This window comes from Vicia villosa, linkage group LG4 (genome assembly GCF_029867415.1).
Source record: "Vicia villosa cultivar HV-30 ecotype Madison, WI linkage group LG4, Vvil1.0, whole genome shotgun sequence".
NCBI lineage: Eukaryota > Viridiplantae > Streptophyta > Magnoliopsida > Fabales > Fabaceae > Vicia > Vicia villosa.
Window position 1 is genome coordinate 39,225,572 of NC_081183.1, and position 72,089 is coordinate 39,297,660.

General features: G+C 32.7%; 1 protein-coding gene and 5 long non-coding RNA genes across 14 annotated transcripts; 3 read left to right on the forward strand and 3 right to left on the reverse strand.

The window, feature by feature from the left end:
- Positions 1–17,758: 17,758 nt before the first annotated feature.
- LOC131594730 (uncharacterized) lies at positions 17,759–22,262 on the reverse strand. 2 transcript variants are annotated; one of them, XR_009281470.1, is made up of 10 exons: positions 22,015–22,262; positions 21,758–21,810; positions 20,213–20,333; positions 19,951–20,120; positions 19,654–19,863; positions 19,108–19,200; positions 18,874–19,024; positions 18,700–18,795; positions 18,525–18,618; positions 17,759–18,061 (listed from the first exon to the last, which is right to left on the reverse strand). It is a non-coding gene; the product is annotated as an uncharacterized LOC131594730 (long non-coding RNA). The 2 variants fall into 2 exon arrangements; XR_009281471.1 differs by having other exon boundaries at positions 22,008–22,262.
- Positions 22,263–23,466: 1,204 nt separating this feature from the next.
- Positions 23,467–26,792, forward strand: LOC131599080 (uncharacterized). 2 transcript variants are annotated; one of them, XR_009282539.1, is made up of 7 exons: positions 23,467–23,721; positions 23,919–23,971; positions 25,387–25,507; positions 25,600–25,769; positions 25,857–26,066; positions 26,520–26,612; positions 26,696–26,792. It is a non-coding gene; the product is annotated as an uncharacterized LOC131599080 (long non-coding RNA). The 2 variants fall into 2 exon arrangements; XR_009282538.1 differs by having other exon boundaries at positions 23,467–23,714.
- Positions 26,792–27,960, forward strand: LOC131599081 (uncharacterized). The gene is made up of 4 exons (XR_009282540.1): positions 26,792–26,845; positions 26,924–27,019; positions 27,101–27,194; positions 27,658–27,960. It is a non-coding gene; the product is annotated as an uncharacterized LOC131599081 (long non-coding RNA).
- Positions 27,961–29,502: 1,542 nt separating this feature from the next.
- LOC131599082 (uncharacterized) lies at positions 29,503–31,873 on the forward strand. The gene is made up of 3 exons (XR_009282541.1): positions 29,503–29,837; positions 29,955–30,198; positions 31,094–31,873. It is a non-coding gene; the product is annotated as an uncharacterized LOC131599082 (long non-coding RNA).
- Positions 31,874–34,351: 2,478 nt separating this feature from the next.
- Positions 34,352–37,686, reverse strand: LOC131594731 (receptor-like protein 46). The gene has a single exon (XM_058866933.1). The coding sequence runs from the start codon at positions 37,646–37,648 to the stop codon at positions 34,502–34,504; it is 3,147 nt and encodes a 1,048-aa protein (XP_058722916.1). The 5' UTR covers positions 37,649–37,686; the 3' UTR covers positions 34,352–34,501.
- A 15,723-nt stretch (positions 37,687–53,409) lies between these two features.
- Positions 53,410–57,740, reverse strand: LOC131594732 (uncharacterized). 7 transcript variants are annotated; one of them, XR_009281473.1, is made up of 4 exons: positions 57,386–57,740; positions 57,084–57,274; positions 56,512–57,008; positions 53,410–56,407 (listed from the first exon to the last, which is right to left on the reverse strand). It is a non-coding gene; the product is annotated as an uncharacterized LOC131594732 (long non-coding RNA). The 7 variants fall into 7 exon arrangements; XR_009281477.1 differs by having other exon boundaries at positions 53,410–56,402; positions 56,512–56,591; positions 56,771–57,008; positions 57,084–57,740; XR_009281475.1 differs by having other exon boundaries at positions 56,512–56,591; positions 56,771–57,008; positions 57,084–57,740.
- Between the last annotated feature and the right edge of the window lie 14,349 nt (positions 57,741–72,089).

A 72,089-nucleotide genomic window follows, 5' to 3' on the forward strand; every position in this document is an offset into this window, starting at 1 on the left:
CATGGTCGACCAGTTGGTCAGTAGTTCTTAATGTTTTCTAATCCTGTTGTATTTGATTTGTGCATATGACACGACCGATACTGTTTGTCTGGTTGTTAGGACGATGGTTGCAGGCATGAATGATGATGCCATTGCTGAGGCATTGAGGATGTTGGCTGGCTCCATTGGTCAGATTCCTCAAGTGAATGCTGGTAACCGGAATGGAGATGATGATGAGTTATGTGCTTTGGGGAGGTTCCAGAGGAACAATCCTCCTGTCTTTGAGGGTGAGCATGAACCTGATAAAGCTCAAGCTTGGCTGAAGTCAATTGAGAAGATCTTCAGAGTCATGAACTATACAGATGCTCAAAGAGTACAGTTTGGTACTTGTAATACGGTGAACTGACTTTATCGAAATGTCGCGGTAAGCAAGAGTCGCCACCGACTTTTATTTTATCCAAATTAATCAGAAAGGCTAAAAGAATAGGAAAAACCTTTTAAATAAAAACTGAGTTCGGGGGGTAATTATGCAAAGGGAAGGTGTAAGGCACCCCTTGCATCCATGGTTTTCCATGGGCTCTTAATTGCTTTGCTCGTTTTTGAAAAGAAATGTAGAAGAAGTGAATATGGACTTTAGCTCGTAAATGAGCGTAGCCAATTTGAAGGTTTATGAGAAAGAATATGAAAAAGTTTTAGCCAGAGCAAGGCAATTAGGGGCAATTACCTTAATAATGTAGAAAATCAGTTCTTTTAGCCTTTCAGGATGAAAGGGTCTATCCATGCCATAAGAGGGCAGGAAGCCTTTCATTTGGAGGTTGAAGGGTCGTCGCGATGTCGTTCGCCATAAGACTGTCCCATGCAATAGGGAGGCAGGTAGTCTAAGGGAAGGACCAGAATAGCCTTTCGTAGGCAACCAGAGGATACCTCAGCCTTTCGTAGGCAACTTCCGAGGGTCGAGGTCATATTGGTGTGTCGAAGGCAGCATCATTAGGGTCTTATGACCTTTTGTATTTACCGAGGCAACATGGCTGAGGTATCCTCGTATCCGAGGGACATGGCTATTCTGCAAAAAAAATACAAGGCAACAAGGCAACAGGCAGCAAAGAGGTTACCCCAAGAGTGTGCGTGGGTGCAACAATCACGTGATTTGATTCAGATATTTATCTTATAATTAGTTATTCTAGGTTAATTACAAGCTTTCACTCCCTAGAATTACTAACCACAATAATTAATATTAACAATTAAAGCAATAATGGGGAAAGGGAAAATGAAACCAGCGGGGGAAAGGGAAAATGAAACCAGCGGGGGAAAGGGAAAATGAAACCAGCGGGATAAATAAAGCAATAGGTCTGAACAAGTAATAATCAAGATCAGGGTTTAGGGTTACCGACTATTAGAAGCTTTGGCTATTGGCAACCCCTACAAAGGTGGGAAAAATAAGAAACAAAGATATATGTGAGTGCACTATCAGTTCAGAAGTCAAATACAGTTAACCCTAATCAATAAAGGTAAAAATACGAGAAAAGGGTAAAAATACTTAGCTTCGATTAATGAAGGTTGATGGGCAAAGATTTACCTTGAGCATTAAGCATTGACCCTAATCATTAAAGAATTGGCAAAAGAATAAAAAGAAAAAGTAAGTGTAGGAGGAGTTCATTGACAGCGGGAATTAAACCCTAGTTAAATAAAATAACAGGCAAAAATATTTAAATATGAAAAGGTTAGTGTAATACGGTGAACTGACTTTTTAGTAATCGGAATGTGCGGTAAAGCAAGAGTCGCCACCGACTTTTATTTCATCCAATTTTAGGAAAGGCTAAAAGAACAGGAAAAGACCTTTTAAAAGATTTTGAGTTCGGGGGGTAAATTATGCAAAGGGAAGGTGTAAGGCACCCTTTGAATCCATGGTTATCCATGGGCTCTTAATTGCTTAGCTCACTTTGTTTGTTTGTTTGTTTGATTTGTTTGAAAAGTAGTGTATGAATAGAAATTTTGAATAAGAACTTTAGCTTGTAAATAAGCGTAGTCTTTTTGAATTTGATTTGAAAAGAGTGGGAAAAGAGTTTTGACTTTTAGAGCAAGCAATTAGTAGCAACTACCCTAAGTTTGAAAATTCGTTCTTTTAGCCTTTCAGGGTGAAAGGGTCTATTCATGCCATAAGAGGGCAGAAAGCCTTTCGTTTGGATGTTAAGGGTCATCGAGAAATTATCATTCGCCACAAGACTGTCCCTTGCCATAAAGAAGGCAGGTAGTCTAAGGGAAGGACATAATAGTCATTTAAGGCATCATGCGAGGATACCTTAGCAATTGGATAATCATCTTATAAGGCAACATCGAGGGAGTTTCAATAACTCTGAAGGCGACAGGCAACATTGCTTTAGGTATCCTCGGAATCGAGGGACTTTGACTATTAATACGTTTAGAGGCAACAGGCAACAATAAGGCAACAAGGCAACCAGAGGGATTACCCTAAAGGTGTGTGGGTGCAGCAATCATGTGTTAACTTCGATGACATTTATCTTGTAATTAGGTGATCTACGTTCAATTCATGGTTATCACTCCCTAAATTACTAACCACGCAATTAACATAAAGTAAATAAAATTTCCTACGCTATTACAATAAACACCTGTAGGGGATGGGGGAAATTAAAGCAGAAAAAAAGGGAACACAATCAATTTTTAAATCTTTATCTTGAGCCTTGATCTCCCCTCGAACCTTCGATTGACTTTTATTATCTGAAAATTAAACAGAAAATAAATAGAGGTAAGTGTATGAGTGATTCATTGACAATTGAAACCAATCCTAATTCAAGCTATAAAGCAAAAAATTAAAATAAAAAATTAAAAAAGAAAATTAAAATAAAAGGTAAAAATAACTTAAATAAAATAAAATAATAAAATAAAAAAAAAGAGGGATCAAAACTTAGCTTTTATTTTTATCAGCGTGGCGCGTAATCGGAGGATTAGGATGATAACCCTGAAAAATTGCATAAGGAAAATTTAGTGTATGAATGATCTACAAACCTTGATTGTATAACCCTAAAAAGAAAACTTGTTGTAACCCACAAGGTTTATAAGGCTTAAAAATGCGTTAATGGAAAACACCTACCAGAGGTTTCTAAGGTTTATAAAAAATCGAGGTTTACGCAACCTAAAAATTATTAATTTAATTGATAAGCAAGATATGTGCAAAATAAAATAAAAAATTTTAAAATGTTAAAGAAATAATTTTTGATGAAATCGAGTTTTCGATAAAAAACATGAATTATAAAATTATTGTATAATTGTATGATAAGTTTTGATAAAAAATAAATAAAAAACTAGGATAATACATAAATAAAATAAAAAGAGAAAAAGAATTGTACAATTAAAAATAAAAAAATTTTAGAAAATACTTAGCTTTGATTCGCTGTGGTAGCTTCCTGAGAGGTCTTTGGTGCACCTGTAGGCTCTAGGCGTTGGATCCTGGATTCTGATGATCGAACGGTTGATGATGAGAAGATGTATTGTGGTCTTGAGTGGAGCGCTGCATGGAATCTGTAGAAACACAATTATAGAAAAAAGAAAGTGTTTCCCCAAGGATCGATCCAGGGCTACCATGCTTACCAACGTTCCTATCATCCATGTGTGCTGCGCGTGTTAATTGACAATAAACCAAACTCAAACGAATAAATATTAAAACGTGAATTGATTGGGAGATTTCAAACTGAAATCAACGTGGGTCCCTGCACTTATGCACTGACGAATCAGAGAGAGGAATAGAGCCACACATACAGGTCAACTTATTCAACACGCTGACTGGGTCCCAGAGGATTTGGATGGTCCAATCGCGCGTAGCCACGCATGCCTTCGCCGGTCCACCATCTCACAGAGACGCCGGAGAAGCTTTCCCGGTTGTCTTCTCCGATTTGCACACACACCAAACCTGCGAAAAAAATACGAATTGAAACAGGATGTTAAGCCTACCTCCCCTAAATCGGGGGCTCCGAATCCGTTAGTGATGTTATTTTTCGCTGAAACAGCCTGCATGATGGGATACGGAGCTTCGACGTGATTAAGCCCTAACCATGGCATATTCTTATCCCTGCGTGAAAACTCACATGTGATGCATCAAAGCTTCTCTAATGAACCATGGAAAATTGTTAGTAGTATTAGTTTCGATTGAAACATCATGAAATTGAAAATACATATTCAAGAAACAAAAGACAACCGGTCATGGTTAGGGAGAGATTCCCAGCGTGTTTCTTGCTTGAAATTTGAATGAAATCAATTCCTGGAGTTCTCAAGAGTATGATGGAACCCCTGGAACGGTCTGCAATATGATGAGGATGATTTTTTGCCTTGCCCTAGTTTGTATGAGTTTCTTGAAGAATTGGTTAGGATTTAGAGGCTGCCAACTCTAGGGTTTTTCGTGCGTCATAATCTGATATCACTAGGTATATATAGAGGGATAACTTAGGTTTTGAAACTTAGAAAGAATCTCTTTGTGTTTGGAGAAAAAATTTGATTGAAAAATCATATTATTCCTTTCTATTCTTGGCCAATCTCTCTCTAATCTCCTTGCCACGAAATTGATTCATATCTTAGCCCTTTGAATGATTAGAATTGGTTGGAATGATTGACTAAATCAAATCTTCGAATCTTTCCTTGATTTGTTTTGAATTTAACCACTCTAATATGAATAAAAATCCATAATAAATCAAATAAATTGATTAAATTCGTGGCAATTGATTCTTAAGTCTTGGATAACTTGTGGATCAAGATTCAATCAAAATAACTTGGGCCCATTTGCAAAAATATTCAATTCTTTCACATTTTTCCCTCCAAAATAGTCCAACTTTGACAAGGTCTATCTCTCTCAATTTTTGAGATATGGAAGTGTTCTAGGACTTTTTAGAAACCTTAGAGAGTTATCTAACCAGTGTCTTTGGTCTCATATCAAAATTATTTTCCATGCTCCTTATATATCCTTTTGAAAAAAGTGACTTTTTGTTGACTTTTGAAAAGGACCTATAATATTTTAGTCCATATCTCTCAAATGAAGCATTTCTAGACTTGGCATGTGAGAGACAAAGTTGTAGAGAATTCAATTTCCTTCAAAATGAGATTTGGATGGGCAATTTTTGATGTTCCATGTGAAAGTTATGGCCGGTCAAAGTTCAGTTGACTTTCTTCTAGAAAACCCTGATTTAGGAACTTTAGGTTTTGTTGATTTTTGAACTTTTCTTGATTAATCATGATCAATTTTTGATCAAATGATGAATGATTCTTCATAATGAGGATGTTGACCAAAAATCAGAAGTTTTGACTATGGTTTGACCATATTTTGACTTTTAGGTCAACCAGTCGATTATTGATTGTTTGAGCAATTGAGCGATCAATCTTTTGAATCGAGACCTGAAATTTGTCATGGAAGTAGTTTGAAACATCATAAGCCATGTGAGATGCCTTGTAGCTTTTTATCCATTGATTTTTCCTCAGAACAACAAAACCCTAGTTTCTTGAGCCTTCGTTTAGGAGAGATGTCTTTGGGCTTTGTACTTTGATATGAGTTTGAATATGAGAAATAAGACGGGCAAATTTTGGGGTATGACAGCTGCCCCTGTTCAATTTTCTTATATTTGAAGATGTAGACTGGCACGTGTGCCTGTCGGAATCTGAAGGTAGAAGAGGATTGAACACTAGAATACCCAGAAATTTGCCCTAGCTGAAGTAGGGACCTTGGTCGGAGATGGGCTTGAAGATGCCATCCAGGTGTTAGGAAAATATGTATGACTGAGATGGGCTTAAAGATGCCATCTATTTTGATAGACTTGAGAATCAGAATACGTCGTACGTTAGACCACTTTTGAAGAATAGATTGAGTCATGTGTTAGACTGAATTTAGTTTGCATCAGCAGATGATGTCTGGAAAACCATATGTTAGGTCGGATAATATGTCGTATGTTAGACTAAAACCAATTTGCATCCTTAGATGTCTGGAAGACCGTGCGTTAGGTCGAAGAATAAGTCATGCGTTAGACTAATCTCAATTGCATCCTCAGATGTCTGGAAAACCGTGCGTTAGGTTGAAGAATAAGTCGTGCCTTAGACTATTCTCAATTGCATCCTCAGATGTCTGGAAAACCGTGCGTTAGGTTGATGGATAAGTCGTGCGTTAGACTAATCTCAATTGCATCCTCAAATGTCTGGAAAACCGTGCGTTAGGTTGAAGAATAAATCGTGCGTTAGACTATTCTCAATTGCATCCTCAGATGTCTGGAAAACCGTGCATTAGGTTGATGGATAAGTCGTGCGTTAGACTAATCCGATTTGCATCCGTAGATGTCAAGAATGCCATGCGTTAGGCTGAAATTTTTTTGTATTGAGGAATATTTGTTGGAGATGGGCTTAAAGATGCCATCCAAATGTCGAGACTGAAGTGTTTGAGAAGTAGTAGATGAATTAGATTTTTGGAGAGTTGGTCGTGTCAGCACCGTTCGTAGTAACTGAATTAGACTTTGGAAGATGATCGTGTCTACACCGTTCGTGATGATAGAATTAGATCTTTTTGAAGGTCGATCATGTCAGCACCGTTCGTAGTAACCGAATTAGATCTTGGAGAGATAATCGTGTCTACATCGTTCGTGATGATAGAATTAGATTCTCTTGTCGTGTCAGCACTGTTCGTAGTAACTGAATTAGACTGGGAAGGTCAGTGATCGTGTCTACACCGTTCGTGATGATAGAATTAGATCTCTAGGAGTTGACCGTGTCAGCACCGTTCGTAGTAACTGAATTAGATCTTGGAAAACGATCGTGTCATTACCGTTCGTGGTAAATGAATTAGATCTTCGAGCGTTGACCGTGTCAGCACCGTTCGTAGTAGCTGAATTAGATCTTGGAAAGTTGGAGATTTCGTTCATTTGTCTGTACCTGTATCCTTTGTGATTTTGATGTCTGATCTTGTTTTGAAGATGCTCAGCTGGGGGGTTTATGATTTCTGCTTGGGGATGATTAGTAACTTGATGTTTCCTAATTAAGGATGAAGGATGTCGGAGAACCGGTAGTGTTGAAGATGTAAATCTCTGTTGGGGAGTCATGTCTTTGTTGGGAGCATTTGAAGATATCTTCTTAATGATTACTCTGTGGGGATATGATCTTATGAATCCGGCTCTGTGGGGAGACATGGGTTAAAGTTTCCCCCAGTATTGTAGTAACTACCATTCCTGGATTTAATTAGGACACACTACTAAGTTTCGATCAAGATGTCAAACTGGACTTTCATAGATTTGCCCCTGCTAGTAAGAACTTGAAGAGATTCACCTCGCGAGGACTTTATGAAGTGTATTTTGTAGGCGACATGCCCCTAGTAATCGTAAACTTAGGATGATGCCCCTGACTGTTTGGCTTTTTGAGGGTTTCTTGGGATCTTGATTTGATTGCCCCAGATTGATTGGGCAAAACGTGGCATGCCCCTCATGTGCGTAGGAGACATAGCTTCTTGGAGTAATCTTGTCTGTCGGGATAACTTTCAGTCGTTAGTTGTACCTTGTGCAAGTTCTTTCTGTTGCTAACATTTGAAATTATGTAGCAGAATATGTTTAATAATGAATTCATGAGATGCAATGCATACATTTGTCTTGAGTTTTGAAAAACATTAAAACAAGATATGTAAAAACGTGATATTTGTAAAAACGTGGTATTCGTAACAATGTGATGTTTGTAAAAACGTGATATCAACTTAGCATTTTGGTAACCTTAAGGAGTCGGGATACCTTTTTGGTGACAGTATGCCTTCGAACTAACCATGCTTCAATTAGGACTTTCAAGGGTTGTAACGTGGCTTGGTTCACGGTTTAAGAAACAAAGGATAATGGCTCAAAGTTTATTTATACCCACCCCTCTTCGTGATGATCTTCAGTCCTAAACTCAGTTAATTCAACTTATGCATTCAGGTTCCAAGAGACTCTTGGATTTGCACCTTTGATGATGATGATGGTTCCCAAGCAAAGAGAACTTTTAAGATGGAAGACACTTCTTTCTTTTGGTAGTCACAACATTTTGTTGTTCATGAATTTATTGAATTCTCTTTTTTCATTCTTTTGATATCCCTAACTTTTGCCTGAACTGTCTATTTTGAACTTACAGTCAGCGGGATGCCTTGATTTTTGTCTAAGTCATCTTTTGATTTTTGACTTAGCAGGCTTTCCTTTGTATATATGTTTTTTCATTTTTTCCCTTTTGAAAGATATTGACTGCCTTGCTTGATGAACCATCATTGTCTTTTGACTGTCATCTCCAACGCTTATTTGGTGTGTGCGGATGAACGCTTGTGATTGAAACTTTTGTTGAAAGGTGTACTGAATTATTCTCTTAAAATAGAATGCACAGCCAAATTAACTGAGAACTACCCTGCCCCAGGTTATGATCAAAGGGTTTTGATTAGTACAAGAAAGAAACTTCTACTTCTTAGGCTCAAAGGGGTTGACGAGGGATTAACATCCTTATATCTCCACTGTTTAGGAATTGAAACAATGCCTGTACATCGTCAGCACAGTCCGCTCAAAAGCATACTGTATGAGGTTGCGGTATCGTTTTCGTCATCCTCCCTCAAAAGGTATACAACTTTAGCAGGAGTTGAGTATCACAAAGACATATGCAGAATAAAGACATAATTTAAAATAAGTGATAACGAAAATAATTCATTCAAGACAAACATATGCAATGCACTGATGATGATTATTAAAACAGATAATGTCTATCATAATCTGAATGTTTAAACAAACAGAATAGAAATTGCAAATGAAAGTAAATCTAATGATCTAAAAGTTCGTCAGTCTAGACGTCAATTAGTCTTGTCATGACTGGGCATAGGAGCGGTGATCACCACATGAGTTTCGGGAGGGTTAAATTTGATTTCCCCGTTATCGATTAGATCTTGGATATTATCCCTCAACCTCCAGCAATTGTTTTTGTAATATCCAGGAATGTTGGAATGATACGCGCACCTCGCATTGAGTTTATATCCAGATGTGTTAGAATTCTTAAGAGCATCCCTCAGAGTAATCAATCTGGTCCTCAACAGATGTTGTAATGTTTGAGCCAACGACATATTGATTTTGGTGAATTGACGCCTAGGTGCATCTGGCTTGCGTCGTTGTTGTGGAACTGGTATAGAGATTCAGAGTATCCGGGGTTCGAGCTTCCGGAATGTGTATCTGATAAGAATGTTTCAGAAGTCTGGGGGTCAAGCTTCCAAAATGTTCATCTGATTGGAACTTTCAGAATATCCGGGGTTCGAGCTTCCGGAATGTATATCTGATTGGAATGCTTCAGAAGTCTGGGGGTCAAGCTTCCAGAATGTTCATCTGATAGAGATTGATTTGTTGATGGTACTTGTCTGACCAGTTGGTCGACCTGAAAGGAAAAGTTAGTTCTATGTGATGTTATGAATGCAAATGCAATCTTTTCAAGGATCTTTAGGAATTTAGTTGGCAACATTAGAAAGTGATTTGGTCGCGTCTTTGTCTGAAGAATTCTGACTTTCGTCTTTGAACGTTCCTCTTTGAGAATCAAGCTCACCATATCGAGTGGGCCATCGCCTCTGATTCGGGGACTTCTGAATTGGAAGGTACATGGCTAGAGGAAAATAAATCCTCTTGCCCCTTGATAGATACAGCGTTTCTGAATTGGAAGGTATGTGGCGAGAGGAAAGTAAATCCTCTTACCCCTTGATAAGAGTTCAGTCCTTGATAAGAGCACCTGAAATTGCGCGCCCTAAATTCTTAAGATCCTTGAAGGGGTTAGTTAATTATGTTATGCTTATGATGTCATGATGCCATGATGTTATGCGAATGCAGTTTATTAGACTTAGTTTGAGATAGTAAGGACAAATAGGTCCTTTCAACAAAACCTGCGAGAAAATGAAGGTTAGTAGCAAACACAAACAAGTCACACAAGTCACGCAAGTCACACAAGTCACACAATTTTTGGCTTAAGGCTTGCATGGAGTCTGATCAGGTGTCCTTCCCAAGGGTATTTCTATGGATGAGGATGATATCAGCAACGGGTTCTACCGAGTTACCCAGAATTGTCAGCCCTCCTAAAGCACCCTCGAACATGATACATACATACCATGCAATGATACTTTGAGAAAGAACCTATCTGAGTTGTAGTATCGGGTAGCGACTATGCTCTCAACATACATCAAGAGTAGTCCCCCCACTACGTTCCTAAAAGTCAGGATGGGTTAAAGGTAAGTAAAGGTCCTTAAGCTCCGACTCACCCACAGACATCGGCACGAACCTCCCTCATACAAGAGAAGCATGCAAACACCCATGGAGGCCTAACTTAAGCGTGAACTCTCATATTGACCAATCCCAAGCATACACAAGGGAGGTCGCCATGACTATGCCACTTCCTATCTTAGATGTACTTGAATCCGGGAATAGGATTCGTCCTTCAGTTAATTCCCAAAACGCCCCTGAAAAATAAAACAAACAAAGCAAACAATTTAAAATGAATCCTAAACTTTTAAGGTAACCCCTCTTAATCGAAATTTCCCCAGCAGAGTCGCCAGTTCTGTAATACGGTGAACTGACTTTTTAGTAATCGGAATGTGCGGTAAAGCAAGAGTCGCCACCGACTTTTATTTCATCCAATTTTAGGAAAGGCTAAAAGAACAGGAAAAGACCTTTTAAAAGATTTTGAGTTCGGGGGGTAAATTATGCAAAGGGAAGGTGTAAGGCACCCTTTGAATCCATGGTTATCCATGGGCTCTTAATTGCTTAGCTCACTTTGTTTGTTTGTTTGTTTGATTTGTTTGAAAAGTAGTGTATGAATAGAAATTTTGAATAAGAACTTTAGCTTGTAAATAAGCGTAGTCTTTTTGAATTTGATTTGAAAAGAGTGGGAAAAGAGTTTTGACTTTTAGAGCAAGCAATTAGTAGCAACTACCCTAAGTTTGAAAATTCGTTCTTTTAGCCTTTCAGGGTGAAAGGGTCTATTCATGCCATAAGAGGGCAGAAAGCCTTTCGTTTGGATGTTAAGGGTCATCGAGAAATTATCATTCGCCACAAGACTGTCCCTTGCCATAAAGAAGGCAGGTAGTCTAAGGGAAGGACATAATAGTCATTTAAGGCATCATGCGAGGATACCTTAGCAATTGGATAATCATCTTATAAGGCAACATCGAGGGAGTTTCAATAACTCTGAAGGCGACAGGCAACATTGCTTTAGGTATCCTCGGAATCGAGGGACTTTGACTATTAATACGTTTAGAGGCAACAGGCAACAATAAGGCAACAAGGCAACCAGAGGGATTACCCTAAAGGTGTGTGGGTGCAGCAATCATGTGTTAACTTCGATGACATTTATCTTGTAATTAGGTGATCTACGTTCAATTCATGGTTATCACTCCCTAAATTACTAACCACGCAATTAACATAAAGTAAATAAAATTTCCTACGCTATTACAATAAACACCTGTAGGGGATGGGGGAAATTAAAGCAGAAAAAAAGGGAACACAATCAATTTTTAAATCTTTATCTTGAGCCTTGATCTCCCCTCGAACCTTCGATTGACTTTTATTATCTGAAAATTAAACAGAAAATAAATAGAGGTAAGTGTATGAGTGATTCATTGACAATTGAAACCAATCCTAATTCAAGCTATAAAGCAAAAAATTAAAATAAAAAATTAAAAAAGAAAATTAAAATAAAAGGTAAAAATAACTTAAATAAAATAAAATAATAAAATAAAAAAAAAGAGGGATCAAAACTTAGCTTTTATTTTTATCAGCGTGGCGCGTAATCGGAGGATTAGGATGATAACCCTGAAAAATTGCATAAGGAAAATTTAGTGTATGAATGATCTACAAACCTTGATTGTATAACCCTAAAAAGAAAACTTGTTGTAACCCACAAGGTTTATAAGGCTTAAAAATGCGTTAATGGAAAACACCTACCAGAGGTTTCTAAGGTTTATAAAAAATCGAGGTTTACGCAACCTAAAAATTATTAATTTAATTGATAAGCAAGATATGTGCAAAATAAAATAAAAAATTTTAAAATGTTAAAGAAATAATTTTTGATGAAATCGAGTTTTCGATAAAAAACATGAATTATAAAATTATTGTATAATTGTATGATAAGTTTTGATAAAAAATAAATAAAAAACTAGGATAATACATAAATAAAATAAAAAGAGAAAAAGAATTGTACAATTAAAAATAAAAAAATTTTAGAAAATACTTAGCTTTGATTCGCTGTGGTAGCTTCCTGAGAGGTCTTTGGTGCACCTGTAGGCTCTAGGCGTTGGATCCTGGATTCTGATGATCGAACGGTTGATGATGAGAAGATGTATTGTGGTCTTGAGTGGAGCGCTGCATGGAATCTGTAGAAACACAATTATAGAAAAAAGAAAGTGTTTCCCCAAGGATCGATCCAGGGCTACCATGCTTACCAACGTTCCTATCATCCATGTGTGCTGCGCGTGTTAATTGACAATAAACCAAACTCAAACGAATAAATATTAAAACGTGAATTGATTGGGAGATTTCAAACTGAAATCAACGTGGGTCCCTGCACTTATGCACTGACGAATCAGAGAGAGGAATAGAGCCACACATACAGGTCAACTTATTCAACACGCTGACTGGGTCCCAGAGGATTTGGATGGTCCAATCGCGCGTAGCCACGCATGCCTTCGCCGGTCCACCATCTCACAGAGACGCCGGAGAAGCTTTCCCGGTTGTCTTCTCCGATTTGCACACACACCAAACCTGCGAAAAAAATACGAATTGAAACAGGATGTTAAGCCTACCTCCCCTAAATCGGGGGCTCCGAATCCGTTAGTGATGTTATTTTTCGCTGAAACAGCCTGCATGATGGGATACGGAGCTTCGACGTGATTAAGCCCTAACCATGGCATATTCTTATCCCTGCGTGAAAACTCACATGTGATGCATCAAAGCTTCTCTAATGAACCATGGAAAATTGTTAGTAGTATTAGTTTCGATTGAAACATCATGAAATTGAAAATACATATTCAAGAAACAAAAGACAACCGGTCATGGTTAGGGAGAGATTCCCAGCGTGTTTCTTGCTTGAAATTTGAATGAAATCAATTCCTGGAGTTCTCAAGAGTATGATGGAACCCCTGGAACGGTCTGCAATATGATGAGGATGATTTTTTGCCTTGCCCTAGTTTGTATGAGTTTCTTGAAGAATTGGTTAGGATTTAGAGGCTGCCAACTCTAGGGTTTTTCGTGCGTCATAATCTGATATCACTAGGTATATATAGAGGGATAACTTAGGTTTTGAAACTTAGAAAGAATCTCTTTGTGTTTGGAGAAAAAATTTGATTGAAAAATCATATTATTCCTTTCTATTCTTGGCCAATCTCTCTCTAATCTCCTTGCCACGAAATTGATTCATATCTTAGCCCTTTGAATGATTAGAATTGGTTGGAATGATTGACTAAATCAAATCTTCGAATCTTTCCTTGATTTGTTTTGAATTTAACCACTCTAATATGAATAAAAATCCATAATAAATCAAATAAATTGATTAAATTCGTGGCAATTGATTCTTAAGTCTTGGATAACTTGTGGATCAAGATTCAATCAAAATAACTTGGGCCCATTTGCAAAAATATTCAATTCTTTCACATTTTTCCCTCCAAAATAGTCCAACTTTGACAAGGTCTATCTCTCTCAATTTTTGAGATATGGAAGTGTTCTAGGACTTTTTAGAAACCTTAGAGAGTTATCTAACCAGTGTCTTTGGTCTCATATCAAAATTATTTTCCATGCTCCTTATATATCCTTTTGAAAAAAGTGACTTTTTGTTGACTTTTGAAAAGGACCTATAATATTTTAGTCCATATCTCTCAAATGAAGCATTTCTAGACTTGGCATGTGAGAGACAAAGTTGTAGAGAATTCAATTTCCTTCAAAATGAGATTTGGATGGGCAATTTTTGATGTTCCATGTGAAAGTTATGGCCGGTCAAAGTTCAGTTGACTTTCTTCTAGAAAACCCTGATTTAGGAACTTTAGGTTTTGTTGATTTTTGAACTTTTCTTGATTAATCATGATCAATTTTTGATCAAATGATGAATGATTCTTCATAATGAGGATGTTGACCAAAAATCAGAAGTTTTGACTATGGTTTGACCATATTTTGACTTTTAGGTCAACCAGTCGATTATTGATTGTTTGAGCAATTGAGCGATCAATCTTTTGAATCGAGACCTGAAATTTGTCATGGAAGTAGTTTGAAACATCATAAGCCATGTGAGATGCCTTGTAGCTTTTTATCCATTGATTTTTCCTCAGAACAACAAAACCCTAGTTTCTTGAGCCTTCGTTTAGGAGAGATGTCTTTGGGCTTTGTACTTTGATATGAGTTTGAATATGAGAAATAAGACGGGCAAATTTTGGGGTATGACAGTTAGAACTTAGCTTTGAATTTGACGTGGCGCATAGTCGGAGTGTATTTGAAGAGTAACCCTGAAAAAGGCACAAAAAAAAAACAAATATTCTCAGTGTATGGAATGATCATCGTAAACCCTAATTAGGGTACGAATTGAATAAAATAACGTAGACGATTTAATTAATTATTGGTCTCGCGACCTAATTAATTAAATCGAGAAGAGAAAATAAAATCAGACACAAAAGTATTTTTTATGAATTTTTTAGAATAAAAATAAGATAAATAAGAATTTATTAAAAATATTTAGATGGATTAAAACTAATTTTAATAATAATAAAATAAGTATAATAAATATAAAGTAAAAAAAAAATTATTATATATAAAAACTTTATTCTAAAAGAGTTAAAAAGAAAAGAAGAAAGAAAAAAAAAGAAAAAAAAGAAAATAAATAACAATATATATATATATATATATATATATATATATATATATATATATATATATAAATAAAACAATTTATATAATAATAAATAAAAAAAATTAGAAAAAAAACTTATCTAATAATCCAGTGCAGCGCGCGTGTAAGGAGTATGATGCGCCTTCATGTCCTGGAGCGTTGGATGCGTCTTGGATAAGATCCAACGGATACTGCGCTAGGGACTACCACATGTGCATGAAGCCAGACGCATCAGATCCCTTCGTCCACTCAGCAAAAAATGCGCGCGGATGATTTTGAATGGACCAACAGACTCGCGCCACGTATTGTCTTCCTCACCAAAAACCAGTCCCCCCTTTTTACAACGCTTGCGTTGGAACGGTATAGAAAGTCTTGGTCTATTACACCTGTTAAACGCTTATAACACATATATATACATAGAAATTCAAGATGAGACCATGGATGGACTCGGTTTTTTCTCACGAACTCAACCACGACCTTAATTTGGTCTAATTTTGGGTAGATCGTAAACCCCTAATTTGGAGATTCGAGATCCATCCATGGTGGATTCTGTTCCTGCATTCAAACTCAACCAAAATTTCCAGAAACATTCCCCATACTCATATAAACACAAATATGCAATCTAAATTCATGGAAGATGCGTGTAATATGCAAATCGAACAAAAGTTAGTAATGACAAACCGCGAGCTTTTGGTGACTATTCTGGATGCCTCAAAGTGTGGTAGTGATTGGAAACGTTTCTTTGATGCCCCAGGAACCTATTGAGATCAGCCAAACACCTTGAATTAATCTGTAGACCGAATTTGATTTTGAGATTTTTTGCCTTTTTTTGAAACTCGAATTAGGGTTCTTGGCTCCAGATTTTTTGTCACCCTTGTGCTTTGGCCTTGCTCAGGTACTTATAGGGAAGAGATTAGGTCAATAAAACTTGGGCAAATCTTGTTGAATCAAAGATTTGCAATTTTGGAGAAATTTGATTCATGGAAGCTTCCAAGTTTGTTCAATATTGGTCCAATCTCTTTCAATTTCAATATGCACGAAATTTGGTTAATTAGGTGATATAATTGTTGATTGAAATTGGTTCAAAATATCTCCATCATAATCTTTGATTTTTTTATTGAATATTTGATTTAAATTGTATTTTTAATTGAATAAAAATTCAATAAAAATCAAATAATTGTCAATAATTCGTGGCATTGGATTTTTAGGTCTTGGGTAACTTGTGGATCAAGATTGAATCAAAATAACTTGGGCCCATTTGCAAAAATATTTCAATTCTTTCACATTTTTCCCTCCAAAATAGTCCAACTTTGACAAGGCCTATCTCTCTCAATTTTTGAGGTATGGAAGTGTTCTAGGACTTTTTAGAAACCTTAGAGAGTCCTCTAACCAGTGTCTTTGGTCTCATATCAAAATGATTTTCCATGCTCCTTTTGTGTCCTTTTGAAAAAAGTGACTTTTTGTTGACTTTTGAAAAGGACCTATAATGTTTTGGTCCGTATCTCCCAAATGAAGCATTTTTAGCCTTGGCTTAGACACAAATTTGTAGAGAATCAATTTTCCTTCAAAATAAGTGTTGGATGGAAAATTTCTGATGTTCCATGTAAGAGTTATGGCTGGAAAAAGTTCAGTTGACTTTCTCCTATATCAACCCTAATTTAGAAACTTTTTAAATTGTTGATTTTTGATCTTTCCTTGATGAACCATGATCAATTCTTGATCAAATGGTGAATGATACTTCAATGGAAGGATGTTGACAAAAAATTAGGAGTTTTGACTGTATTTTGACCACAGTTGACTTTTAGGTCAATCTAGTCGACTGTTGACCTTCTGAACAATTGAGTGACCAATCCTTTAAGCTGAGACTTGATACTTGTCATAGAGGTAATGTGAGATATATTAAGCTATATGGGATGCCTTGGAGCCATTGATTCATTAATTTTCCTTCAGAACAATAAAACCCTAGTTCTCTGAGCCTTGTTTAGGAGAGAGCGTCTTTGAGCTTTATGCTTTGATTTGAATTTGAATAGGAGAAATAGTATGGGCAAATTTTGGGGTATGAAAGTACTCACATGCTTGAGAAGGAGACTGAAGATTGGTGGAACAACACTCTTCAGAGACTTGAAGAAGATGCCATTTAGGTTACTTAGGATCTTAGTTGAGAGATTCATGGCCAGCAGTACAAAAAGCTTGTATCTTTTATCGTTTAATACTATTCCTGTAGGGTTGGTACTTCATTCTAAGTTCATTCTAATATTTGTATCTTTTGTGTTGAAAATTCCCATCTAAACTTTTGTTTTAATTTATAGACATCACTGGTTGTTGGTTTCTATTGATCCTTTCAAAGATGTGGTGTATTATTTGAGTTCGGTAGATGGTGAACGGACAAATTATCCAGATATGAAGTTAATGATTGATATGTAAGTGCACTACTACAAAAAAGCTATTTAATAGCGTTTTTTTTAATTTTTGATAGCGCTTAAAAGTGCTATTAACCACGCTGCTATTGTAAATATTTTCGTTTGATAGCACTTTAAAAGCGCTATTATAGTTATGAAAATTAATAGCGTTTTTCCAAAACCGCTATTATAGTACTGGTAAATAATAGCGTTTTTTAAAAAGCGCTACAGAAGTAGGTATTTTTCATTTTATAATACGCAGTTTTCTTTGATTTTAATAGCACTTTCAAAGGAAGTGCTATTATAAGGCACGTGTTTGATAGCGCTTTTCAATAAAAATGCTATTGTAGTATATCTCATTAATAGCACTTTCTCTACAAAACGCTATTGTAGTACATTTTTTTTTTACACAAAATCATTATTTATATCTACCACTTATATATCTACCACTGCCATAATAAACACATAAGGAATTGTATCTATATAGGTCAATCTACACTACATAATAGTGAATGATAATAAACAAATTAACAAATTACCATATTCAACATTGATCTCAATGAAATTAAGATAGAACTTTTGCCATAAGTAATTAATTTGGTCCAACTAAGAGTACATCAAACCAAATTCCAAACAAAAGTAAAATCACTTCGTTAGGCATATTATCTAAACTAAAGAAAACATCTAACAAAACAAGAAAGGACTACAAAACGACATCAAGTAACCACTTCGCGAACCAAAGCACTGCCAAACCCAGATATATAATCACTTTGCTAGCTAGCTAGGCAAAATATTTGCTTCTTGTTTTTCTGTATCATAGAAAGAATATTGATTATACATTGTACAATAATCAGAAAATCGAAACCGGCCTCAAAGTGAAATTTTAATATATATTAAAAAATACTAAAACATAAAGATCACCAAATCAAAACTAAAAGCTTTGCATTATGAAGAACATCATTTTTCCTAACCAAATTTTGTAGCATTTCTCTTCTAACATGATTTAGTTTAACAATGTTGTATCCTTTAATATATTATATTTTTAGTACATAATTGTATATTCTTTAATTTTATTTCACTGTACTGGCCAGATTTGTTAATTATTATTTACAAGGGTTTAGAAATTGTTGCCATATCAAATTGAAGTTCTCACTAATTTTCTCTCATTCACAGATTGAAATGAACACTTTAAGTGAAAATGTGACAATCCAAACTTTTAATATGCAAGTAAGATATTATGTATCTATATATTGTAGGCTTTAAAAAACTCACCAAAAATATCATCCACCATATAGGTAGCCCAATCCTCCTTGATCTCGGTTAACTTATCCATAGAGTAGGTACGACATTTGTGGTCAGGAAAGTACTTCAAATATAAAAACATCAACAATTGTATTAGAATTCAATTACATTAATTTACAAATTAATAACAATTAAAATCACGTACATTTACGGGGATCATAATTTCATTTTCCACGATGACCTCTTTCATAAATCGCATTACAAAATATCCACAGTCAATGCTATTAATTTGACGGGGACACTGCAAAAAAAAAAAACATTTACAAATATTACTTTTACTCTACATAATTGTTTAAAAATAACATTAATTTGGACATACCCGAATTTTTGACCATGAAATTTTCTTTGACTTGGAGACTTTAGCCACTTTAGAATTACTATTAGCACGATAAATTTGCAACACACTAACAAAATGAAATAAACTTCCACACTTGACTGCGATTTATCTCATCAACTCCTGACTCTTCTACCTATATATACATTTTGACAAATTAACATAGCAATTAAAAAAATAATTTATAATCTTGTACACTACTTTCATACACATACTTACCATATCAGCTTCAAGACGAGCACACCCTAAATGTGACTTTCTATAAGGATGTTGAGGATTTAACGCTCTTTCTCGATTTTCACTACTAACTTTCTGCATTAATTAAAAGATATATTAATATAATTTATTGAATCAATACTAGTATCAAACTTATCAACCAACCACAAGAAGAGAAAACCAACTTGTTAAGTAAGAACAAAATTCAAGAATCAAATAAAACATATGGAGGACCTTGAGATTACCAAAGTCATATCTAATTATTGGAAGGACAAAATCTGTTAAGATCCCAAAGCTAAACAAAATCATAATCTGGACATATTATGGCGGAAAAACAGTTTGGAGTTCCTACCAAGTAAATCAATAAACTCAATAAATCTATCAAACACCTTTAGAATTTTAATCAGAACAACAATATATTATCAGCAGTGGCACATTAAATTATGGATATACATGCAAGCATAATTTCATATCATATAGCAAATTGTTAACACTGCTATAAAAATTTGTATGCATGGTGGATAGAGATAAAGAATGAAAAATTATTACCTGAAACTTTGTAGTCATACGCTGAGCTACAAATTTATCCCAGTCCTCTTGTTTTATACAGTAAGAATATTTTGCCGATCGATGTTTAACAAAACCACCCTTACTATCTCTTAGATAGAACTTTGTCATTTTTGTCCTGAATGCCCTGTGCAACTTTCCAGCTTCTTTATATATAAATGCACGATGTTCTTCGCCAATTACAAAAGCTTTCTGCAAACAGTTCAATTTTGTATAAACATCCAAACAAATAGATTTACGAAATTAAAATTTTACAACAAGCTTGAGTTAGTGTGTTACTTCGATTTCATCCAAATGTTTTGTTTATAAACCCCTATAGCCTCTTTATTTTTTTTCGCACTCCAATTGTCCAAACTAATTGGAACTAAGCGACGAACTGTGACACCAATATAACTAGCAAAACTCTTGCTATTATGCTTGATTGGTTGACCTCTTGCATTCCATTGAACCTATAACAAAATTAAAGAGCAAATAAAGAATCAACAATCTCACTAATATTTTAAGAGAATCATCGGTCTCATAAAAATCTAGCTATTTTTACCTCAATCCTCTTTCCGTTGCTTTTGGATTTGTGAATTTTTTGCAACCAGGTCACACCACGTTTACCAACTGTTTTCGTACTAGACGAACCACTTTCATCATTAGTAGAAACCATAATTAACCTGTAAAAAGCGTAAAAATATTAGGAGATATTAGGTATAGTGAAGAACACATAAAACATACAAGGAAATATATTAGGAGATATATAGTAGATGTGATACTGCTAAAAAATTTCAAACTAAAAATGTAAGTTTAACACCTTTATTATTAAATGTCAGTACTTGGTTTAGAATAGAATCATTTGACAACATAGTTCATGCAAACTCAGACAAACATAAAACACAAATATGATTCTTAAACAACATTTTATTCACTCACATTATAGACAATCTTCAAATGATGCCACAAAAACCTTGGATGACATGTAGATTAATAAACCATATATTATATTATATATATATATATATATATATATATATATATATATATATATATATATATATATATATATATATATATAAATAAATAAATATATATATATAAATAAATAAATAAATAAATATATATATATATATATATATATATATATATATATATATATATATATATATATATATATATATATATATATATATATATATATACACTTCAATTAAATGAAACTGAGAGAGAGAGAGAGAATCATAGGGTAAGGTAAAGCAACTAGCATGGTCACCAAGTTACTACTTCAATACTACAACTATAGCTAGCTACATCACCACCACAACAAAGAAAACAACGTTTGCATCTTTTAAATGTAGTCATGAGAACAATGATTTTATTAAAGAAAGGAATGAAAGTTGTAACAGGAGTATCAAGCTTGTGTAAAGAAATCAAATATAATAAAAGTCCCTCCCTTATTAACTCTTCAAATAAATATTAATATCACCTTCAATTTGGAACTAGTGGCCCAAACCTAGAAGCAATTGGGAGGAATATTGCAAAAAAGTGTGCCACATTTCCAATACGCCTTTTGAGTTCATATCTATACTGATACAATATGTGACATTTACTATTGGAAAAGCTAATTGATTAACATCACCTTGATAGTATGTGGCCACTCTACATTTAAATATTCTATTTTTACTTCCATTTTTTCAGTGTATTAGCAATGAACTTCTAAGTTAGGATAATTCTTGTATGCTACCTTCTAATCATATATCTGTGAATGATCTAATTAGTTTAATGGACTTGAACCAAGAAACCATTTGGCTAATCCAAGAAATCATATTTCCATTAGAATAAGAGGACTGATGGAGGGGATTAATGTACAGAAACCATCAGGTAGCAGTTCCATATATCGGAGGAAGAATTCCTGTTCAGTTCAAGTTCATACACCATATGACATTGAAAATTAATTGAAATTCAACTATGACTACGACACGTAAACGGTTACATCGCCAGCATACAAGATAACTTGAACACCTAACAAAAAATCACTAATCTAACATTTCATATATCAAATTCCAGAAGAAAAAAACACAAAACAAATTATGCAGATTCATACCCCTTGGATATTTTTTCCAGTAACTGGACACTGAGGTCTTCTTCTTAGTCCACCTAAAAAAACCCCAATTTCATACACCAATCAAAAACACAATGTTATTTACAGTGAATCTTCAAATTAGGTTAAAATATTACAAAGCTTGGGAAAATTAGGGATTCACTTATAATTTGTCAACAATGGTAGAAACCAAATTATCTTCAAATCCCTAATTTTACAACATAAAGCAATAATCTGAGAGAAGAAAGATTACAAGATACCAGAGAAGAGAAAGGTAACGGTAGTGAGCTGAGGAAGGTTGAGTTTGACGGAGATTAGGTTTTCTTCGTTCTTTCTAATCGAGTGGAAATAATACGTGAATCTGAACCGGCGAGGAATATCGGAGGAAGAAGAACACTGACTGAGTGACTTGGAGGAAGAAGAGGAATATGAGTCAATTGAGTGAATCTGAGAAAGAAGAGGTCGAAGGGATTTTTGTTGTTTTTGCCCAAAATTTTGTGCGCTAATACAAAATGTTAGCCGCCAAAAGACTTTATTTTTATAATTATTATTTTTATTTATTTTATATTTTATAATTAATAATTAATAGCGCTTTTTTGTAAATGCTAACATAGGAGAGTCAAATAATAGCGTTTTATAAGAAGCGCTATTTTAGTGAAGCTTAGTGAAGGAAATTAATAACGTTTATGAAAAAGTGCTAACATAGCTAAGAATATTAGTAGCGTTTTAAAGAAAGCGCTCTCTTAGTGAAGTTTAATAATAGCATTTTCTTACGAAGTGCTATCAAAATCATATTCACTGTATACTATAATAGCGCCCGACCATAGAGTGCTATTATAGATGTGTTTGTTTCCTTTTTAATAGCACTTTGTTTAAAAACGCTATTAAATTAGGCGATACAAAATATCAATTTTGGCGTAGTGGTGAGATTGTTCTAAATATTCGAGTGTATTTGTATATTTAATTATTTCTGTGAGATTGTTCTAAATATATGTTTTTATTTTGTTAGATCAATATAATTATTCCGCTCTCAAAGAGAAGCTCGAGTATCACGATCTAGATCAAGTAACATTACATGGATCAAAGTGAAAGTACATTAATTTTCACAATTTTGCTTATAATAGTGATGTTACTTGATAAAACAAGACAACTATACATTCTTATTTTTTTTCTATGTAGTGTGCTCAACAGCGTAACAATGTAGATTGCGGATACTTTGTTTTGATGTTTATGAAAGAAATCCTTCATTTCAACCGAATAGAAATTCCAATAACAGTATGGATTTATAACTTAGGATCACTACGCCAAAATTGATATTTTGTATCGCCTAATTTAATAGCGTTTTTAAACAAAGTGCTATTAAAAAGGAAACAAACACATCTATAATAGCACTCTATGGTCGGGCGCTATTATAGTATACAGTGAATATGATTTTGATAGCACTTCGTAAGAAAATGCTATTATTAAACTTCACTAAGAGAGCGCTTTCTTTAAAACGCTACTAATATTCTTAGCTATGTTAGCACTTTTTCATAAACGTTATTAATTTCCTTCACTAAGCTTCACTAAAATAGCGCTTCTTATAAAACGCTATTATTTGACTCTCCTATGTTAGCATTTACAAAAAAGCGCTATTAATTATTAATTATAAAATATAAAATAAATAAAAATAATAATTATAAAAATAAAGTCTTTTGGCGGCTAACATTTTGTATTAGCGCACAAAATTTTGGGCAAAAACAACAAAAATCCCTTCGACCTCTTCTTTCTCAGATTCACTCAATTGACTCATATTCCTCTTCTTCCTCCAAGTCACTCAGTCAGTGTTCTTCTTCCTCCGATATTCCTCGCCGGTTCAGATTCACGTATTATTTCCACTCGATTAGAAAGAACGAAGAAAACCTAATCTCCGTCAAACTCAACCTTCCTCAGCTCACTACCGTTACCTTTCTCTTCTCTGGTATCTTGTAATCTTTCTTCTCTCAGATTATTGCTTTATGTTGTAAAATTAGGGATTTGAAGATAATTTGGTTTCTACCATTGTTGACAAATTATAAGTGAATCCCTAATTTTCCCAAGCTTTGTAATATTTTAACCTAATTTGAAGATTCACTGTAAATAACATTGTGTTTTTGATTGGTGTATGAAATTGGGGTTTTTTTAGGTGGACTAAGAAGAAGACCTCAGTGTCCAGTTACTGGAAAAAATATCCAAGGGGTATGAATCTGCATAATTTGTTTTGTGTTTTTTTCTTCTGGAATTTGATATATGAAATGTTAGATTAGTGATTTTTTGTTAGGTGTTCAAGTTATCTTGTATGCTGGCGATGTAACCGTTTACGTGTCGTAGTCATAGTTGAATTTCAATTAATTTTCAATGTCATATGGTGTATGAACTTGAACTGAACAGGAATTCTTCCTCCGATATATGGAACTGCTACCTGATGGTTTCTGTACATTAATCCCCTCCATCAGTCCTCTTATTCTAATGGAAATATGATTTCTTGGATTAGCCAAATGGTTTCTTGGTTCAAGTCCATTAAACTAATTAGATCATTCACAGATATATGATTAGAAGGTAGCATACAAGAATTATCCTAACTTAGAAGTTCATTGCTAATACACTGAAAAAATGGAAGTAAAAATAGAATATTTAAATGTAGAGTGGCCACATACTATCAAGGTGATGTTAATCAATTAGCTTTTCCAATAGTAAATGTCACATATTGTATCAGTATAGATATGAACTCAAAAGGCGTATTGGAAATGTGGCACACTTTTTTGCAATATTCCTCCCAATTGCTTCTAGGTTTGGGCCACTAGTTCCAAATTGAAGGTGATATTAATATTTATTTGAAGAGTTAATAAGGGAGGGACTTTTATTATATTTGATTTCTTTACACAAGCTTGATACTCCTGTTACAACTTTCATTCCTTTCTTTAATAAAATCATTGTTCTCATGACTACATTTAAAAGATGCAAACGTTGTTTTCTTTGTTGTGGTGGTGATGTAGCTAGCTATAGTTGTAGTATTGAAGTAGTAACTTGGTGACCATGCTAGTTGCTTTACCTTACCCTATGATTCTCTCTCTCTCTCTCAGTTTCATTTAATTGAAGTGTATATATATATATATATATATATATATATATATATATATATATATATATATATATATATATATATATATATATATATTTATTTATTTATTTATTTATATATATATATTTATTTATTTATATATATATATATATATATATATATATATATATATATATATATATATATATATATATATATATATATATATAATATATGGTTTATTAATCTACATGTCATCCAAGGTTTTTGTGGCATCATTTGAAGATTGTCTATAATGTGAGTGAATAAAATGTTGTTTAAGAATCATATTTGTGTTTTATGTTTGTCTGAGTTTGCATGAACTATGTTGTCAAATGATTCTATTCTAAACCAAGTACTGACATTTAATAATAAAGGTGTTAAACTTACATTTTTAGTTTGAAATTTTTTAGCAGTATCACATCTACTATATATCTCCTAATATATTTCCTTGTATGTTTTATGTGTTCTTCACTATACCTAATATCTCCTAATATTTTTACGCTTTTTACAGGTTAATTATGGTTTCTACTAATGATGAAAGTGGTTCGTCTAGTACGAAAACAGTTGGTAAACGTGGTGTGACCTGGTTGCAAAAAATTCACAAATCCAAAAGCAACGGAAAGAGGATTGAGGTAAAAATAGCTAGATTTTTATGAGACCGATGATTCTCTTAAAATATTAGTGAGATTGTTGATTCTTTATTTGCTCTTTAATTTTGTTATAGGTTCAATGGAATGCAAGAGGTCAACCAATCAAGCATAATAGCAAGAGTTTTGCTAGTTATATTGGTGTCACAGTTCGTCGCTTAGTTCCAATTAGTTTGGACAATTGGAGTGCGAAAAAAAATAAAGAGGCTATAGGGGTTTATAAACAAAACATTTGGATGAAATCGAAGTAACACACTAACTCAAGCTTGTTGTAAAATTTTAATTTCGTAAATCTATTTGTTTGGATGTTTATACAAAATTGAACTGTTTGCAGAAAGCTTTTGTAATTGGCGAAGAACATCGTGCATTTATATATAAAGAAGCTGGAAAGTTGCACAGGGCATTCAGGACAAAAATGACAAAGTTCTATCTAAGAGATAGTAAGGGTGGTTTTGTTAAACATCGATCGGCAAAATATTCTTACTGTATAAAACAAGAGGACTGGGATAAATTTGTAGCTCAGCGTATGACTACAAAGTTTCAGGTAATAATTTTTCATTCTTTATCTCTATCCACCATGCATACAAATTTTTATAGCAGTGTTAACAATTTGCTATATGATATGAAATTATGCTTGCATGTATATCCATAATTTAATGTGCCACTGCTGATAATATATTGTTGTTCTGATTAAAATTCTAAAGGTGTTTGATAGATTTATTGAGTTTATTGATTTACTTGGTAGGAACTCCAAACTGTTTTTCCGCCATAATATGTCCAGATTATGATTTTGTTTAGCTTTGGGATCTTAACAGATTTTGTCCTTCCAATAATTAGATATGACTTTGGTAATCTCAAGGTCCTCCATATGTTTTATTTGATTCTTGAATTTTGTTCTTACTTAACAAGTTGGTTTTCTCTTCTTGTGGTTGGTTGATAAGTTTGATACTAGTATTGATTCAATAAATTATATTAATATATCTTTTAATTAATGCAGAAAGTTAGTAGTGAAAATCGAGAAAGAGCGTTAAATCCTCAACATCCTTATAGAAAGTCACATTTAGGGTGTGCTCGTCTTGAAGCTGATATGGTAAGTATGTGTATGAAAGTAGTGTACAAGATTATAAATTATTTTTTTAATTGCTATGTTAATTTGTCAAAATGTATATATAGGTAGAAGAGTCAGGAGTTGATGAGATAAATCGCAGTCAAGTGTGGAAGTTTATTTCATTTTGTTAGTGTGTTGCAAATTTATCGTGCTAATAGTAATCTAAAGTGGCTAAAGTCTCCAAGTCAAAGAAAATTTCATGGTCAAAAATTCGGGTATGTCCAAATTAATGTTATTTTTAAACAATTATGTAGAGTAAAAGTAATATTTGTAAATGTTTTTTTTTTTTGCAGTGTCCCCGTCAAATTAATAGCATTGACTGTGGATATTTTGTAATGCGATTTATGAAAGAGGTCATCGTGGAAAATGAAATTATGATCCCCGTAAATGTACGTGATTTTAATTGTTATTAATTTGTAAATTAATGTAATTGAATTCTAATACAATTGTTGATGTTTTTATATTTGAAGTACTTTCCTGACCACAAATGTCGTACCTACTCTATGGATAAGTTAACCGAGATCAAGGAGGATTGGGCTACCTATATGGTGGATGATATTTTTGGTGAGTTTTTTAAAGCCTACAATATATAGATACATAATATCTTACTTGCATATTAAAAGTTTGGATTGTCACATTTTCACTTAAAGTGTTCATTTCAATCTGTGAATGAGAGAAAATTAGTGAGAACTTCAATTTGATATGGCAACAATTTCTAAACCCTTGTAAATAATAATTAACAAATCTGGCCAGTACAGTGAAATAAAATTAAAGAATATACAATTATGTACTAAAAATATAATATATTAAAGGATACAACATTGTTAAACTAAATCATGTTAGAAGAGAAATGCTACAAAATTTGGTTAGGAAAAATGATGTTCTTCATAATGCAAAGCTTTTAGTTTTGATTTGGTGATCTTTATGTTTTAGTATTTTTTAATATATATTAAAATTTCACTTTGAGGCCGGTTTCGATTTTCTGATTATTGTACAATGTATAATCAATATTCTTTCTATGATACAGAAAAACAAGAAGCAAATATTTTGCCTAGCTAGCTAGCAAAGTGATTATATATCTGGGTTTGGCAGTGCTTTGGTTCGCGAAGTGGTTACTTGATGTCGTTTTGTAGTCCTTTCTTGTTTTGTTAGATGTTTTCTTTAGTTTAGATAATATGCCTAACGAAGTGATTTTACTTTTGTTTGGAATTTGGTTTGATGTACTCTTAGTTGGACCAAATTAATTACTTATGGCAAAAGTTCTATCTTAATTTCATTGAGATCAATGTTGAATATGGTAATTTGTTAATTTGTTTATTATCATTCACTATTATGTAGTGTAGATTGACCTATATAGATACAATTCCTTATGTGTTTATTATGGCAGTGGTAGATATATAAGTGGTAGATATAAATAATGATTTTGTGTAAAAAAAAAATGTACTACAATAGCGTTTTGTAGAGAAAGTGCTATTAATGAGATATACTACAATAGCATTTTTATTGAAAAGCGCTATCAAACACGTGCCTTATAATAGCACTTCCTTTGAAAGTGCTATTAAAATCAAAGAAAACTGCGTATTATAAAATGAAAAATACCTACTTCTGTAGCGCTTTTTAAAAAACGCTATTATTTACCAGTACTATAATAGCGGTTTTGGAAAAACGCTATTAATTTTCATAACTATAATAGCGCTTTTAAAGTGCTATCAAACGAAAATATTTACAATAGCAGCGTGGTTAATAGCACTTTTAAGCGCTATCAAAAATTAAAAAAAACGCTATTAAATAGCTTTTTTGTAGTAGTGGATTTACTTTAATATTTATCAGATATTTCATATAATTTATTACTTTTAACTAAATCATGCATATTATGTTTTGTTATGTAGTACTTTGATGAATACAAGTGTGCTCATTACACGAAAAATCAATTGCAAGAAATCAAGGAGGAATTATGTGAATACTTTACTGAGAAAAGAATCATATAAGGTATTGGAAGTTGAAAAGTGTTATGAAAAATTAGATTTAATTGTGTTGGAGTCAATTTCGTTTAATTGGTCGTGTTGTTCTGTTCATACCTTGCAGGACCAGGATCGTCCGCTCGTCAGCTTTTGGCGATTTCAGGCTAATTTTGTTAAGGCTGATTTTGTTAGGGCTGATTTTGTTATTGTTAGGGATGACTTTGTTATTGTTAGGGCTGATTTTGGTTCTACATGTAAATTGAATTATAATGGTGTATATATTTTGGACTATAATGGTATATAATGTCTTTTTTTGTATATAACGACTTCTTTGTTGAAATAAAGGCTCGTTGAAATGTAAGGCTTGAATTACAGGTTTATAGGATTATTCCCAAAAATATGCTTTCTAAAAAAGAAAAAATAGGTAGCGCTTTTACATAAAAAACTTAAAATGATATTTTTTGCGTGAAGCAAAGAAAGCGCTTTTTAGGAAAAGTGATGCCTATAGTACACAATAGAAAGCACTTTTTCCTGAAAAAGCGCTGCTTAAAGATGCCTTACACTACAAAAAATCGTGTAAATTTAGGCGGTTTAATTATGGCGTTTAGTTTAAAACGCCACAATTTACGTTGATTACGGCGGTTTCATTTAACGACGCAATGTTGGTAATAAAATGGCGGTTTCAACCGCCATTATTTACTTAATTGTTTCTAAAATTTCAAACTAACATGTGGCTCGCGTTTATCTCACTCTTCCCCCTTTTTTTTTTTATTCTTTTTATATATAATAAAATATATTTTTGTTAATACTAAATAACAGTAATATTATTTAAAAAAACTAATAATATATATTAATAATTAATAATAATAATAATGTTACAGTATGAATTAAAAAAAAAAAGATTTACAAAACCATTATTCCTCTCATCCTTCGTAGTTCTTCAACAAAACCCTAAGGTTGAGCTCAACCCTCTCTCGCATTCAACCTTTCCTCTCCAAATTTGAATTTCCTCAAAGCTTGGATTTCAAATTTCTCTTATTTCTTTCCACCCGTTCAGTTTCCCGTAAACCCTTTTGATTTTAATCTATTCCTTTTATTCCAATTCAAACCCTAACTATGATTTGAAATTAGAATCGCACCTCTTCAGAATCAATATGGAACCCTAATAATCATCCCTATCAATAATTTGAACCATCATTTTCATTTCGTTCAATCGCAAGTCCTCTATCCGCAGCGCTACAATCAGGTTTTTTTGTTGTTCTGTTCTACTAATACATTATATTCTGATTCTGTTATCTGTTTTTTGACTTGTATTAAATATTTTGGTAAAATTATTTGGTATTTTGCTACTTCTGTCACTAAGAAAACACTAGAGGGAGTGAGACCTACTGATCAACTAGATCGAAACAGGAAGAGTGGTATCTGACAAGAAGATGGGACTAGCAGTGACCTCATTCGAGGTCTGGAGGTTGGCCTTCATGCTCCGTTAATAGTAACGGGAAAAGAAACGAACGTAACGGCGGATGCGTCTGTGTTGACGGAGGGACTATGTGGACTGGCTGATCCAACGATAATGAGTCAAATGGTGTTTCATCGTTCTACCTAAGGTATTGTGTTTTGGCTTGGTTTTGACACTATTGACAGGCCTAATGATCGTTAGTTCTGGTACCTTTAAGTTATCTATTTTTTGAATCATGAGTAAAAACATTTTGTGAGTCGTAAGATGCATGATTGTGTGAGAATACAATCCACCTATCCTGTATATGGTTGAATAAGATCTTTTCCTGTCCAGTTAGTTTATCATTAAAGTAAGTTCAGTATACTACAACATTGACATAGCTTGATATGGTTGAATAGGATCTTTTATGGTTTGTTGCAATCTGAACTTGAAATACATTCCTGACATAAGTTTAGCCATTTATAGTTAACGACACTAGTTTAGCTTCTTATAATTCCAACTCCTTGTATTATGGGTGATTAACATTGTTATTTTGGTGTTACATGGATGGGTTGCACCTGAAAGTAGTGATCAAGGTGTTCAATGATGCATGACTTTCTGCTGATAAAATGCCATTTGATTTCCCTCAACACTCAAAAATTGATCACAAAATTCATAACACCGCATTCCAGCAGAATGTTGGTGATGCCTTATTATAGAAGGATTCTGGTTTAATTTTACAATGTTATATACTTTGTTCAATTCACAAACCTGATAGTTTCATTTTACCAAACTTTCATCTAGTTGACAAGTTTCTTAATGAACTGTAATGAGTTTTTAATACTATTTATTAATAAAAGCATGTTGCTTATTGCGTTTAATGTATGGGGTGTGTCTGTGTATGACTTCAAATAATTCTTATGCTAATTTTTTTATAGTATGTTCATTGCTCTTGTTTAAATGTCATTCTAATTAACTGCACAATTAAGCTCCTGTTATTTGGTTTATACACTTATAACTAATCCTACTATAAAGAGGTTCTAAAAGTTAATGCTCTCATGCAGGTGAGGACAACATAAAAGCTGCAAGTATGTTAATATTGCATTATCAAGTCTCTTAATTTCTACCTTTGAAACTCCAGCCAATGGGTTTCTATAGTCAAATTTGGGCCATCTATAACATTAACACTCTTCATATATAGAAAAGTAGACTAGTACAAGATTTTTCAAAGGTACAGTAGATTAATAACCTTGTTAATTAGTACTAATATATAGACTATAAGACTATTAATATGTATTGTTTCCAAGAGTGTGTGTGACTATTGTTCAGTTCAATACAACTAGAATTTTTGGTCCTTTTAAAATATGTTCTTTAATTTTTTTTTACCATAATGCATAAATGTAAATGTATTATACATATTTTAATTTAATTTTAGTGTTGGTGTTAAGTTGCAGCAAAAAAATTAAATTTAGTGTAGCATATTTCAAAGAGATCTTTTTGAAATTAATTTGAAAAATTATGTTGGTTTACATAGTGCTATTTTGGCTAATATCATAGGTAAATTAGGATATGTAATTTCCAGTATATTACGGCTGTTTTAACCAACATAAATTGAAGATATTTATTTAATGTGAAATATATGGCTTTTGAAACCGCCACTCTATGTTGTTAATCTCGGAAAGCGGCGCGGCGCGGTCAACCCCAAAATTGGAGCGGCGCGGAAGCGGGGAGCGGAGCGGGCGCTATTTCATTATTTATATTTTTTATTCTTTAATTAATATATTTTTTTATATACAAAATAAATAAATAAAAATAAAAAACAAAGGGTTCAAATAATAGTGAGGAGTGGTATTTAGAAAATTAAGCAACTACTTTTGGGCTTATGGCCCAAAAACCATAAAAAGAGAGCAACAAAAAAACTTGGGCCCATCATTCTGAGTCAAACCCTAGGTTATAAGGGTGAGAGAGAAACGTGGAGTGAAAAAGCGCCGCCTGCCCTAGGTTAAGAAGAAAAAAAACATGTTCTCTCCTGTTTGTTGAAAAACTTTTATAGAATCACAATATTAGAATCACATCTTTCTTCTCTCTTATCTCTCGCGATCACTGCAATGCTCTCTTCTCTCTCTACTCTCTCACCACCTGTTTCACTGTTAGCCGGGAACTGAGTTACATGACCCACGAAAATGGAAAAGCGGCCAGAAGCGGCCGCTCCGAACCGCTCTAGGACCCGATTTCGCGGCCGCTCAAGCCGCTTTGAGCCGCTTCACCATTTCGCGCTGTACCGGTACCACTGGAAGCGGCCTCGCCGGATTTTCCGCATCGCACCGCTATAGCGGCCGCTCCAGCCGCTTTTAACAACATAGCCGCCACTATATTCATTAAGAAACCGCCATTTTAAACTGTGTTAAATACGGCGGTTTGCACGGCGTTTAATATTAAACTGCCGCTATTTTCCTTGCGGCAGCCAAATTTAAGGCGTTTCTACTAACGTGGTATTTGTTAATTACGGTGGTTCAAATCGCCACAATTTTCTCAAAATAACCACCACAATTTACGCATTTTTTTTAATGTTAAAAATACATTAGACAACGCTTTTAAAAGCGCTGTCTAAAGGGACTCAATAGAAAGCGCTTTTCCCTGAAAAAGTGCTGCCTAAAGATGCTAACAGAAGGCATAAAAGGCTAGACAAAGCGCTGTTAAAGGCCTGCTTTAGAAAGCGCTTTTCCAGGAAGAAGCACTGCTACAGACCTAATTTAGAAAGCGCTTTTGAAAAGCGCTGCCTAAAGTATACATAAGGCCGCGCTTTTGCGTAAAAAAAGCGTTGTCTATACCAACAGCAACGCCATCATAGGCAGCGCTTTTAAGCGTTGTTAAAGGTCAAAAAAAGCGCCTTCTTTTCCCTTTTTTTGCGTAGTGACAGTAGCTTGAAACACAAACAACACACCAGTAGCTTGTATTAAGGATACCTAAATGATGCACATACATTCAATACTTCACAACTTATGAATGCATGAGAGAACCTTACAACTCAAAGACCAAATAGTCCAACTCATAAGTCGAGTGGATCACAAAACAACCAACCCTCATAGAGAGTGGTACAAAAGATAAAGCCCTAGTAATTTTACATCTTGTACCCGTACACTTCTAGGTTACGAAACACTTTTATTTATAAGATTTTCCCAACTGAATTTGGGCTTCAAAATCACAGCATATCAGCTGCTACAAATCTGTAGAAGATTATGCATAAAAATAGGTCTTCAACCAAATCTTCCTAAATTATCTCCATAATTAGAAAGTGCACATTCTCCTTGATTCTGACTTGAATTTTTCATACCTTTTAAATCAGCGCCACACAGGACTGCATAATATTTCCTAAATATTCTGCATCTGTTAAATCTTGAACCAATCCAACAGCCCAGCCCAAACAGTCACGATGTCGAATTACTCTGCATAGGACATCTTGTCTGACATGTTGCTCCAATGATGAAATATTTCATCTCAACATGTTTCTTCATAAAATAGGACTTCTTGATCAACCTGTTCTTCTTAGCAAGTTAACACATCCCATTTAACATATTGCTGCAATATTTGTTTGCCTAAAATTAATGTCAATCAACAAAATAGAGAACTAACAGTGACCATATGACTTGCAAGGTTCATGTTGTTAGTATGGTTTAATTTAAAATGTTGGGTAGCCATGAATTACTTCTATAAATTTGAATACTTTTGAGATATCTAAGAGGACAGAGAAACACTTCTAAACACTTTATATTTATGTGGTTCATATATCAAAAGTTGAAGAGATTAAGAAATACCTAGGTAAAAAAAATATAGTTTGTTCTTAGGAATTTGAAAGACTGTTTTTTTTTAATTAATTTTTAATCTTTTGTAACTTTTGAAATATAATAAATTGGAGAGTCGCTCTATCTTTTAGAATAGATCAATTTGATCAAATTGAGTAAACAAATTTTGTGTGTACTTGTCTTTTATCTGTTGTTACTAAGTTTTTTTTTATGTAATACCATTTATTTTAATTGTCATTGTTCTTAATCCACACATTAAAATTTTTGGTGTATTTGAAATTTGAATTAATTCAACTTTCACAACAAATTCAACAATGTTTAATCACACTATAAATTGATTCTTTTAAACAATTTATAGGTTACCAATATAATAATGCAGAAAGCAAGGTAAAGAGAAAGCTTGATGTGCGTCATAACAATGTTTTCTTATGATTATCACTATCAAAATTTTATTTAATTTTGCTAAGAATATAAGGAAGATTCACATTATTGATGACTAGGAAACTTAATGGGCACACATAGGAAATTATGAAACTAGATTTCACATGGAAGTGAAGTTACTAACGCACACTAACAATACACTATACAAACATATATAGGAAGCTTAATTGGTATAACATAGGACATCCCTTGTTGCTTACTAATACATTTTCGGACAAAAATGTTTTACTAATCAACAGGGTTTCCCATACATGTTTTCTTTAACCTTGCTAACTCTTTTCTGAATGTCACATTTATTCTATTCATTACCTTATCAATGCAACTATAGTATGCATGCCTCCAACTCTTCTTCAATATCAAAACTCCAATCACAATCCAAAAGCCACTACCAAATCCAAGTGCTACCACAAAGTAAAACCACAATTTCTCAGCCTTATCATGTTTACCATCACCATCATCCTCATCAACTCTATTATTAGGATCACAATGATTCAACAGTGGTGTACCACAAAGAAAATTGTTTCCAACATAAATAGATGAATCGTCATTAAGTGTTAAAAATTGATTTGTTTGTGGTATTGGTCCTGAAAGATTGTTGTAGGACAAGTTTAGATGACTTAGGAAAGTTAAGCTAGACATGGTGTATGGAATTGAGCCTGAAAGTTGATCATGAGAAAGGTCCAAAGATTCAAGTGACTTCATGTCCCCTATGGTCATGGGAAGTTCACCTGACAGATGGTTGTGTGACAGATTTAGGCCTCGTAAAGCAGTAAGAAGAGTTATTCCTTTAGGAATAGGTCCACTCAAATTGTTGCTTGAAAAATCCATATTAGCCAGTAGTTTTAGATTTCTTGTATAATGATCTTCTCTTCCATTAATGATTTGGCTGACATCTTGTTCATACCATTCAACATACCTCGGCTCTCCAGGAGCTATGGCAACTAATGGTTTACTTCCTTGAATCATTGCTGTAAGATTTCCAATACATTGAGGGATTGAACCAATCAACATGTTGTTGGAAAGGTCCAAGATTTGCAAAGTTGAGAGTTTGCAAAGTTGTGATGGAATGTCACCTTGAAACTTGTTTTGTGTTAACCTTAGAATTTGGATTGAGGAGAAAATGTCTCCAACCCATGAAGGTATTTTCCCTGACATTTTATTATCTCCAATATCTAAGATCAACAACTGCTTTAAATTCTTCAAGAATGACGGAAACTCCCCATGAAGACTGTTATTATTCAAATGTAACCATGCCAACGTGGTAAGATGACCAATAGTGCCTGGAATAACTCCTGATAGTTTATTTGATGATAGGTTAATCACATCCAATCTTTGAGTTGAACTCCAACAGTCAGGAATGTTTCCAACTAAATTATTGCTTGAAAGGTCAAGATTGTACAAAGAGTTTATTTTGCATAGTGAGTTTGGAATGGAATCATTTATGAGGTTCCCTCCTAGGAGCAAGTGAGTAAGATTAGGCAACTTCTGAGCAATATTTTGGAATAGTGATCCTGTGATATGGTTATTGGTGAGATTCACATAGGCCAGTAGCTTGGGAAATTTTATTTCAGAAAAGACTTCTTCCAAATTGTTGAAAGACAGGTCTAAATTAAGGAGGTTTACAAGTTGACCAAAACTATGAGGAAGTTTCCCTGTCAAATTATTTTTATGAAGATAAAGAGTTTGCAATTTTGAAAGTTGACCAATGTTTTGTGGGATTGTTCCACTTAAAGAGTTATCTGACCCAACAAGGTTTTTTAGGGTCCTTAGTTTCACAATACTCCTAGGAATAACACCATAAAAATGATTGGAAGAAATAACCAAGGTGCTTAGACTGACAAATTGTCCAATACAACTAGGAAGAGACCCTGTCAAATTATTATTGTTCAGAAGCAAAGACTCTAGATTTGCTAGTGTTGTTAGACTGCAAGGAAGACCCCCAAACAAGTAATTATTAGACATGTCCAAGTAACTTAGATTCCCCAGTTTCTCAAGAGAGTTTGGAATAGATCCATTCAAGTGATTGTTAGCAAGTACTAAAGATTTCAAGTTAGACAACATTCCCCAAATATTTGGAATAGGACCATGGAAAAAACTTGATTGAAGTTTAAGGTTTACCAGATTCTCAAGCTTCCCCAACCATGTTGGCAGATGATCATTGAAAGTATTGTTGTTCAAGTCCAGTTCCTCCAAAGCATATCCCATGCATCTTGTAGACTGTAAGTTACCCACGAGCGTATCTCCTTGAAGTCCATTCGCAGACAAATCTAGCGACAGAAGATTACACATATTCTCTAGAATTGATGTTATAGGATCCTCAATATGGTTCACTGACAGATTAAGATACAAAAGACCCTCCAACCCTCCTAACCATAATGGAACTGTTTTAATATTGTTTTGGGGAATGTCGAGCAATGTCAAGGAAGTCAAATTTTGCAGAGCGGATGGAAGTGAGCCAAGAGCATTGTTTCCAAGATATAAAGTTTTAAGTTTTGCACAATTGCCTAACCAAAATGGAACTGAACTAAGATTATTGTTGGAAAGGTAAATAAACTTGATTGAAGTGGAGTTTCTAAAAGCATACAGATCTGGACCATCAAGTCCATTATTTGCAAGACTAAGAGACTCAATGGTAGAAAGATTTGTGTAACTAACAAGTTGATCATCTCTATGCATCTGGGTTAAGCTGCAGTTCGTTAAGTCTATATCTAACAAAGAAGGGATCATGCTAAGTGCCATGTATAAATTCTGTGCCCTCCCAAGAAAAACGTTATTCAGGTAAAGGATTCGGAGCATTGAAAGTTTTGAAAGCCAATGGATGTCATCAGAGTATAACCAAGAATTGAAACTGAGATCAAGAAAGGTCAATTTTGTGAGGTTGCCAAGGTTGTTTGGAATCATGCCATTAAAATGAGAATCAGAGAGAGAAAGGTATTGTAGCTCGTTCATAAAATTGAGAAACTTTGGTATTGGAGTTGAATTAAAATTGTTTCCACTAAGGTCCAAATAGGTAAGATATTTGAAATTTGAAAGAGAATGATGGAGATGTGGAGATTCAAGCTTAGAGTTTGAGAAAGAACAGTTTGATGGATATGCTTGTCCTCTTGTTGGAGGGTAGCATGGATTCCTAAGGTCAATCTTAACAACATGTCCTGTAAAATTGCTGCAACTAATACCTTTCCATCTGCAACACTCATTTCCTTCCCAAGAGGAGAGTCTAAGCGAAGGATCTTTAAAGCTTACTTTGAGTTCCACAAGTGAGTCTCTTTCGTGTTGCATGCAACCAAATGATGAATGGCTACTGAAACATATGAAATATGCACTCAACAGAGAAACAATATTAGCGAAAGAAAAACTTTGGTAATTTTTTCCCATATTTGACTGAATTTGAAGAAATGAAATTGTGGGTGAGCACAATCATGACTAACAAACACAACTTAAATAGGCATCTTATATTACTGTTTTTTCTTCATGTTGGGCCTATTTTTTTAGTCATGTTTTACATAGAGATTTTATGTTATTTTTTGGATTTTTTTAATTATGGAAAATCATTTTTTAAAAAATAAAATTTATTTAATTTCAGTAGTTAATGTTAATATTCTGAAGATTTTCTTCAAAGAAATAAAGTATCAAAAAATATAAAAGAATCTTAATATATATAAATGCAAGGTTGTCATGATGGCAACCCTAGCCACGTGTCATCATGACAACAATTCTTAATAAAAATCCTAATGTGTCATTTACTAATTTGACCTTATTAAAAATAATAATACTAATCAATATAAAATAATAATATAACATCCAATTTAAATAATATATAACAATAGTAAAAAATTAAAAGAACACAGTTATAAAATACAAAATTTCTTATAAATTTTAAAATTAAAATTTTAAAAAAGCTCATAAAAAGAATTTAAATCCAATTTATTCTGATGGTTTTCTTTTCTTTTTTTTTTTAATCTTATTTTATGACTATTCAATAACATCTAATTTATTGAAATTTAAAAAATTATTTAAATATTTTACATATTTCATACTTTATTACTTACAAAATATTATGAAGAAAAAACATATAAGAATATAGATAAAAAACTTATGTTTTTAAATTTTTTTATTATAAATTTATAATTTATATTTAGTTAATATGTAATAATAAAAAGAAATTAAAATAATATTTTATACCATACAAAGTTTTTAATAAATTTTAGAATTAAAATTTAACTAAACTCATTAAAAAATTAAATTTTAATTTATTCTTATTATTTCTATTTTTTCACTTTATGCCTATTAAAAAATATACAATTACTGAAATTTTTAAAACAAATATTATATTACATTTTGTAGTTTATTACTTACAAAAAATTATGAAGAAAATTTATAAAAATATTAGGAAAAAATTTATATATTTTATAATTGTTAATATTCTTATATAAGAATTTATAAAAATTATAATTTTATGAAAATTATAAAAATTCATATTTTACACATTTAAATATCTTTATAAATTTAAATATTTTTAAAAACATTTATACTGATTTATTTTAATTATTTATCTTTCTTTTTTACTTTATGTCTAATAATAACATTCAAAACCTCTCACATGTTCATCTTCTTTTTTATTACCACTTATTTATTTCAATTTATTTTAATTTAATTTTTTTTACTTTATATTGACCTCTCACATGATCTTTACTATGTTTAAACTGAAAATTTATATTATAGGTAACTATTAAAACCATTATAATTAACAATTGATTTTAAAATAATAAATTATACTATGATTTATTATAAATTGCAACTAATATATAAATATAAATGCGTTTATAATTACTGCTCAACAAAAATTCAAAATAAAAAAGATATGCTACTTTAAATACATTTTTAAAAAATTGTATGTGTTTTCTAAATGAGTAACGTAATTTTTGTCTATAATAAAACTATTTGCATAGATATTTTTTTAAAATTTTTATACTTTAATTATAATAATTTAGATATTTATATATTTCTTACACTCAATATATTTCTGTATATTTAATTAAAAATGTAACTCTCAAATAACTCTTTTATTATTTTTTACTATTGTTTCTATGATTAAAAAAATTAAAAAGATGTGTTCAAATTAGAAATATGGATAGATAGTAATCAATAAACATATATTAATTCTAATGATGACAAAATTAAAGTTCTTTGTAAAGGTATTATGTATAACTTTTATATTAAATTATATTAATAATAAAACGGTACTCAATTAAATAGCTACAATGTATAACTGTTATATTAAATTATATTATTCATTATTCATGATGATAATTTTTGTTAACCATTCAATATAAATAGGTCTTATCTTCCACCAACCCATATGAAAATGAGATCAACTTTTCATTTTGTATTGATATTTTTTATTACTTTTTCTTAGTTCTCACTTATATATGTTTTAACTATCTTTATGGTTTATGATGTAGGTTAATGATTTTGATTTATATTGCCGGCCATTTACTCAACTTAATCTATGTATCAACTATTTAAATATTTTATCAACAGTATTGTGTAATAATTTATTTTAAGAATCAATATAATATTTTATCATCTACTTTTATAATTTCCTCTTCTTTTTATTCTTTATTGGATATAATTATTATAGTTATGTGAATGAAAAGAAGAGGATAAATAAAACTCCTATTGTTTCTACAATTGCATGCATGCTACTAGAAAATTGTGAGAAAAATTACAACTCATATGAGTATAATTTTAACAGTAATTTTTAAGAGAAATGTGTATTTGATTTAATTTATTTATTTAATTATTGGAGATTTTCAATAAACAAAAATTATAGTGCGAGAAGAATATACTTTTCATTGAAACTCTCTCAATTATTTATGCATTATTATTAATGATTTTGGAGATACCATTTGCACTTTTCTTGGAACAGAACTTTGGGTCATCCAGAAGATAAAAGACATCTTATTTAAAAACACTAAAGTTATCCACGTCCTCCGTGAAGACAAAGCAAATTGCATATTTCATGGTAAAGCTCGCATACACTAACAACAATCTTTTGATTCACAACTCCCTTTCATTCGGAAGGAATTTATTTGTATGTTAATAGTTTTTTATCTCTTTTTTAAGCATTATAACAAATAAAATAATTAATTTTTGTTACACATCATTTTAATAATATTGTCTTTTTATCTGAATATTAGGAAGATTTCTATTTTATTTTATACATCAATTGAATTTTTATTATTATTTTTAATTATTGGTATTGTTATTTTTATTTGTATTAATATGATAATAATTATTAACTATCTTTAAATATCCTTTAAAATTAAATAATTATTTATAAAAAATAAAATTGTAAAATAAATTTTAGTTGTAAGTTATAATTGATTAAGTTTTAAGTTAATAAACTATTTAAGAGTTATGTGATGATACAGTATTTGATTTATTATAATATTTAAGTAATATGTATTATGAATAATTGATTTATTTTGTTAAATGGATGAGAAATATGAGGACTAATCTAATTTTTGTATGATAAAGTTATATTTAAGAATCTAAATATCACTATTTAATAAAAAATTTAACATAGCTTGGCTAAAAAACTAATAACTTAAAATAATAAATTTTAGAATCATCAATGTCTATAAAATTGAAAGAAGAAAAACTCTTTAAAGTTTCATTTAAGTTTCATTTTAATTTTTTCTTTAATTTAATTATTGAGATGAAAATAATTAATTTATTGAGATGACTATATAATATTTTTCGATTGATTAATGATATACATTGAACCATAATAAATAATAGTTTCCTATACCCCATGAAATAACCAATCTATTAATCAGTCACAACATATTTTTTTCACTATAATAAATAAATAAATAAATCATGAAAATATGAATGAAGTTACTTGATTAACATAGGAACACCGAAGAAAAAATCAATATGATAAGATATAATATGATTTTGAAAAATTAAATTTTTTTAAAGAATATATAATTAAAACTTTTTTTGGACTTAACATTCAATAAAAAATTCTTAGGTTATGTAAATTATAGACTAAATACTAAATTAATAATTGAATTTTACATTGATCTACTCTTATATTTATTATAAATTTAATGATTATTATATAACACTTTTTTATAATATTGTATTCACGTAAATATGACATATCTTTCTAATTTAAAGAAAATAATTGAACTTTTTATGTATAATTTATTAAGATTTCTCATACTGTAAAATTTTATTTTGTATTTAACATAATTTTAAAGCATATTTTATCATATGATTATAATTAACTATATTTAATCAAATATGTTATTTCAAACAAAAAATTAAGATACAAATTTTAAACAAACCCATGCAACGCACGGGCCAAAAATCTAGTTTCCGTTAAAGTAATGTTACTTTTTTTTCTATCACTGAAATTAATTAAGATTAATTATTATTTTTAACGTATAGGTAAACTAGTTATTATTAGAGTCTTGTTGACTAGTAGGATAAATAGTTGGTAGCACACCCGATCTAACAAATTGTTAGGTTTTCACTGATTTAATAATATATCTGATCCAACAAATAGATAGATTGATGACCCTTTCGATCAGAGTCGGTTATACCTCTGTACAGTACAGTCTGACCTACTGCACAGGCCTCCAATTAATTAAGGGCCTTCAAATTCAAATCTTGTGCGATTCTAGAAAAATTTAATTTGACTTTTTCTATAAACTTGTGATTAGATAGAACTAGTAAAGTTACATAATAAATTCAACCAGCCAATCAAACTTAAATAAAAATCTTCACGGAACAACCAATTATATACACGGTTAATTTTTTTCTTTTTTCTATCAAACTTTCATTAAAGATTTCTTAATAGAAAATCTCATATAATTAATTCTTATTTATGAATTATAATAATTTAAAGACCATATCTTTAAATTATTTTTTATAGATATCAATATAGTATCTTAATTATTTATTTTCACATCAATATATCATATCTTATTCAAACTTTATTTATTAATATGTTTTATAATTTAAATATTTAAAATGGATTGATCTTTTATATTTTTAATATTATATTTTTATTATTTTGCATGGACATCTTAATTTAAAAATTCAAGTATATATTATATATTATAATATAAGTTTTAATCTTTCTATTTTATAAAATTACTTTTCAATTCTTATTTTCTTTTTTATTGTTAATTTTAATTTGTAATTTTATTTAATTATTGTTAATCGTTTCTTAAGATTTGAAAATTTAATTCTCAATATGAGAAAAAAATCGATAAATTAACTTAATTTCAATTAAAATAATTATAAAACCCACACTTTTTTTGTTGAAATTCTAAATGTTGTACTTGTTGATCTAGGTTTATTTTTTAAATTTTTTTATTAAAGATTTTTTAAAATATTAGAACTGGGTCTCCAAATTGCATGAGACGGCCTTGCTTCTGACAGTTCAACCGATCCAAACGATCAATTTTTTTCTAAATTTTAAAACATTGATTAGTAGTATTTAACATTTTCATTGACACGGCGTTGCCACATATAATTTTTAAAAGTTTTCATTTATTTTTCATATGATGTGGCTTCCAGGAGTAAATTTATATTCATTTAATTAATTTAAATTTATTTTAATGAATTAAAACAAAATGGTCTAAAATTGCAAATGTATCTCACTGTATCAAAATCACCTGAGAAACCTAAAAAGCAAAACTTTGTGTAGATCGTTTTCTCCCCAATCTTTGTCTTCATTGTTGCTGTGAAATGCCATAGTTGACGCTAGTCCACTTAAACGTTGTATTTATTGTTTGCACATAGAATATTAAGTACACAAAATCTAGGGCCGTTCAAAAGAACCGCCGAACTGAACTGTCGAACTGAACCGAACTGAAGTTAAAATAACCAAATCATTAGTAATGGTTAGTGAACCAAATTTATATTTTATTAATGGTTCAAGAATCAAACCGTTAAGCAATTAATCAATATCTAATTAACTCCGAACCGGACCGTTTGTTATATTAGTTTCAAAATTGAATTTCTTTTTCAAAATTAAGCAAATTTAAATTAAAATTTTGATTTTTTTTTAAAATAGAAAACAATCGTTTTTTTCGAAAATTAAAAAATTTGAGTTTTTACAAAAAACTAAAAAGTCAATTTTTTGAAAATAAAAACGTCGATTTTATCCGAAAAATAAAAAAACTCAATTTACTGTATTTTCATAAAACTCGATTTTACTGTATTTTCAAAAAAAAACTTTATTTTACTATATTTTCACAAACCTCGATTTTACTGTATTTGTAGAGAAACTAGATTTTATTGTATTTTAAAAAGCTCAATTTTACTGTATTCATGAAAAAACCCGATTTTACTGTAATATCAGAAAAACTCAATTTTACTGTATTTTCAAAAAACTTGATTTTACTGTATTTTCGAAAAAAATCGATTTTACAGTAATTTTGGAAAAACTCGATTTTACTGTAATTTTGAAAAACGCGATTTTATTGTATTTTCAAAAAAACTCGATTTTACAATGTTTTCAAAAACTTCAATTTTATTATATTTTCATAAAACTTGATTTTACTGCATTTTTGGAAAAATACAGTAAAATTATATTTCAAGAAACATAGTAAAATTGAGTTTTTTTTTTTAAAATATAGCAAAATCATGTTTTTTGAAAAATACAGTAAAATTGATTTTTTTTTTTTTTTGAAAATACAATAAAATTGGGTTTTGCTAAAAATACAACAAATTCGATTTTTTTTAAAAAGACAGTAAAATCGAGTTTTTTTGAAAATATAATAAAATTAGGTTTTTTGAAAATAAGGTAAAATCTAGTTTTTCAAAAGTACAGTGAAATTGATTTTTCTAAAAATGCATTCAAATCGAGTTTTCCAAAAATACAGTAAAATCGGGTTTTTTCGGGAAATACAGCAAAATCGTTTTTATAAATATAGTAAAATTGAGTTTTTTAAAATTACAATAAAATTGGGTTTCTTTTAAAATTACTGTAAAATAGAGTTTTTCCAAAAATACAGTAAAATCACGTTTTTGGAAAATTTAGTAAAAATCGTTTTCAAATACTGTAAAAACGAGTTTTTTGGAATTAGTGTAAATTTGAGCTTTTTTTAAAAAAAATTACTATAAAATCGAGTTTTTCCAAAAATACAGTAAAATCGTGCTTTTTGAAAATACAGTAAAAACATTTTAAATGTAGTAAAATCTATTTTTTTAATAACAGTTGATTAAATAACCAATAAATATGTTCTTCACAAAATGAGGGAAAAAAACTTGATTTATCCCAAAAATACAAAAATTTAGTTTTTTCTAAAATAAATATTCAAATGGTTTAATATGGTTCGGAATTAAGAACCGTTACACCAAACCAAAACCTTTGGTTCAGTTCTGTTCTAGAAAAATTGAAACAGTTCAGTTCAGTTCGAGTGTCCTTATGTAATTGTTCGGTATGGTCCGGTTCAGTTTTCTTACAGAACTGAACCATGAACAGCCGTACCAAAATCTATACTTTTGCTCATCTATCACTATTAGGTAATTTTGTTTATTGTATGTCCTCTTTCTATTAACTATTATGTATTTTTCATTTATGAATTAAATAACCTTGGTATTTTGGTCTCTTTCATATTGATTCTTAGAAATCTTGTTTATTGGATATATGAGTATGTCAAATGTCATATTTGACAATGGGGAAATGTTTTCTGAGAAATTTTCATGTTTAATATAGGAGGTGTTGAAACAATAGGGCAAGATCCAGATAGACAATCTGTTATCCTAAGATTTTTACGAACAGAAAATAAAAAGTATACCTAGCTGGTGACCTTAGAAGTTAAGGGAGGAGGCTTACGAATAGAGGCGTTTTCAAGAAATTAAGCCTCACATGGAAAATGTACGAAAGTTATGTCGAAGACACACGCAGGTCGAACCGACTAAAGTGGGGATCATATGAAATAGTCGAAAGGGTTTTTGTCGGCCACAAAGGCTTCTATTTTACTTAGCAGAAAATCTCTACATTTACATTCTTGACAAGCGCCAGCGTCGAAACTAAGAGCGGTTGAACTTTGAAGAAACAATGGCGGGAAGTTTCAAATTCAAAATCTAAGGGTAGTTATTCCAAGGAAACGTGTCCAAACCCTTCACATTCAAAGCACTGTATACCATTCCCTTGAGTGTGATTTTATTTATCCCTTATTCTTTCAAGGACATTTGATTTCAGGATGTCAGATGAGCTGTTCTAGATATTTGATTTCGAGTTCCTTCCCATTGTTTACGGTGATTTCCGGTAAACAACCGCTAGTCTTCCAAACTATAATAAATATGATTTGGTTACTCGCAGGATCGACTAGATTGATCCTAGGACACATAGTCAAGAAGATTGTTATCAATGTTCATTCGAACCATATTCATGATTTGTCTTCTTCAATAAGTGTTGTTCGATTAAAGAACAAATAGTCTTGATAATCACTTTGTTATATATAAATGTGACTTCAACGAAAAGATAAGTAACATAACATATGAAATTAAAAGGACTACTAAAACGTAAAGAATCTTAAACTGCAGAAACGTTAAAGACTTTGAAAGTAAATAACATGAAAGTAATTCGAAAGTAAATGACATTAAAGTAAAGATACAGAAATGTAAATGGCAAGAAGTAAACGAAATGCAGTAATTCTGGAAGATATTTGAAAACAAAAGATAATACACATGTATTAAAGTGGTGGTGTCATACGTACATTTTCTCAGCGAACTCTTTCTCTTAACGCTTGATACTTGAGTAAATATGTGAGTGATTTGTACAAAATGAACACACAGAATCCTAACATTAAGACTCCTATTTATACTAGTTTCGACCTTAACGGTCCTACACTAATCTGCTGCCACGTTTCTCATAAGAACTTCTAGCGACGCCATCTGTTACTTGGACAGTTACGAAACCGTCTTCGAATTTCAAATCTTCCCGCCTGAGTCCGTCTTCGACGCGTGGCAGTGTATTAAAACACTACGAAAACACGCTAAGTAGTAATACTTGAATATATTTATAAATTTTGTCTAAGTCCCCGAAGACACATACTTTTCACTAGCTTTCAGTATTCATTATCTTCATAGCGAACTTAGAAATCTTTATTCTCGAAGCATGACCATCAGTAGCCATTCTTTTATTTTTAAGGGATGGCTATCAGTAACCATCTTTCCTTCGATTTTCTACTTCTTCGAAGGACAAATACTACAAAACGAAATCTTCAGCTAACACCCATCTGTTTTATTACATTGTTGAATTGTCTTTCAAGCAGAGCTATAACATTGGTTATTTCCTCCTCTATACTCAGATTACATTCCTCCTCTTTATCTTCAGAGTTGGCTACACAGGCTATGCTTTTGTTCTTCTTTTCAGACCTTTCATTGATGCTCAATTCGAAAGTCTGAAGGGATCCAACAAGTACATCCAGTTTTAATTGGTTGATGTCTTGGGCTTCTTCTATGGCAGTGACCTTCATATCAAATCTCTTGGGAAGAGATCCCAACATCTTTCTCACCCATTTGTCTTCTGGCATCTTTTCTCCTAAGGCACTTGATGCATTTGTTATCTCAAGGACATTCATATGAAAGTCATGAATACTTTCACTTACTTCATCCTTAGACTCTCAAATTGGGAGGTAAGTACCTAAAGTCTGGACATTTTCACTTTGGATGTTCCTTCATGAGCAGTTTTAAGAATTTCCCAAGAATCTTTAGCAACTTTACATGTGTTCACTAATCTAAAGATGTTCTTGTCAATTCCATTGAATATAACATTCAAGGCTTTTGAGTTTCCAATGGCAAGTTCATCCTCATCTTTATCCCAATTTTCTTGAGGCTTCAACTTAGAGGTGGGTTGCTTATTTGCATCCAATGTAACATAATGTATCCATCCTTTCATTACGACTTTCCAACCCTTGTTGTCCAAGGGTTTTAAGAAAGCCACCATATGTGGTTTCCAGTAGTCATAGTTTCTTCCATTCAGAACAGATGGTATGTTCATAAATCCTCCTTCCTTGTCCATAGTACCAGTAAGTAACTTCCCTATATCTCACCAAGATGGAGAGAAGGATTCCTACTTTGATACCAATTGAAATTCTGGTATCAGATATGTGATGTCGAATCAGATGTATCGACACAAATATTTGTGGACTAAACACTATGGAGCAAGACAATAAACAGCAGTAAAAACAATGCAAAAAAATAAAAGACACAAGGATGTGTTTACCCAGTTCGGAACAACCTTCCTACTCTAGGGGCTACCAAGCCATGGATGAAATCACTATACGATAGTATCAATTTGAAGCTAAACAACCTCTGGTTTAAAACTTCTTACTTAATCATTACCCTTCCTGTGACTTCTACCTAAGAATCACCCTGGTATGAGGCCCTCCTCAAATCCCTTCAATCACAATAACCTGTGACAAACACTAGACTTAATCAAATGCAGAAGATACTCTTCAAACACACATGATCATCTCTCGCTTAAAAGCTCATGGACGATCTATAAATTAAAACTCAATAAAAACACTCCACCTCTAGTATCAACCCAACACAAGAGTGGATTACAAGTGACACAATAAAGGACTCGAAAACCTAATACTAGGTAAGCACAAAACACAGAGTCCTTAAAGAAAACCAAAAGCCACTAAACAATTAGGACTAGTAGGTCTTTATATATAGCAGAAGCAGCAACGAGCAAGAGTGGGCTTGGGCCATCAAATAGGGTTCAATCTTCTCATGTGGCCTTGGGCCATCAAGTAGGGTTCAATCTTCTTATATAAACCTCCATGAGATCAGGTCATAATTACTCCAATATTTTTGGAGTAGCTCGAGTAAATTCATCCTGAGATTATGCAAACATAATGCGCAAACAAACACCTGAAAAGCAAAACCCTAAAATAGAAACTGACACTCAGTTCAGTTTTAGTAAATGATGTTAAGACATTTGCTTTGATATCTCGCAGAACATCCTAACATTATGTTTTACCAAAATTGTTGTCAACACAGAACCAACAGAAAAAACAATCTGAGATATTAGTGATGTGAAGTTGAAGATGTGGCGGAAAAAAATAATTGAAAAAAGGAAGAGTGAAATGAAATCAAGAGAGAGATTACTCTTTTTTGAAGAAAAAAAATACTATTATAAAAAGTGTGTAGGGGAAGTTTGAAAGTATGGCAGTAATAAAGCAGAAAAAAATTATCATAATTTAGTCACAAAAAGTATTATTTAGACACAATTTAACCTTGAATTCAATAGGTGGGATTTTTTGAACCAAGGGCAAAATGGACTTAACCAGGTACATTTGTGTTCTTATATTATAGATTGAAGGATAGAAAAACACTTAGAAATGGGGGGTTTGAATAAGTGTGACTTTAAAAACTCTTAAGATAAAAACAATGAACACAATTATTTTTATCCTGGTTCGTTGTTAACAAAACTACTCCAGTCTACCCCCTTAGAGTGATTTACCTCAACTGAGGATTTAATCCACTAATGAATCTTGATTACAATAGTTTTCCACTTAGATACCCTCTAAGTCTTTTAGAGTATACTAATCACAACTTGATCACTCTAGGAAATCACCACTTAGAAACTTCTAAGTCTTCTAGAGTCTACTGATCTCACTGATCACTCTAGGAACCTTTTACAATCAATGTAAAATAAATGTTTACAAGAGTATGAAATGCTTCTTAGAAAGCTATAGTCACAACTGTGATATTTCTCTTAAGTTCTAAGCTTAACACTCACTAAATATTACAATAGTTAAAAGGTTGAAGATGAAGTTCGTGAGATTTGAATTCAGCAGCGTTTCAGTATTTTTGCAAGAGTTGTTGTATCTGCTTCTGATCAGAACATCATATTTATAGGCGTTTGAGAAGATGACCGTTGAATTGCATTTAATGCATTGCGTGAATAGTACAGCTTTGCATTTAATGTTATCACTATTTTGTCAACTACCTCGAGCCATACTTTTCCTGCTTTTACTGACTTTGCCTTTTGTAGCTTCTAACTTTCCTTTTGTCAGTCAATGATTAGACTTAATAGCCTGTCATCTTGTACTTGCTTCTGGACTCATGTTTGTGAATAACAACGTTTGAATATCAGAGTCAACAGCTTGGTGTAGAGCATCTTCTTGTCTTCTGACTTTGAAGAGCTTGAGCGTGATACCATAAGAACTTCAGTGCTTCTGCTTCTGACTTCAAGTTCTTCTGATGCTTCATAGTCCATGTTCTGATTCTGCTTGACCATCTTCTGATGTCTTGCGAGAACATGTTCTGATGTTGCAATCTTGAACCTTCTGAGTCAGTGCTTCTGAGCGCTGAATTGTGCATACTCTTTATATATTTCCTGAAATAGAAAATGCAAAGGATTAGAGTACCACATTGTCTTATACAAAATTCATATACATTGTTATCATCAAAACAAGAATATTGATCAGAACAAATCTTGTTCTAACATAGATTACAGGTCCCAAAAAACCAGGGAACGACATAGATGTTTATTTATTGCCATTGATTGAAGATTTAAGACTTTTGTGGGAGGAAGGTGTTTATGTTGATGATGCGCATACAAGTGATAACTTTAAGTTGTGTGCCATGTTGTTTTGCACAATCAATGTCTTTCTTGCATACTATAATTTGTTTGGGTACATCATCAAGGGTCATAAAGTGTGTCCTATATGTAAAGTTGATACATGTCGCCACCAATTTCCAAAAGGAAAAAGACAGTTTATCTTGGGCATCAAATATTTCTAAGACCTAATCATCTGTATGGTAGATTGCGCAAGGCTTTTAGTGGAGAGTAGGGGTATGATAAGTCTGATGTAACTGCTGGTGGTAGTATGGGTGTTGTTCTACTTAGGTTCGGTTATATGAGAAATCATCATGATGAAGATTCATAGGAAACAAACTTGAGAAATCATGATGGTGATAAATATGTGATAGACATCTTGTACGACATGTTGACAGAGCCTCAAGTGCACAAGGAGAATGTTAATCATGTTCATGAAGATATTGATGCTGATATTGCTAAAGATGATAGTGGTGTTGTCAACAACCATGGTTGTGAATTTGAATATGTAAAGACACTAGGTGAAGGTGTGAATAAAATAATTTGTTCCACTAATGGAAAAAGAGTGTATGTTTATTTCAAAGTACTCACAGTCTGTAAATGATATGAATACCCATACTAATGAAAGTGTTGAATCAAGAACTTCTTGTTAGAGAGATTTATGGAACAAATATTATCCAACAGATTCTACATTATTTCTAGACGAAATCAAATCAAATATCCATGAAGAAAAGCTTAGAATCAGTATGCTATACAAGGAGCTTAAACCTGCATTGGAATTCAAGCATTCATATTAAAGATCTTAGAGTGCTAGGTTTATAAGAGTCCTTGCTGCTTTATATACACCACACTATGTTTCAATAACTTGGCATAATTATAGGTTTGTCTAGTTGAGTTGTAAGATTCAACATTACTCATCTTGTTGATTGAAGTTGATCACTAGGGTTTAGTGGTTGAAATATGTTAGTTCTCTGATTGTATGATTGACATTAATTTTAGTAAAACAAGTTAGACAACAACATGTTAGTTAGAATATTTCAACAATGCAGAAAATATATGTTGATCAATATGTTGAACAAGATGTTCTATCTTTTGCATCAGGTATAACGTATCAGACAAGATGTCCTATGCAGGATCATTCGACAACGTGACTAAGTGTCAAGTTGAGCTTTTAGATTCTGTTTAAGGTATTACAGATGCAGAATATTTGTAGAAAATTATCCAATCCAATATGGCGTTGGACTTAAGGATAACAAATTTTATCTGATTTGAATATTTTCATGGTTTTTAAATATGGAGAATATTTAGGAAACTAATGATTAAAAATCCTATTTTCTTGGGGAATAATATTTCTTGCAGTCTCCCTGCTGCGCTTTTGAAGTCCAAGTCTAGACCAGATGTGTACTATAAATAGAAAGCTACAAACCTATTGAAGAGAAGAACTTACAGGATTAGGTTAGGGTTTGTCCTTTATTGTGAGCATATCTAATATCATGGTGATAGAAGAGTATGAGTGTTTTATGGAGTTGTAAGTTCTGTCATGCATTCTTAAGCTGTTAAATATTGAATGTATGTGTGTCACTTAGGTAGAGTTGATACATTTATCTAAATGTGTATTGCTTGTGTTTCAAGTTATTGTTCTTGATCGAAGCTTTTAAGTAAGATCAAGTATTTGTTTATTAAGAGTTTCTTAATCGTGTATTGTTTGTAATTGATGATTATGGTAAAGGGTCGTCGATTGGAAGTGAGACATCATGGTAGTTATTGTGAGACATCACTGCGGTGATTGGAAGTGAGAGGGGTTTCTCTTATCTAGGAAGTTCTTAGGTAGAAGTGGCATTGGGTAGGGATTAAGTGAGAAGTCAGTATATCAGAGGTTATTTACGTATGAACCAAAGGTTGTTTGCATAGTACTTTGAATTGATACTACTAATAGTGAATTTCCTTTCTGGCTTGGTAACCCTAAGAGTATGTATTGTTTATACTGAACTGGGTTAACAATTTTGTGTTCAATTACTTTTCAGCACTGTTCTCAAATCATGGATATCTGGCCATTGTATATTGTTCAGAGATCAATGTCTCGACATTTCTTAGGACATTTGAGATCTGAAGACCAGAATTTCACTTGGTATCAGAGCAAGTATCATGTTTTGTATCTTGGTGAGACTCAAGGACAATACTTTCTGGTACAATGGACAGGGAAGAAGAATTTAATGAAAAAATCCATGAAGAACAAGGAACAACGGATAGTGTATGATAGAGAAAAGTGTGTGGAATTTTGTTTGTTGCAAATAAGAGAGAATCTACTCTATGTTGTAGCATGAAGTGTGTGTAGTGACACATATCTCAGGCAAGATGTCTTGACATGTCTGAGAATTATTGGGAGAAGTTATTTTTCTCTACAACACGTGATGTGCGGTTGTTGGTTGATCCTAGTTTCAAACCTCTGTTTGTCTTGAAGTCAATTGATCTATGATGATAGGGTACGTGAGACATTTAGCTGTACCAGAAGTTGCTAAGGAAAGTTGTGATGTCTAAGTATCAGTAGAGACAAAGAAGCACCTGATTACGTAACTAGTTTGAAGACTGCGAGATTGGCATGTAGAAATGCCAGACATGATGTCATAACATATGGTTGCTGATTCCACTAAGGCATGCGGCAAACATCTCTGTTTGTGGAGAAGCTCTTGTGAGCTGAACGCGTGTTTGATTTATTATCATGTAGTTTTTTTCTAACGCAACTCAAATTTTGACAAAAATTTGAATATGGATTCTCTCATGTTATTTCTCTCCTACTGTCTCTACTGCTCTCATCACAATCATTCATCCACATGTTGTCTCTCTTTACAAAAATTGCATTTTTTGATTATTTATTTTTTATAAACTCTCAGCCATTAGATAAGAACATGAGGAAAAGCTGGACATAAAGAGCTGGAGGTGAACCATTTTCCAAAAATTTACACTAGAGGGACAAGATAATGGGCCCGTTTGTTTTGGCTTTTTTTAAAAATGATTTTTATAGTGTTATATAATTTTGTGAAAAAAAAATTTACAAAGAAACTTTATATAAAAGCTTCAAATAAAAATTTTGTTTAAATAGTTATTCTTTAAATGTGATTTTAAGTATTTCATTTATTTATGGGAAAAAAAATTTGGATATCAAAATTTCAAAAAATCACTTAATTTTGAAGCTATTTTAAATAGATTTTCATAAAAATCATTTTTGAAATACAACTTTTTGAAAAAATTGTGATTTTGACTAAGTTTTGGTCTTCAATAATGTGTGTTTATGTTATAAGATGTCAAATTTAGTATTTCGTTTTAGAAAAAACAAATATAAAAAAACTTGTAATATTTTGAAAAACGGTTTTGAAAAATTTATTTCTAAAAATAGAAAGAAAAAAATCTATTTTTTTAAAACTGAAACAAACCGATCCAATATAAGAGTATGTTTGGTAAGACAAAAAAAAGAGCTTTTAGCTTTTAGCTTTTAGCTTTTCAGCTCGTATTAATAAAAAAACTCTGTTTGGTAACTCTATTTTAGCTTTTAGCTTGTAGCTTTTTTACTAGCTTTTAGCTTTTTTTTCAAAAGCTATTTGAAGTAGCTTTTGAGCTTGTAGCTTTTAGCTTGTGAGTTTTTCTTCCATTAATACCCTTATTATTTTAACTAAAATATATTATTACCCTCATTAATTAAAATGCCATTAATGGCATTTTGTATCTATCAGCTAATGAAACAGCTAATTTACCAAACACTCACATTAGCTTATCAACTATCAGCTACCAGATAAAAGCTACCAGTTACCAGCTAAAAGCTACCAGCTATCAGCTAGTTTTACCAAACAGAGCCTAAAGATTAATTTATCTTATTTTAATTGCAACTAAACACTAAATTTAAATATAAGATATAATTGTTACTTTTTGTCTCTACATGAGATAAACACATGGACTAAAACTCATATTAATCGTTATCCCGTATTTAATTTGGAAAGAAGTGTCATACGAAATCACCATCACTAGTACTGTCGAAAGGGGGAAAATGTGTAGCAACAAGAATTTCTCAATCACTTTTTTTCGTTGAGACATTAATATCCTGTTAACATATTTAGACGCTGCGGATATAAAGCTGGTTTGAAAAACTAATTCTGAAAAAGACTATAAGCCCACCATGACTTTTATTGGATTGAGCTTTATAATGTAATTAATTATGACCACTTTTTTCTATGTAGGTTGTTGAGATTTCAATATCATGTTAACATTTTTATATGCCGCTGATATTAAGAACACGTGGGCGAAGAAAAGTGATTGTGTAGATGACTATGCACTTACTACAATGATTTTGATAGGTTTAAGATATATATTAGATGAGATCAAGAGGAAAACTATTGTTGAAAAACCGCAACTTAGCGCTTAGTTATGAGTTATGACTTATGGATCCATTGAATAATTTTCCTACAAATTTCTTTCCATTACTACACCTTGCTTTGTCATGAGATTCTAAATAATAACTTGAAAGATTTATTTTGGGAGGTATATCTAATTTTAATCTCTATAAAGAAATGTTATGAATGTAGATCATTATTAGCGATTAGGTTTAGACTCTGTTTGGTAAAACATGTTTTCGAGCTTAGTTTATGTCTTATGTTTTATAAACTTTTTCGAGCTTAGTTTATGTCTTATGTTTTATAAACTCATATGATAAATTATATCTGTTTGGTAACGGTCTTTTCATCACGAGCTTATAGCTTATTTTTCAGACGCTATTTCAAATAGCGCTTTAGCTTATGTCTTATAGCTTATTATTTTTTTCTTTCTTTTTTATCCTTATTATTTTAATTAAAATTCATTTTTAACCCTTATAATTTATTTTAATTTAAAATAAAATAATTATATATTAAATATCTTTTATGTCATTATACATTTATAAGTTAATTGAACCGCTAATTTTACAAACACTTCAATTAGCTTATAAGCTATTAGTCTCAACCATCTGCTATAAGCCATAAGCCATCAGTCATAAACTATAAACTATCAACTAGCTTATCAATCAACCGATATTTTTACCAAACTGACCTTTAATATTTTTTCTCCCGTATATTAAATTTGGGATTATTTTGGTCATTAATTTAAAAATGAATCAATAATATAGATTTTAAAAATATAGATTAGTCCGTTAATAATATAGATATTTCAAAATGACTAATCTATATCATAAAAAATAATCCATAATATAGATTTTAATTAATATTTTAATTAAAGTTATAACTATATTATTACACTACAAGAAAATTGACTTTTAGTGACACTCAAAATTCGTCACTCAAAGTCAATAATCTATAGGTAAATGTCTATATGACTTTGAGTGACACCCCATTTGGCGTCAATTATAAGAGGGTGTAATGTGACGATAAATTGAATGGCACAATAGCTTTTAGCTACGGCTAAACTTTTTTCTACTGTTACAATGAATGTCACATATACTATGCTAGTATTACAAATAATAGAAACTTATATCTACGGATTATTTTCTTTTAGGTGTCACTAAAACATTAAAAATATAATTTTATTATATTAAAATATAATAAATTAACATTTTAATATAATTGAGAAATATTACTAATATTAAAATAAAATTTACTTATTTTAAATGTTTTAGAATGCATTTTAAATGATAGCAAAGTTAAATAGCTAAATTTTAACTATTATATTATTTTCTTATAAATTCAAAAAATTCAAAATAGAAAGTTTAATTTTATATAATATAAATAAAAACTAATTACAAAAACAAAATCATATACATCTTATGTATCAAACAACTCCTCCATGTTCCTATTTTCTATATTTGAATTTTCATATAAAATAAAAAATCCCTACTTCTTATATTGTATGTTAGTGTATCCACAACTATGAACTTTCATGTGTCTCTTTACTTTTCACTTTCACTTTCACGTGTCTCCATCTAAAGTCATATAAACTGTTCTTGAAATAATAAAAAAATATTAATCAAAATTAATTTTTAGACAAACAAATCAATTAATTTAATGAATAGTTTTATATAGCATTATAAACCAATTTAACATATGTTACTAGTCTAAAATCAATTCAGCAAGATAATTTTATTCAAAAAAAGTTACATACATCAACTTTAAGCAGCTAAACTCAAAGAAACTATAGATTAACTCTAGGCAGCTAACTCGAAGAAACTATAGATTGTTTAGAATTGGACGTTTCAATAAATTCTCAAATATAGAGAAAAACATTCTAACATGATATGTTCATACAAGCACAAAATTTATAAACATTTAACTAAAAATTAGAACCAAGCAAGAGGCAAGAATACTCAATATACCTTTAACTAAAAAATATTAATGTTGATAAAAAAGACTCATACCAAACAAATATTTAGTTTTTACCAAAATTTGAACATAGCTTTTGGTTTTAGCATTCACCCAGTCCCTCCTCACTGCAAATGCTTTAAGGACAAGACATATTTCTTCACGTTTGTTGATCCACATGCCAAAACTGTCCTACATTAATCCCTCAGATATTAAGGCATTCCTCCCGGGCCAAAAATTGAAATTGACAGAAATCACAAATACAATAAGAAACTAAAAAATCAATGACAGAGAACCTGCATATGTCAAGATGCGCATCTATTCTCTGCTCTGCTTCTGCACTTGCTTTGCGCACATCCTCAAGGGTAGATACCAACTTAGGTAACAAACAAAATTGCGTCAACGGAAAAATTAATAAACAAAATGTGCAGCTACAACAGCAAGGTAATCAGTGCTAACCTATATGTTAAAATTAACCAAATCTGCTGACCTATATGTACTTTTATTCTCTAATAGTAGTCACATAGAACACAAGCTAATAAACAAACTAAAAACCTTTTTTCAAAGATGTCGGTGCTACAGAGGTTTTGACGGACATATACATGTCGTTGAATTTTCTGTGAGCTTGTTAATTGTTATATATTCAAAGATCCTAAGATGCTATGCAAAATATGTTGATTGATACCGGTCAACAAGTAGCAGCAATAACTTGACATTCGCCATGATACTGAAGATATTGTACTAATCATTTTTAGACATAGAAATGCAGAAGATACGATGCCTTATGACGAACCTGTAACAATTATAGTTGTAAGTCAAATTACACAGTAACAAAATTAATCGATTAAAAATAAAATATTCCACTCACCTTTGATGCGTATGCTCGTAGGTCAGTCGCTCAAATTAAGGTAGAACAATATCTAAGAAAAGAACAGAACATCTCGTAGATTTCTGGATTGTCTTCACCAAACGAGTTATAAGTAAATGTATATTTTGAAGAAATTGCAACTTTTATCTTTGAAGTTAATTTCATCAAGTGATTTGAGAATCTCTTCTGCACTGTTGGCCCGAGGAAAGAACATGTAAATATCAAGTAATGCAAAATTTCACTACCAAAACTTTTATATGCACAAACATAAATAAATTTGATGGCAAGGGTAAGGATCATACTTCGTCAAAAGAATAAATAAGGCTTTGATAGGCAATAGAGCTTCTAAGTTGCTTAAAATGAGAACTATCTTTTGAAACACATTAAACAGTCTTGGTATAATTCAAATCCTTCAAACTCTGCAGATCCAAGACAGCAAGAATAAGAGAAATTAAGCGAAGATTGCTTATGGACATGATCTAGAAAATAGTTATCAACAATCAATACTATCTTTTGAAACACATTCAACAGTCTGGATACAATTCAAATCCTTCGAGACTCTGCAGATCCAAGACAGCAAGAATAAGAGAAATTAAGCGAAGATTGCTTATGGACATGATCTAGAAAATAATTATCAACAATCAATACACTGCTGTTGCTTACCTTATCCGACAATAAGAAGTGACAAATCTGATCCAGGCTTTAATATTTTGGGGTGGACCTCCATGGTTAGAATCTAAATAAAATGACATGTATTGTTCTTAGAAGCATGGTAATAGGTATGGCAAGATATTTGCATTCCAATTTCAATAATGCAAACATCTCTAAATTAAGTGCAATTGAAAAAGAAATAAGATACATGGAACAAAAATAATTAATGAAAATATAGAAATATTCTGGCTCTATTGTGCTGACACTCAACATATCTTTATCTCTTACGGAAAGAAAATATGTCTCCCACAATGCATAAATAAACAAGAGATACCTGAACTTTCATGCTCAGCGCTGGATGAACACTTAAAGAGGAACCCGTAAATGTTAAGAGCGCTTCTTAAATCTGAGTACTCTGGAAAACAATCAATTTTGATATAAAGTTGATCAACCTATTAAAGAATGAACATGAGTAGTAACAATTTAATATTATTGGAAAATAAAGGCATTGAGATAAACAAGTTTACCTCTTTTCTAGAAGAGAGAATTGAGCACCAATAGTCATCGGAAGAATTTTGGAGTTCTTCTTTTGATGAGTATAACACTGAAATAACCAAGCAAAACAGATGCATGACAACCATGCTCACATCATTAACATGAAAGAAGCTGTGATTTTACTTACTTGTGTTAAAGGCCCAAATAGCTATGGGTTTTTCAACATGGCAGGAAAGGAAAGCCAATTTTGAAAGCCAACCATTGACTAATAAACTTTCAAGAAAGCTATCTCCTGAAATAACACACTGTATTAACTGAGATTATAATTTACAAAGAGGTAAGTCAGTTTCATCTGATAGCATATATAAGCAGTATCCTCATATAACTGCCTCTTAGAATGGACTTGTTTGACCTTATCATATTTGTGATACTCTGTTGGAAATCTTACGAAAACAGACTATAACATGTCCAAAAGTTGGTTTCAGTGTATTTTCATAAGCTACCTAAGATAGATTGTGAAAACAGTTTGAACCCTTCACGGTTAACAAGAACTAAAGACTTAAATTTTATCAACTCAATCAATGATACTATTTATGGCATGTAATATTTTTGGTAATACCATGCACACCTAATACAAAATCGGCATTGAAATGAAAAACTTGCTTACTAATTGGCATTTGAATTCAATAAACAAACACAAAAAAAGAGACAAATATAGTAAGTAATTTGAAGTTGTTAACAAGTCATCACCATAATGAATAACAAGTAAAGGAAATAATTTAAACTATGTTACCAATGACATCTCTATATTAGACTAAGTAGATCAAGTTGTAGCAGCCACAACAAATTCAGAAGAGAAAAAATGAACAATTATTAATTTCTTTTAAGGCTTGGAATAGTTTTAAGGCAGTCAGATACACAGAGTTATAGAATTTTAATGACCTAGAACTTATAACCATGACAAATATCTATGACACAAATTTATGTGTAGAATCTATAGATACGAACCACGTTAGCCAATAGAGGGGCAGTTGTCTATGAAACAAATTTTTCCATTGGCTTGTATATGAGAGACTGATTGGTGTCAAGGTATGTGGATTGCGAAAATAATAACCGTTTCGTCATTTGAGGTCGTGGTGGCCGGAAAAGGAGGAGATTGAGATACGACAGTGATAACGTGAAAACACAATTGATTTGGTTCTTTAGAAAGGCCATGAGATGATGCGTATGAATATCAAATTTATTTTTCTATTGGAGGAGGTGGTGGCCGGAGTTAGGTTCGGAGAAGGGACGACGACTAGGGTTTTGGAGAGACGGAGAAGAGAGAGTTGATATACGCTGAAGAAAGAAGAAAAAGACATGAGGAATATTTTGTATTTTATTATTAAAAAAATATTTACAAAAAAATATATTTTTAAATTATATTATTGAGGTTAAAGGTAGTGCACCGACAGTGTAAAATAATTTTACACTGTCATCCAATTGGGATTCACCAATCAGCCATATCACATAACTTTTTTTAAAATAATAGTATGACTTGGCACTTAACATGATCGTGATTGGTTGATAGTGTAAAATTAGTGTATATTCTTTTTTTTCTCTTATAAATTAATGAAATATTATTACTCTTATGTATAGACAATATAGATAATTTATAAACTATCTATATTTATGCAAGAAATATCTGTAGCTATATAGTGTCGCTTATTATTGTTGTCACTAAATATGGGCGTCACCGTATGACAATTTTCTTGTAGTGTAAAAATGTATTTAGAAATATCTTAATTTTAATGTAAGATACTAGCGTTGAGATTAATTTATTTTATTTTATTTGCTACTAAACATTAAATTTAAATTTAATTTTTCTATATTGCAGGTTCATACTCGTTTCTCACATGATGTTCATGGATAATTATAACTATCAAGTAAGTTGATTTAACTGAATAATTAATAATTATTAAATACTAAATTTAAATCTAAGTGTTTTGGTCTAGGCCGAGCAGGTCCACTTATGTTCGGGACTGAACAGGCCTAACCTTGAGCTAAGGCCGAGCATGTCAATTTACGCTCCAGGCCCAATAACACACACACTAGTCGTTACCCGCATCAAACCTACGTGTTCACTAAAAAGCACGTGGTCCAACCCACTAACGCAGGATTCGAGCAACTCCCTCCGAACGTTACGCTCTGTCTAACCAGAATGTGAGTCAGTTGTTGACTCAGTCCTACCACGTAGGATTTTGGCAGTTTTCTAGCACGTGGGCCTCCAATAGATCGACTCAATTACGAAATCTTGGTTCAACGTTGAGGCTATAAATACCCTCATTAGAGGGTCAGGTATTCATAATTTATTCTTACTCTTATATTGTATTTGCACTCTAATTGCTCTCTCTTATCACTTTGACATCGGAGTATTTTGTAGGTATACCCCAGTTTGCAGAAGTCTAACATGTTGTAGACTTTGACAATTCAGGTGAGATCACTAAGATATAATTGTCATTTCTTGTATCTACATGAGATAAAACATGGACTTATTAAAACTCCAATTAAGCTTTATACCATATTCTATTCGGAAAGAAATGTCAACGAAATCACTATCACTAGTACTGTCGACCGGGGGAAAATGTGTAGCAACATGAGACATTAACATATTTAGACACTGCTGATATAAAGAAAAGTGGGCGAAGAGAGCTGGTTTGAAGAAAACTAATTCTGAAAAAGACTATGACCCCTCCTTGACTTTTATCGGATTAAGCTTTATATTGTAATTAATTATGACCACTTTCTTCTGTGTAGGTTGTTGAGATTTCAATATCAGGTTAACGTTTTTATATGCCGCTGATATTAAGAACAAGTGGGCGAAGAAAAGTGTAGATGACTATGCACTTACTAGTTACTACAATGATTTTGATAGATTTAAGATAAATAGTGGATGAGATCAAGAGGGAAACTATTGTTGAGAGACCGCAACTTAGCATTAATTATGATCAATTGAATAATTTTACTAAAAATTTCTTTCCATTACTACATCTTGTTTTATCATGAGATTCTAAATAATAACATGAAAGATTTATTTTGAGAGGTGTATCTAATTTGAATCTCTATAAGCAAATGTTATGAATTTAGATTATTATTATTTGTATTGCTGCAGCTTCTTCCAAATCGAGAGTAGACAAAACTTTTGGCCAATTTGTTTGAGTGTTCAGTGAGATTGACTTAACGCAACCTATCAATTACAATGTGCTAGTTGAACGGAATGCTTCACTTTCTTTTTTGATATTGAGTACAAGAACATACCTTGAAGGATAGAAAAACACTTTGAAAGGGGGGATTTGAATAAGTGTGACTTAAAAAACTTGTAAGATAAAAACAATGAACACAATTATTTTTATCCTGGTTCGTTGTTAACGAAACTACTCCAGTCCACCCCCTTAGAGTGATTTACCTCAACTGAGGATTTAATCCACTAATCCAACTGATTACAATGGTTATCCACTTAGAAAACTTCTAAGTCTTCTAGAGTATACAGATCACAACTTGATCACTTTAGGAATTCACCACTTAGACAACTTCTAAGTCTTTTAGAGTCTACTGATCACTCTAGGAACCTTTTACAATTAATGTAAAATAATGTTTACAAGAGTATGAATTGCTTCTTATAAAGCTATAATCACAACCGTGATATTTCTCTTAAGTTCTAAGCTTAACACTCACTAAATATTACAAGAGTTTGTGAGGTTGAAGATGAAGTTTGTGAGCTTTGAATTTGACAGCGTTTTGGTATTTTGCGTAAGAGTTCTCTTACTGCTTCTGATCAGAACTTCTATATTTATAGGCGTTTGAGAAGATGATCGTTGGGTTGCATTTAATACATTGCGTGAATAGTACAACTTTGCATTTAATGTTTCACACTTTTGTCAACTACCTCGAGCCATGCTTTTGCTGCTTTTACTGACTTTGCCTTTTGTAGCTTCTAACGTTCCTTTTGTCAGTCAGAGATTATACTTAATAGCCTATCATCTTGTACTTACTTCTGGACTCATGTTTGTGAATAACAACGTTTGAATATCAGAGTCAACAGCTTGGTGTAGAGCCTCTTCTTGTCTTCTGACTTTGAAGAGCTTGAGCGTGATACCATAAGAACTTCAGTGCTTCTGCTTCTGACTTCAAGTTCTTCTGATGCTTCATAGTCCATGTTCTGATTCTGCTTGACCATCTTCTGATGTCTTGCCAGAGCATGTTCTGATGTAGTCATCCAGAGCCTTCTGAGTCAGTGCTTCTGAGCGCTGAATTGTGCATACTCTATATATATTTCCTGAAATAGAAAATGCAAAGGATTAGAGTACCACATTGTCTTATACAAAATTCATATATAATGTTATCATCAAAACACAGAATATTGATCAGAACAAATCTTGTTCTAACAATCTCCCCCTTTTTGATGATGACAAAAACATATATAATTGATATGAATTTGTTTCCAGAATATCATATGACAAAAGACAATTACACAGACATAGCATCAACATATAATCAGAGTGTGTGAATATGTCTCCCCTGAGATTAACAATCACCCCCTGAAATAAATACTAGAAGAATTTATAAATACAAGACTTCCCTGAGTATTTTTCCATTTCAGTAGAGACTTTCACTTTGCATAGAACTTCAGAATATTCAGAGCTTCTACTTCTTGCTTCCATAGGACAACTTCAGAGCTTTGAATTTCTCCTTTGTTATCAATTGAATCCTAGCATGCTTGATTATATCAAAACATTCTTGAATGTATCAGAGCATTTTTACATCCTGGAATGTATCAGAGCATACTAAACAAGAAGTATCAGAGCATGAATGTATCAGAGCATTCTAAAAAAAATGTATCAGAATATTCTAAAAAGAATATCAGAACATTCTTCTTGCTTCTGATCTTGAAGCTTCACAACACTAAGCTTGCTTCAAATCTTTAAGAACATGTGTGGTGTCGTTTTCTTTTACCTCCCCGTTTCACTTGGGAGGACGGCACGCTAGACCCTTCACGCGAAATTTGGAAGGAGAATGCGCCCGGGGCGGGATGAATTTTGTTTCAGTTCTTCCTACGATATCACACGAACTTTTTAATTATCCTAACGAGTAGGAAAGGGGAAAAATATCTCAAATAAACCCTAGGAGTTTGCTAAGTGTGGGGATTCACCTAGACTAGAAATTCTGGAGTCCGGGGGGTCGGTTATACATAGGGAAGAGTTTAAGCACCCTACATATCCGTAGTACTCTACGGGAACCTTCTCTGTGTCAATGTGATTGTGTTTGTTGCTTATTATTGGGAAAGTTTCTCCTTTGTGTTAGGAGAGAGAATTGAATTGAATTAAAAGAAAGACAGACTGACTAACTATTTTTGGTATTTTGTTAGCTCGCTGAGATTCCTTGTGAACCTCATGCCTACATATCCCTAATGGAAGTCAGAGCTTAATGTAGTTCGGAGAACTAATTAGGGAAATTAATTATTTTTGGTGCCTTGCTTAAAGCTCAAGGTTGAAGCTTGAATTAAATCTTTGTTTATAGTAAAGAGACATGAAATCATCTTTACAAAGAGGTATTTCTACTATTCCACCACAAACATTAAAAAGAGTGACAGAATAACTGAATTCATTTCATTCAAAAGGGAAACCTTACTTGTGTATGTGCAAGTATACCAGTCAACTGCGTCTTGAATGAAAGAAAGGTGCTCATCCAAATTAGGGAAAGTTACCACATGTCTGGGTTTTACTGCCAGTTCATGCCTTTCAAAATCCTAAATGGGAGACTTAATTAAAATAAAAATGAAATGTAATGTTTGTCTGAATGTGGTGAGATAGGAGAAAGATCTCTCTATAGAGATAAGCTATATCTATCTACTGCATAAAAGATTTGACTTTTAGCTGTCTTGTATGAGGCCTAAGCTTGAGGCTTTTTTATTGATTGATTTTATTGACTCTGGGAGATGACTCCACTGGGGATTAACTACAGGGAATTTGTGCTCTGTACAAAGCCCAAAATTGAGATTGACTCTAGTTGGAGAGTGTTTAATTGATGGATTTTTAATTGGTGTTCTGTACAAAGCCCAGAATTGTGGCTGACTCTTAATCGGGGAATATGTTATTTTCTGTCTTGTATGAAGCCCAAGGTTGTGGCTACTTTGGCTAGGGAAAACATTGTTTTCTGCCTTGTACAAAGCCCAAGGTTGTGGCTGACTGTTGAGGAAACTGAGTATGGATGACTCTATGGGGAAAAGATCCTAGAGGTTAGGAATCTTTGACACATGAAATGTGGTTTATCTGCCTTGTACAAAGCCCAAGGTTGTGGCTACTTGATGATGAAGGACTCACTGGGGAGACTCTATTATCTGCCTTGTACAAAGCCCAAGGTTGTGGCTGACTTTTAACTGGGGAAGTTATTGTTTCATGCCCTGTATGAAGCCCAAGGTTGAGGCTGACTCTTTGGGGAGTTTTACTCTACTGGAGGATTTATCTATTAAAAGACTGATTTTTTTTGGAGACTAACCCTTTCCAAGGATTTTGAATGATGGCAGAAATATTATCTAATTGAGACTTATTGTTTTAAAGCCCAAGATGAAGGCTGACGCTGACTGAGGATAGATAACTATGGGTCCTAGACTCTGCTAAGGAAATTAATGAAGATAAGGGTGACAGAGACTGTCCATGTCTCTCATTCCAAAAGGTGTACTCAATATGAGATTGAGACAATCTTAGCTTGTTTAAAGTCTGGTTTAAAGAATGGAAGAAACTCACCAGGATAGGCTAAGAGGTGACTAAAGACCTGTTCCTATGTTTATAAGAAACCTGATGGGTCCTTGTATACAAACTCAAGAGGAAGCTGGAAATGCTTTTAAGAAGCCTGTGGGTCCTTGTACAAAGCCCAAGAGGAGGCTAATCGAGGGTCATCGAGGGTACTTGTTATAACACAAGAGAAAGCTATGTGGTTTTTGAACTTATTTTGTCTCTAAGCAAAAGGGTAAGAGGTTTCACCGGGAATAATTCCTCTTGGGTGGATGTATCCTATTTTGGGTTCTAAGGTTTTTTCAAGATGTTTCACCGAGAATAATTCATCTTGAGGGTTTGAACTACAGATCTCTAATTAGGAAAGAGCCTTCACCGGGAAGACATTCTCAATCCTAGGCCATATTCCTATAATATATATATAGTTTAACTGTCCTAAGGTTTACACTCAGACGTAGTTCTAAACAATATATAAACAGTTCTATATTTGACAGTAATTTAAATAAAGACTGTAAATTGAAAGCTTATAAAGCCTAACCTGGATGGAATGGAGGCCTTTGAAGGAGTATGTACAAAGCCTCACCAGCAATTTTATTAATAACAGTTGAATATTTATTATAAACAGTTAAGGGTTTTTGAAAATAGAAGAAGTGAAGATGGACAAAGGTCACATAGGTATCTGAAGAGTTTCACCGGGAATAATGCCCTTCAAATACCAGAAGAATGTTTTTGAAAACAGAAAGAAGATTTTGTAAATACAGTTTTTGAAAACAAACTAAGAAAAGAAAAAGGTGCTGGGACTTACACTCTATTAGTGGCCCAATACTTTATAGTACTGGATAAAAAAACAGTTGAAAATGATTGGCAATTGAAATGATTACTGTTTTGTTGTTTGAAAACTTTGACCGTCCGACTAATCGGAGATTTGAAAACAGTTTAAATTCTTGACACCAGTCAACTTAATTAAGATAATGACAAAGTCTAATCTCGATTAAGACCTAAATGATTAGGGTTTTATCACAAAAATACTTACAAGAGATTTGGTTTTGAAAATCAAGTAAAAATTATATTTTTTTAAGGTATTAACACATACTTAAAATATATGATTTTTAACCAAACTAAAATATACTAAAATAATATATTTTTATGATTTTTTTGATATATTCTCAAAATAGATATAATAAATGAGAAGTGTGTAAAAAATGAATCAAAAATATGTTAGTTAAATAGGTGAAATAATTAGTTAAAGTTATAAAAAAAAATGGAAGAAAAATGGTGTTAAAAAAAGGGTTTGGTCTTGCCAAGGGTTGAACCCACGCCCTCTTAGTCACCAAACAAAATAAATACCAACTGGGCCACGCGCGTGGCCTGTTTAGGAAATGAGCCCATGTGATTATATGTGAAAACAAGGCATTAAAATGAATTTGAAAAATGAAATGAACAAAAGGTCTGAGGGGGCATCGAACCCCAGACCTTGGGCAAGAGAGAGACTTTGGACGCGCGCTGTAGCCATTGTGACATTACGATGAATTCGTAAATGACACTCCTATCATTCAAAATAAAATAAACTCATTTATGAAAATTTGAAAAATGGCGCCACCATCTTCATCTTCAACCTCAAGCTTCAAATTTTTGAATTTGCTATCTCCTTCGTTTCACAACCAAACTTAAAGATGTAAATATGGATTTTGCTCGTTTTTGAACGAGGATGAAGATGGTATCCTTTGATTTTATTTATTTTCAGTATAATTTAAAATTCACACGCATGAACACGAAGAACCCTAAAACTGAAATTAAACATGAAATACTCTATATGCATGATTTGATGCAATTGATTGAGGGTTAATGATCCTTAAAGGTGCAGAAACCAACTGGTAACTTCATTTCTAATTTATCATGCGTGAATTATAGAGTTTAAAGTTCTTAAAACTTACCTCAAAAATGGAGATTTGGCTCTGATCAAAGTGTGCTACAAAGTTGTTGCAATGATCCAGATAGCTTCAGTGATCCCTTTGGAAGGTGTTGAGATGCTTAGCTTGGATTGAAACTGCCCAGAACCCCTTGCTCGACCCCAACTGATACAACTCCAAGTGAGAGGTGAAGATGATGATTCTCCATGTACAGAAGTGTTCCAGAGGTTTGGATCACCTCTAAATACCTCCCTTGATGTGTTTGAAAACTTACTTTCAAAGGAAGAGCTTTGGTTTGAAGAATCCGAGTCTTCTTGCCAAAGAACCTTTGAAAAACTTAAGTATGAAGAAAGAAGAGAGAAAGCAAGAATTCTGTTGCTTTGGTGTGTCTAATTACTGAGGTATGCTCTCTTATTTATAGGCAAAGAGTTCAGTGTGTTTGCAGAGAGTGAGCTTGCTTAGTGAGGTTAATTTGGTTTCTTGGTTATGAAGGAATTCAAAGAAATATCCAAAATGCAACGATGACAATTTGATTCCTCTTGATCCCAAGCCCTAGCCCTCGATTTAATCTGATCTTTAGGGATCATTTCTGATGCAGAGAAGCCTCTAATTGGCTTAGGAGAAGATTCCTTGATGATTCACCAATATTCCATTTTGTAATGATTACTTAATCACATGGCATTGAATTCTTGAAACTTGGCCAAAAATGATGAAATAATGCATTTTATTCCTCTAAATCTCATCTGATATATCATGTACAAGAATGCATCAATTGGTAGAGGCATTGGTACAAAGTTTGCAAAAATTCAAATTTGGACATGACCCATAATTTCACTTCAAATGTCCAAACTTTAATCAACCATATCTCTTAGCTCATAATGAATTTGAAGATGGTTGAATACAATTTGAAAAGCCCTTGATATGTAATTCAATTCATTAGTTTTGTATTTGCCCAAAATCCTTAGGGAAATTAGTGAAAAAGTCCCATAAAGTTTGAAGAAAACTAGGGTTTTCTTGCTAGTTTTGTGAAGGCAGTCACTTTGAAGCTCCATATCTCTTCAATGGTTGATTTCTAGCCAAATAATCATATGTGACAAAGTTGTTCATTGGATCAAAATCTACAACTTTCATGTTGGAAGTTTTTTTCAGTTTATAGGTGAAATTTTGAGATATTCCCTTCCAAAGTTTGGTAAAAACCACTTGAAAACACTTAGAAAATTTTCTAAGTATGAAAAGTCAAACTTTGACTTTTTGATTCTTGATTGATTTTCCTTGATCAAATGACTTCAAATATCATATATTGATAATTTAAAACTTCAAAAGTCATGGTTGACCAAAATTTCCAAAAAGTCAATGGTGATCTTGTACAGTTGACTTTTTCAGGTGAATCGCGTTTCTGGAGATTTCAAGTGAATTCAGCTATCCTCATCAAATGAATGATATGAATGGATCATATTGAGTTATTGTAGGATATTGAGCCATGCTTTGAGTTGTGGCACCATGTCTTGATTAAAAGTCAACTATCTTGGTGAATTAGGTCAAAAACCCTAATTGTCGACCAGATGAAATTGATGACTGTAGATCTTGAATTGAAGTGTAATGCCTTATGGATATTGTCATATGGATTATTTGAAGATGACTGAACTAATTGATAGGTGCCCTGGAGCTTTTTAGGGTTTCCCAAATGTGGTCCCTGATTTTAGTCTTTGATGGGCTCAAAACCCTAGATTGGTGAACCAAGCAACCTTGGGCCTAGATGATTGAGTGTCTAATCAATCATAGGTGGATAAAATGAAGTTTTTGAGTCCTATGATTGTATTAGAGACTAATCTTTCTATTGATTGATCCTTTGCCTGAGCTCTTTTGTTCTTGAGCACCCTCGACTGGGTATCAGACAAGCAAGTGACTGCTCTGAGTACCTGTCCTGAGTTTGATGAGGTACTTGGTGGTATGAAATCTCAGGGGGGGTCAAAATTAGGGTATGACAGATGCCCCTATTTAAGTTTCTTTCGTCCAGAGGGAGAAAGATCGACATCTTGATCTCTCTTGTGCGAGAGAGACTTAAATATCAAAGAGTGCCCGAATTTTGAGCGTCCTCGAGATGTCATAGTGATAATAAAATCCTGGCGCATGACTTGATCCCGTTGTCGCACTCGGCGGGGGATGGGGAGATAAGCTCCGGTAGAAATGTGTTATGCGGATTCTGGTGAATGGATGGCAATGCGAAATGCGTGATCCATCTTCTTTAACTAAGCGTTTACTACTTAGAAAAAGGTAAACAACCTCCTCTAGCTTCGGATGTTTAAATCGCGAAACTGGTCTCAGTTGTTATTTTGGACAATATCTCAGATAAAGAGAGATTCTCCAAAGGTTTGTTTCCTCATCAAACTTCTCATCAGCACTTGGAGATGAGATACCATTTTATGGAAACTAAGAAACTTCATTATCTTTTGGAAGATATCCCTGATCAAGAGAAAATCTCCAAGGGTTGTTTCCTCATCAAACCTCTCATCAGCACTTGGAGATGAGATACCATTTGATGGCGACTAAGAAACTTCATCATCTTTTGGAAGATATCTCTGATGAAGAGAAAATCTCCAAGGGTTGTTTCCTCATCAAACTTCTCATCAGCACTTGGAGATGAGATATCATTTGATGGCAACTAAGAAACTTCATCATCTTTCGGAAGATATCTCTGATCAAGAGAAAATCTCCAAGGATTGTTTCCTCATCAAACTTCTCATCAGCACTTGGAGATGAGATACCATTTGATGGCAACTAAGAAACTTCATTATCTTTTGGAAGATATCTCTGATGAAGAGAAAATCTCCAAGGTTGTTTCCTCATCAAACTTCTCATCAGCACTTGGAGATGAGATACCATTTGATGGCAACTAAGAAACTTCACCACAATTTCCTTTCGACTTGACATCTTTGAAGGAAAATCCTATGATCATGCGCCCTTTTGAGGGGCTAATGACTTTGCTTGAAAGTGGACGAACTGTCTTCGGAAAAAAAACTACCATTCACTGACTTATCCTGAGAAAGCCTTGGAAGCAAACAAATTGTCTTCCGGAAGAAGACTATCATTTGTCGATCCGCTGGGGAGATTCCAAATTATTTCCTTTGACGAAAAAGTGCCATCTATTGACCTTGTTGGGGAATTACCAAACTGTTTTCCAGGAGGAAAAACTATCACTCGTCAATTATGCCAGGGAATCTGAACTACTTGGAGAAGAACACCGCTTGCCGGCTCTGTGAGGAATTCAAATGCAAAACAAACTACCTTATTCGAAGGAGATTGTTGAATGTCGCTCTGCAGGAGAATCTTAGTTGGGGAATTCCAAAAGTGAACAAACTATCTTACTTTGAAGAAGATATTTATTGTTGATTTTGCTTGGGATTGAACCAACTATCTCTTTGAGGGAGATTACCATTTGTTGACTTGCTAGGGATTTCTCAAAGTGAACAAACTATTTTCCTTTGGAAGACCACCATTTGTTAACCTTCTTGGGGAGATCCTTGCGTATGAACCGTCATCATGGAGAAGAAAGTTCTTTCACGACTTGCAGGGGAAACTCGAGTACATGCCTCGGTGACTCGGGCACTAACATGATCAAAGCCTAACTAGACTATGCTAACTATGCAATTATGATGTGCGAAATATGCATAAATATTATGAATGTAAAGTGAATGTGAATAGAATTGTCGCGGATGTGAAATCCTATGATACGACTTGAATCTTGCGATGATCAGAAGATGTCTTCTTCTTGCAGTTTGCACTCCGTTGGGGATAACTGGTTACTGGTTGCCCGCTGTTTGAAGTGAGTGATATGATTTGAACTGAAGATCCGTTATCGGGAGATGTTCACAAAGCGACCTCATGGGGAAATTTGGGTTCCCGGAGTCTCAACCGTTTTTGGAGCAACTGTTTGCATTCTTCCTATTGTTTGTAAACCTTAGAAAGAAATTTCACCTTTATTTCGCAAGTAAATTCATTTTATTTTATGAAAACATTTCGTTTCAAGAAAATGACTGTTAAACTTAAAATGCATTTTAAGAAACGGAATAAGTCTCGATTGCAAAGAAAAAGCATAAGGCTCAAACTATTATTTATGTAATGGTAATCAACCAAATGCTTGATTCCATGGAGTATTTACAAAGTTGGAAATTGGTAATTTTCAGGAAAAGGACTACGATGAAACGTGACGACCATTATCTTTCCCTTCCACTCTGAATTGCGCTGTATTCGTGCTTCGTAGAAGATGACCTACTGATGATGAATACCCCGCTATGGATTTTCTGAATGATCAAGTTTGTCCTGAACACAGTTACTTGCCATATATCCCTAACTTTTGCGTAAACTACCCCTTTCGGGTTTTAATTCTACCGGGATTAATTATTATATTTTTTATGTCTCTAACTTTTGCCCGAATCGCCCTTTCGGGTTTTCGATTCACCGAGACGCTCTTTTTTGCCTAAGCTGCTCTTTGCGAGTTTTCAACTTAGCGAGCTGTTCTTTTATTTATTTAGGCGAAGTGTTTCTTGACTGCGTCGACGTTCACAGGATGGGTGAATTCTTCTCCATTCATAGTCGTGAGTATTAAGGCTCCTCCTGAGAAAGCTCTCTTGACCACGTACGGGCCGTCAAAATTGGGAGTCCATTTCCCTCTCGAATCTGTGAGAAAAGATTGAATCTTTTTTAGTACAAGGTCGCCTTCTTTGATTGTGCGAGGTCGGACCTTTTTGTCGAAAGCTTTCTTCATTCTTTGTTGATATAGCTGTCCGTGGCATAAAGCTGTCATGCGTTTTTCTTCGATTAAGTTCAATTCATCGAATCTGCTTTGACACCACTCGGCTTCTGCTAATTTTGCCTCCATCAAGAGTCTCACTGATGGGATCTCAACCTCTATGGGTAGGACTGCCTCCATGCCATATACAAGGGAGAAAGGAGTTGCTCCAGTCGAAGTACGTACAGATGTACGGTAACCATGAAGAGCAAACGGGAGCATTTCATGCCAATCTTTGTAAGTGATGACCATTTTCTGAATGATTTTCTTGATGTTTTTGTTAGCTGCTTCTACAGCTCCATTCATCTTTGGTCTGTAAGGAGATGAGTTGTGATGTTCAATCTTGAATTCTTCACAAAGTTCCTTCATCATTTTGTTGTTCAAATTTGAC

Excerpts from the sequence above, each read along its gene's own strand:
- LOC131594731 (XM_058866933.1), bottom strand. The coding sequence starts at position 37,648 with ATGGGAAAAAATTACCAAAGTTTTTCTTTCGCTAATATTGTTTCTCTG.